Raw genomic sequence first — 72,089 nt, 5'->3', positions numbered from 1 at the left:
ATTCGCGTTGCAGAGACACAGTTCAATCATCATGGCCTTGCACAGAATCAAGACTGTAGCGTCAGTAAATCTCTTATGAGAAAAGCTACTCCGCAAGAGTCTACCCTGTGAATCACACCGTATATGTGAAACGGGCCTCCGTCGACTTTTACAAAAGTAAACAACGAACTGAAGGGCTGCAAAGCAGCAGATTAGTCACAGATTCACTGCAAGTCAACAACAAAAGATGAGTAGCGTAACTATAAAATACTTCCGTGCAGCTACTGAAATATAAATTACTGATTCTGTGTGAAATGTTTTCTTGGTAGGAAGAGCAGGTACTGCTCGTAATGACGTCGCCGATTTTCAGATGTAATTACCCAGAAGACTAGAACGTAGTAGCAGAAGCAAAGACACCTAACGGTCCTCCCGAGAGTGGCTAGCAAAGTTTTCTCTCTAAATAATGTCTCAATAAATCAGAAAGCAGAGATAAAGAGAGTAACACGCCGTCTACAGTCAATGCTAGTAAGAGGGAAGCGTTAGCTTAAGATAGAGACTAACCAACACAAGAATAAAGGAATTTAAACTACTGGCCATTACAATTGCTACATCAAGAAGAAATGCAGATGATAAACGGGCATTCATGGGACAAATATATTATACTAGAACTGACATATGATTACATTTTCACACAGTTTGGGTGCATAGATCCTGAGAAATCAGTACCCAGAACAACCACCTCTGGCCGTAAGAACGGCCTTGATACGCCTGGGCATTGAGTCAAACAGAGCTTGGATGGCGTGTACAGGTACAGCTGCCCATGCAGCATCAACACGATACCACAGTTCATCAAGAGTAGTGACTGGCGTACTGTGACGAGCCAGTTGATCGGCCACCATTCACCAGACGTTGTCAATTGGTGAGAGATCTCGAGAATGTGCTGGCAAGGGCAGCAGTCGAACATTTTTAGTATCCAGAAAGGCCCGTACAGGATCTGCAATATGCGGTCGTGCATTATCCTACTGAAATGTAGGGTTTCGCAGGGATCGAATGAAGGGTAGAGCCACGGCTCGTAACACATCTGAAATGTAACGTCCACTGTTCAAAGTGTCATCAATGCGAACAAGAGGTGACCGAGACGTGTAACCAACGGCACCCCATACCATCACGCCGGGTGATAACGCCAGTATGGCGTGACGAATACACGCTTCCAATGTGCGTTCACTGCGACGTCGCCAAACACGGATGCGACCATCATGATACTGTAAACAGAACCTGGATTCATCCGAAAAAATGATGTTTTGCCATTTGTGCACCCAGGTTCGTCGTTGAGTACAACATCGCAGGCTCTCCTGTCTGTGATGCAGCGTCAAGGGTAACCGCAGCCATGGTCTTCGAGCTGATAGTCCATGCTGCTGAAAACGTCGTGGAACTGTTCGTGCAAATGGTTGTTGTCTTGCGAACGTCCCCATCTGTTGATTCAGGGATCGAGACGTGGCTGCACGATCCGTTACAGCCAAGCGGATAAGATGCCTGTCATCTCGACTGCTAGTGATACAAGGCCGTTGGGATTCAGCACGGCGTTCCGTATTACCGCCATGAACCTACCGTTTCTATATTCTTCTAACAGTCATTGGATCTCGACCAACGCGAGCAGCAATGTCGCGATACGATAAACCGCAATCGCGACAGGCTACAATCCGACCTTTATCAAAGTCGGAAACGTGATGGTACGCATTTCTCCTCCTTACACGAGGCATCACAACAACGTTTCACCAGGCAAAGCCGGTCGACTGCTGTTTGTGTATAAGAAATCCGTTGGAAACTTTCCTCATGTCAGCACGTTGTAGGTGTCGTCACCGGCGCCAACCTCGTGTGAATGCTCTGAAAAGCTAATCCTTAGCATATCACGTCCGCAGCTCGTAGTCTCGCGGTAGCGTTTTCGCTTCCCGAGCATGGGGTCCTGGGTGCGATTCCCGGCGGGGTCAGGGATTTTTCACCTGCCTCGAGATGACTGGGTGTTGTTGTGTCGTCTTCATCATCATCATTCATCCCCCATTACGGTCGGAGGAAGGCAATGGCAAACAACCTCCACTAGGACCTTGCCTAGAAAGGTAGTGCGGGTCTTCTTGCATCGTTCCCCTACGCTCTGTCAAGGAGTATGGGACTTCATCGTCATCATCACTTTTATATCACAGCTTCTTCTTCCTGTCGATTAAAATTCGCGTCTGTAGCACGTCATGTTCGTGGTGTAGCAATTTTAATGGTCAGTAGTGTAATATAGTGAAACATTAGCAGAGTGGGAACTGTAGAATTCGGAAATCAGCCAAACTGTACAAGTGTATCAGTCCAGAGTTATTCAGTACACCTTTATATCTTATTTTCTTGTATAAAGCGCAACGTGCCTAGCGCGAAAATTGAATGCAAATTTTAAGAGTAAAATAATAATTCATTGCATTATGCAGAAAAGAGCTTATACAGCACTATTGTATTACAGTATACATTACTCTACAAGGACACTACTTTAAAAGCTAAGACTTTACATCCCTGACAATGCGGCTAAACGGCACAAAACCAAGAAAAGATGTTCGGCGCAGCGCGGCGCTGCAGGTGTGATCATCAAACCGTGCCGCTCAGTGCAACGCTTTAAGCGCAGTGTCGGTACATCAAAAGAAATGGTTCGTTCGTGAGCGCTTTGTTTCTAGTTGTCAATTGTATTGACGAGCGGAGGAGCACCCTGGAACTCTGTTGTGAATCTACGAACTCTGGAACATTGTTGTTGATCTACGAACATTCTGCTGTCATCTGCGCAGTGAAAGACGTGTGTGTTGCTCCGTTATACAATAGTTTTACCCGACAGTATCAAGCACTCGCAAGAAATGCACCACCTGCGTTATTTTCGGTCTGTTTTAGTTGACTAGTAGCACTTTAAGTGACAACATGATGTCGGACAGACAGTATGTTGCGCTAACGCTTAATGAAAGATTGAAGTAATCGAGACAGTGAGACAAACTCTCTGTGTGCGAAATAATGTTGCGTTCAAAGTACCATGAAAGACAAATTTATGATACTTTAAGAAACAAGAATAAGACACGGGAAGAATGGATGAAAGGGAACCGCCCAATGAAAAGGAAGGCGAAAAAGTCTAGAAAAGAAGAAATTAACGAGATTGTGTGGGAATGGTTCGCAAGTGCGCGGTCAAAAAACTTACCTTTGTCTGGACCCATATTGAAGGGCAAGGCTCTGAAATTCGCGAAAGGGCTTGGAAATGGGGAGTTTTAGGCATCCACACAATGACTGGGCAGTTTAAAAGCTAGTCACAACGTCGTGTGGAATGAATTGTGTCGAGAAGCTAAGGACATACAGAAAAGAGTAACAGTAGAATGGAAGACAATACTGTAAAACACAATTGCGAATTATGATACAAAAGACGTGTCCGTTGCTGGTGAAACGGCACTGTTCTAATGCGCACTGCTTTCAAATCATCTACATCTACAGCTACAGCTACATTTATACTCCGCAAGCCACCCAACGGTGTGTGGCGGAGGGCACTTTACGTGCCACTGTCATTACCTCCCTTTCCTGTTCCAGTCGCGTATGGTTCGCGGGAAGAACGACTGTCTGAAAGCCTCCGTGCGCGCTCGAATCTCTCTAATTTTACATTCGTGATCTCCTCGGGAGGTATAAGTAGGGGGAAGCAATATATTCGATACCTCATCCAGAAACGCACCCTCTCGAAACCTGGCGAGCAAGCTACACCGCGATGCAGAGCGCCTCTCTTGCAGAGTCTGCCACTTGAGTTTGCTAAACCTCTCCGTAACGCTATCACGGTTACCAAATAACCCTGTGACGAAGCGCGCCGCTCTTCTTTGGATCTTCTCTATCTCCTCCGTCAACCCGATCTGGTATGGATCCCACACTGATGAGCAATACTCAAGTATAGGTCGAACGAGTGTTTTGTAAGCCACCTCCTTTGTTGATGGACTACATTTTCTAAGGACTCTCCCAATGAATCTCAACCTGGTACCCGTCTTACCAACAATTAATTTTATATGATCATTCCACTTCAAATCGTTCCGCACGCATATCCCCAGATATTTTACAGAAGCAACTGCTACCAGTGTTTGTTCCGCTATCATATAATCATACAATAAAGGATCCTTCTTTCTATGTATTCGCAATACATTACATTTGTCTATGTTAAGGGTCAGTTTTCACTCCCTGCACCAAGCACCTATACGCTGCTGATCTTCCTGCATTTCGCTACAATTTTTTAATGCTTCTCTGTATACTACAGCATCATCCGCGAAAAGCCGCATGGAACTTCCGACACTATCTGTTAGGTCATTTATATATATTGTGAAAAGCAATGGTCCCATAACACTCCCCTGTGGCACGCCAGAGTTACTTTAACGTCTGTAGACGTCTCTCCATCGATAACAACATGCTGTGTTCTGTTTGCTAAAAACTCTTCAATCCAGCCACACAGCTGGTCTGATATTCCGTAGGCTCTTACTTTGTTTATCAGGCGACAGTGCGGAACTGTATGGAACGCCTTCCGGAAGTCAAGAAAAATAGCCTCTACCTGGGAGCCTGTACGTAATATTTTATGGGTCACATGAACAAATAAAGCGAGTTGGGTCTCACACGATCGCTGTTTCCGGAATCCATGTTGATTCCTACATAGTAGATTCTGGGTTTCCAAAAACGACATGATATTCGAGCAAAAAACATGTTCTAAAATTCTACAACAGATCGACGTCAGAGATATAGGTCTACAGTTTTGCGCATCTGCTCGACGACCCTTCTTGAAGACTGGACTACCTGTGCTCTTTTCCAATCATTTGGAACCTTCCGTTCCTCTAGAGACTTGCGGTACACGGCTGTTAGAAGGGGGGCAAGTTCTTTCTCGTACTCTGTGTAGAATCGAATTGGTATCCCGTCAGGTCCAGTGGACTTTCCTCTGTTGAGTGATTCCAGTTGCTTTTCTATTCCTTGGACACTTATTTCGATGTCAGCCAGTTTTTCGTTTGTGCGAGGATTTAGAGAAGGAACTGCAGTGCGGTCTTCCTCTGTGAAACAGCTTTGGAAAAAGCATTTGGCAATTCGAGATGAAATGTGCACCGGCGTAAATATGTCCGAGAGAAAACTCACTGTACTGCTGCGTGGAAACTATTTAGATGAACAGAGAAGCCACTGGTGATTGGAGAAGCGGCTAAACCGCGTTATTTAAGAAACGTAGCCGTCAGTAAGCTTCCGGTCATAAGGCGAAGCAATAAAAAGGCGTGGATTGTGAGTGGTCTTATGGAAGTATGGCTGGGGTCTTTCAATGCTAGAGTGGAAAAAGTTGTCCTTTTCTTAGACAATGCAATCTGCCATCCGAAAGTCATCAAATGCGAAATTGGCTTCTTTCCCGCCAGATTCAACCAGCGCCACGAACCCATGGAACAGGGGGCTATTTACACATTCAAATCACATTACAGGCGATTGCAGATGTAATCACTTATTTTTAGAATTTAATATGCAGAAAGTGTATTTGCTCTTGCACAGTCAGTTTGTGTCCTGGATGCGGTAAACTGGATTGGTCTGGCAACAAGGGAAATAAACCCCGAAACTGTCACCAGCTGCTTCAATGAAAGGGCGTTTTGAGGTCAATAACAAAACACTTCTGTGACCATCGAAGCTCAAGAAAATGTAGCAGCAATTGCAGAATTATTTAAAATTTGAAACATTCCGTGTATGACAGATTACTGCAATCTTAGTGATGACGTTCTGTCAGGTCTCTCCACTTTTACTTCAGCAACACAGTTAATAGAAATCTGCAACACAGAAGATGATCAGGAAGAAACAAAGGAAGAAGAGGAGGAGCAAAATAATGTCCATAGGAAAATTAATATGCCTGAAGAAGCTATTGCACGCATAAACGGTGTTATATGCTGCAGCACATACAAATTCTCCCAAGCTGTTGGACCTACAGTGTTGCATAGTTAAAAAACAAAATGAAGTTCAAACACCCTTCCCTCTTTGATATGTGGCGAAAAAAGTGAAATGCAAAGCAAATAAACATGGGAATAACAAAAATGGTTGAAATGGTTCTGAGCACTATGGAACTTAACATCTGAGGTCAGCAGTCCCCTAGAATTTAGAAGTACTTAAACCTAACTAGCCTAAGGACATCACACACATCCATGCTCGAGGCAGGATTCGAACCTGCGACCGTAGCGGTCGCGCGGTTCCAGACTGAAGCGCCTAGAACAGCTCGGCCACTTCAGCCGGCGTAAAAATACAGAAATGCCATATTATTTATCAATTAGCGTTGTAGTCTAGTGTTCTGTCGTACAATATACAGTAAATGAACATCCACTGGGATGGAGCGAAGGTACATAAATACGTACGTAACTACAAATCTATTCTTTTGTGCTTGATACCTGGCAAATTGTATGTAGCCTAGTGACTTTTTTGTAATCCAGTAACTTGTCTTGTTCAGAAAATTATTTTGATCCCATGTGATTTTCTTTCGAGCAACAACTAAAAGAAGGGAAAAATAGCATCGTCACGGGTGCGGGAGAGGGGGGGGGGGGGGCAGGAGGTGCGGGTGTTAGCGTGGTGGGTAGGGGGGTGGTGGTGTTTGGCGCCCTGTGATGGGTTGGCGCTTAAGGGGAGTACGTACATCCTATACCTATAGCGTTAAATTTCCAATATTGATGACCCATTATCTCACAGCTTTTGACAGATAGAGATCTTAAATTTTTGGTAAGTGTAGTTCCACTCCTTTTCTGATTACTGAACCGCTATATAATACACAGACAAATAGTTAGTTATGATTTTTTTAAAATTATGTTCATTCTCTTTAATCTCCTTTTGCTTCTGTAGGTAAAAAACCATTATAGGTAGAAATATTTTGGTGGTTCAGCAGCAACAGTATGCTAAGAGGTAATATAGTGTAAAATTACATATATCTGTAATAGTTCCTGAGATAATGGGTCAAATACAAAAAATAGTCATTTTCAGGAAATTAAGTTTAAACGTTTGATTTGATATTAACTCAGATGGGGAGGCATTCCAGCTCCTAGAAACACCCAGGCCCATAATTAGCACTATCTGGACCCTGTTATTGATCATCCTGCAAACCTAAAAGCTTCTTTCTTTTCCTGTCTCTTGCTTCTTTAGTCATTTCCTCTGCTGCACGCTAGGCTTTCATAATTCTCAGTCGATCCATTCGCTGAAAGGCTTGCAGCCTGTTGACTCCTGGAGTGATACCAAATTACTACTCTAGAACCCTAACTCATCCCTTATTGCCATCATTAAACGTTATTAGAGCGTCAAAAACACCCAAGCTTAGAGTCTTCATTCCTCCAAAGACATTTTTTGGTATGTGGGTCCAAATGACATTACTGAAAGTCTCATTCTGTTTTTACATTCGACTATGAAGACATTTTGAAAGAAGATCAGGATGAGCTAACTCTCTATTTATTGGTTTTATAGCTTCCGTCACTGCAGATGGTATGCTATTTTGTGCCTAAATTGTTCCTCTTCTAACGTTCTTTAAATATTTATCTTTGAGATTACGTTGAATGAATGCCTGAAGTGGGAATGCATAGAAAACTGGAGTTATCGGGTAGCGTGTTGTATGTGCAGTTGGTGTGCTTACTCTGTGTTATTGTTAGCAAAACGTTATACGAACTGATTGGGCAATGCAACTCCAAACACCTATAAGGAAATACAGAAATTGCAAAATACATTCAGCCCCTTAGGTACTGAATCTCTGGCTGGGTTCAAAACTGTGCACAGAACAAATAAATGAAATGCCTTACCTCTAAAGCAGCAACGGTAGAAAGCGATAAACTCTGGTCTCTCACTAAAAAAAAAGTGTGCAGTGCTGACCGTAATACTTTGAAATGTACATGAAATTCTTTTGACTGATAAATGAACACATTTAAGAAAAATCCAACGTCTTTGCAAAACATGTAACCTGGTCAGGGAGGCAGTACTGATTGTGGTTAATTACTAACACTGACTTTTTAGTGAAATTGTATTCCAAGTTAAGTTTGGCTTTTCAAATCATCTGACAATTGAAATTACATTACTGAGAAAAATTACATCCTTTTTACTAATTGATTCACAAACAATGAGATTTATACAGCAAGTATTATTTAACCTCAGTAAAAAAGCATAAATACAAATCATCAAATTACACATACATGTATTAACAAATCTTAGAACCAATACAAAAGGAAAATATCTAACTAGCCCTTGCATCAAATCAGTTTACATACATTGTGGGGCTACTGAACAACTGACAATCATCAGCCAACTGATCTATACTGACGCGGTGGCAAAACGAAAGTCACAATCATTTAACATCTTCATCTTGCATGCGAGAAGACTTCTACTTCCAAGTCTATTCCCTATAATACAGGTAATCATGATACCTGCTATATAATCTAACACTTGGAGGCTTTGCACTACAAAAACTGCCTGCTCCGTCCTCTTTAGCTCACAGACAGCTACCTACTACTGTGCACCCAGCGCTCTCTTACTCCAACTCGACAAGCCCCACAAAATCTTGTCTTCCCTAAATACAGTTCGAACAAACTGTGGTAACTGTACTGACTCGTTGTACAGACTGGGGAAAATAGCGTGAATAGCTTCTCCCAACTCCGATTTTGGAGCTGCTATCAAAACCGTTAAACTTACTGTTAGGAGGCGGTCTACTACGCCTTCACTGGTGACCGCTGCTAACCTGCATCCTACAAACAGGTGACAGAGAACATCAACGATATCGACATTCGGCTGTAGTTGCCTCTCCGTGTAATTTGTGGTTTCATATATTTTACATACTTTTACATCTATTCCTTTTTTTATATGACCTGTGTGTTTTATACGCACACTTCCTGCCTGGATAGTAGGCTATATCTAATTACTTCCTATTGTGCCCTAAGTCATATGATAAATAAACAAATGAATAAATCAGTTTCAACATCTGAAATTTTATATTTAACTTTCTTGGAAAACATAATAATAAATTTCGTCTACTGTCTTTATAGCACTCCAAATGTCAGACGTCTTCACAACATTTCAAAGTTCTCCGTCTATGTAAAGCTGTAAAGCTAAATGAAATGACTTTTGTCATCCCAAAAGCGTTTCTCATTTACTTTCTGAAAGCCATCAGCAGCAGCATGCTTTGTAGATGGTGCTCTATTTGTGTTTTTGTTCCGACTTTCAAACTCTTCTTCGGCTTTCTGACATTTGAATTTGTCTTATAACTACAAATCTCTTGGCCTTCTAGCATACATCCAGGTTTTTGAGGGTACTTGGGACTGTATCTGACACATAAATATTGTCATACAACAGAGAATGTCATTGAATTACGAAAGTTGTAAAAATCCATGCTAGATTATGAATTAAGTGTGATTTATTGATGGGCCGTCATCCTCGTTTTTCAGTTATTTGCTACCTGTGAGTGTCCCTCTCTTTGGCTAAATTACTGCTGGCTGAAAGAAGTGGTTAATGGTTTTGAATGCTCCATTCAATCCAGACGGCGCGTCTTCAGTTATTTTGAACATAATTGGTTTTTAGTTTTGCATGGCCTATTAACATGGATGCAGTTATAGTAGGAACGGCAGTTACGGAAATACAGTATCGTTATGTTTCCAAAGTGAAAACATCTAAGGCAAAAAATGTTTAACTTTCGTAGTCCTGTCATCCTCAGCCGCGTATAATACTGCGGCATGCTGATAATTTATACTTTTAGACCGTCAAATTACGACAGCGTGAAACATAGATTTCGTGGCATATGGGTTTCACCTTTATCCGTTATAAGGCATCTTCAGTGGCCTGGAATATGTACATGTTTTCGTTTATAGCTTTTAGTTTACGTTTCGGGACGAAGTATATATATAGGCTATAAACAGTTCTGTCTGTTTGCTTCTCTATGAGTGTACTAATAATTGAAGTTTGACTTGACAGATTTTCGTGGGTATGTTGTTCTACATGTTGTGTTTTGTTCATCTTAGGTGCTGTTCTACGTCTTATATTTGGCCACTTGAAATTTAGTTTTTCAGACTTCACAGCACTTGGAACTGAACACTGTGTTTTGATGTTATGTTTCGTTGTGTTGTCAGTGTTTTGACAACATCAACCGAAACATAACATCAAAACACATGTTCAGTTCCAAGTGCTGTGAAGTCTGAAAAACAAAATTTCAAGTGCCATATATAATACGAAGAACATCGCCAAAAATGGGACAAAACACGACATGTAGAACAACATACCCACTTACACAAAATCTGCAAGTTCAACTATCAATTATTACACGTCATAGGAAAGCAAACTGACAGAATTGTTTCCAACCTACGTATACTTCGTCTTAAAATGCAAACTAGAAAGTATAAACAAAATATGTACATATTCCAGGCCACTGAAGATGCCTTGCAAAAAATAAAGGTTGAACACGAAAACTGCGTTTCATTCGGGCGTAATTAAGCGGTCCAAAAGTAGAAATTATCAGCATATCGTAACAAAAAATATAGTTCCAAATGTACGAGGCAGTGAGAGACAGGAATTTGTATATTTTGAATATATTTGTTACTTCAAGAGCTAATATAGCTGATGACCTTTGATATATCCGTCGTAAAGACCGATGTAGCTTTGCTCATAGTGCTGGAAGCTCTGCAGAATTAATGAAAAAAGTTAGAAGTTCCTACACCTTCCCTGCATCACCAAGAACTTAACAAGGGTCTCCTTTAGAGAGACAGGAGAAAGCCTGTAAGGCGGCGCAGATTGGGAGCGTATCAAGGTCTCCGCTGCAGGCATTCATTCTTGTCACTGCGGGCGCCTGATTTAGAAGCCGGCCCACCGTACCGACAGACGGCGCCGCAGAAGTAAACTGCGATTCTCACAGCTGCAGGGGAAATTAATTGGCAGAGCGTTGTTATCAATTGCCGACCTGCGAGCGGCAGCGAAAGGTCTGCTCGCAGTCTTTGATCTCCTCGCCTTACCCCGCCCCACCCCCGTGCTCGGCCTCTCGGAAAAGTTTCTCCCCTCCCTCGCTCCCAAGGCGGGCGCACTTGACGTAAAATGTGTTCTAATTGTTACCGATTTAATTAGCTAAAGTCCGAGGCGCCCCCTCGCTCTCCCGCGCTCCCGAGGCAAACAGGCAGAAATTCATTAATTACGTTTAAGAAATAGGTTCGTTACGGCAGGCAGACACTTTGAGATGCCGGCGCAGAGTTACTGTCTGGGCAAAAAAGGACCACCGGCTTACTTTATTGCCTCCAGCTCTCAAGTTGGAGAGGAGCGCCGGACGCCGGGGGACGCGGATCGGACGTCGCGCGGGCGGTATAAAGTGGGGCAGCCAGTATTTGTCTTCTTATCTGCAGATACCGATCCCATTGTTCCGGCGGTCCACCGAGCGACCGACGGGTACACTCGTTCAAAGGGTTCGTCCCCGATAAATGGCACAAATAGCGCTCGGCCAAGAGCTGGCGGCGACAGACTTGCTGCTTGCAAGATTGTGTTCGGCTCTAGCAAGGGGAATGCCTCAGACACGGCCAACCGATTCGCCTCGTGTTTGGCAGGTCGCATGCGTACAACCCGAAATGAAAGACTCTTAGGTACAGTCGTCAAAATAAATGTTGCATATTGCTTTAATGAAGCAGATAAACACATTTAAACTTGTTAAATAAAAAACAAAATAACAAAATGAAAAGTAGAAAAGCCTTACAAAAGATTCCACTGTTCGTTAGTAATTGATGGGAAGTTATCACAGATGTAACAGGAGACGTTCCCTTAGGAAGCGTTATAGGCCCTCTGTTGTCCCTGATATACACAAGCGATTTAGGAGACGATCTGTGTAGCAAAAAAAAAAAAAAAAAAAAAAAAAATGGCTCTGAGCACTATGGGACTTAACATCTGAGGTCATCTGTGCCCTAGAACTTAGAACTACTTCAACCTAACTAACCTAAGGACATCATACACATCCATGCCCGAGGCAGGATTCGAACCTGCGACCTTAGCAGTCGCGCGGTTCCCGACTGAAGCGCCTAGAACCGCTTAGCCACCGCAGCCGGCTCTGTGTAGCACTCACAGATTGTTTGCAGATGATGCTCCCATTTACCGTCTTACAAAGTCGTCAAATGATCAAAACAAATTGCAAAATGATTCAGACAAGATATCTGTATGGCGTGAAAAGTGGCAATTGACTCTATATAATGGAACATGTGTAGTCATCCACATGAGTACCAAAAGGAATCCGCTAAATTTAGGCTACACGATAAATCACACATAATTAAAGGCTGTACATTAAGCTAAATACTTGGGGTAACAGTTACAAGTAATGTTTACTGAAATGATCACAAAGATAACTTTTTGAGTAAAACATACCTAAGACGACGATTTATTGGCAGAGCACTGAGAAAATGCAACAGGCCTACTAAAGAGACTGGGTACACTAAGTTTGTTCGTCCTCTCCTGGAGTATTGCTGTGCAGTGTGGGATACACATCAGATAGAATCGACGGAAAACATCGAAAAAGTTCAAAGAAGGGCAGCTCGTTTTTGTGAAGTAGGGGAAAGAGCACCACGGATATGATGTGAATTGCAGTGGTTATCGTTAAAACACAGGCGCTTTTCGTTGCGACAGGATCACCAACTTTCTCCTCTGTGGAAATATTTTGTTGGTGGAATGGAATGATCATGATAATGAAATAAGAGAAATCAGAAAGATTCAAGTGTTCTTTTCTCCAACGCGCTGTTCGAGAGTGGAACGGTAGAGAAATAGCTTGAAGGTGATTCGATGAATCCTCTGTCATTCACTTAATTGCCTATATAACGTCCTGTCCCCCCCCCCCCCCCCCCCCCCCCATGAACCATGGACCTTGCCGTTGGCGGGGAGGTTTGGGTGCCTCAACGATACAGATAGCCGTAGCGTAGGTGCAACCACAACGGAGGGGTATCTGTTGAGAGGCAAGACAAACGTGTGGTTCCTGAAGAAGGGCAGCAGCCTTTTCAGTAGTTGTAGGGGCAACAGTCTGGATGGTTGACTGATCTGGCCTTGCAACACTCACCAAAACGGCCTTGCTGTGCTTGTACAGCGAACGGCTAAAAGCAAGGGGAAACTACAACCGTAATTTTTCCCGAGGGTATGCAGCTTTACTGTATGAACATGGAGAGCTGCATCAAACCAGTCTTCGGACTGAAGACCACAACAACAACAACAACGTCCTGTAAGGTCTTTGGTGGGACGGGACGATTGAAAACCGCTCGTCTTAGCATTGCTCACGCACTCTCAATGTCGCTCAGACCTGGAGAACATGGACGCCATTCCATTCAGCTGATTATATGCTCCACCGGGGAAGTATTCACAAGAGTGTGATCGGAGGGTCGTGCATTGTCCTCCATTAGCATGAATCCCGCTCCAGTATGTTCACCAAACGGACCATAGTGCGTGCAAAGACGCTTCCCGGTACTTTACACTAATGTTGCCACAAGGGGTGTCCTGCAAGCACACATGATTCCACTCCAAAATATGACTGAACCGCCTTGATAAGCGTGGCGGTATACTACACAGGTAGTCTGTACACATTGCCCTCGTTGCCTCCACACTAGACTATCAGTATTGTCAGGGTGGACGGTGATACGGGTCTTATCAGAGAAGAGTGTTGTGTTCTTCCACTGATTAGTCTACAAAAAGTTTTTATCGTGGCAATGAGACACGAGTCCGAGTCCGATTTAGAGGGGAAGCCTTGAGGTAGCTTCTGGCACGTAATCCCTGCTCGTGGATCCTAGCTTGAGTCGTTTGTGTTGACACCCGCCGTTCCGTAGCTGTTAGTAACTGCCGGTGTAGACGTGTGGCATTGTGATGAGGGTTTCTGCTTGTTGCTACACGCAGACATCGGTGTTGCACATCTCTTGTCTCTCTTCTGTGGTCATATCTGTGGCGATCCTCAACTGGTTCTGCAGCTAAAAATCTGTTTCATATTATAGGACATCACTTTGGCTCATAACGACATTCGCTTTTACTGCCAACTGTCTCATTCCCTATTCAATTAGAGTGACTATACGGAGCCTCTGATCGCACGTTATCGTTGTCTGGACTATCCTGAAACAACACAAGTCTCTAATGACACACAACACAAGTACTGCAATGTTTACGGATGATAAGGTTTGCCGTAGACTGCACATACGGCCTCCTCAAGGAGAAGTATTCATAATCACATTAAAAACAAGCCTATGTATTGATATAACAACTTATTTGTGCATCACAGCGTCCAATATTAATGTTTCGGCAAAATGCAAAACTTCTTTTGACCGCTGTATTTTGGCTCAGTACATTCCCGTGTTTGAAAAAAACCATCCCTAAAATTCATGATGCGCATTCGACACAGAACTGACGAAATCGACAGAAAATTGAAAACTGAGCGTTTTCCATCAGCATATTTTCCTATGAATCGACGTAAGAAATTATCACGACGGCCAATAAAGTAAACGCTCTTCAACGAAAGCGCCGTTGTTGGGGACCATAGCATCCGGTTGGAAACAGAGATTCTTTCTTCGATTTCAAATGAATCCTGCAGTTATTTTTCTATCGTACTTTTTTCCGTATCAAAACTGCACGACCGCTTGGATGCAATAATGCAAATTGTAATTCACGATGAGATTTCAGTACCGATTTTTCAGACTATGTTACTGTATGCGTGGCACGCATCACAGTTAATTCCCGAAAAAGAAATAGTTTTGAATGTAAATCAATGTTCCTTTTTCCGCCAAATCTTCCGAAGGAACAATGTAGTTGCGCGTAGGTTGCGTTCATTGGATGTTCTTGGTGGCACGAGTGTATTTGTTTCGGATATTTACATGACAGGCACCATCCGTTTGTTAGAAGGAAAGTGATGACATTTAACACAATGAGCGAAAGAGCCACTGCAAAGCAGCCAGGATTAAAATTTTAACTCTCTAGTAATCCAAGCTGTTTCAGAAATTTATTGCCTACCTTGTTATTATTTATTATTGATTTACTTACCGTTTTAATCCTCCTATTCCTGCCTATTCCGATACGGAATAAAATATATACTACAAAACCTGAAAAATTTATTTGTAAATCGGTGATAGATTCTCTGCTCTCCAGCCAAATGCGTTGGTCTCAACGCCAGCGGCGCTTTCGTTTAAATCGTTTGCCTTATGGATACATAGGCGGCAGTAGTAAAAGTTTCGTTCCTCGATTTCTAAGGAAATATGCATGACGGACCCAATATATGACAATGAAAACTGCTCAGTTCTCCATTGTCTATAGATTCCATGAGCTTTTAGTCGATTGCTCGTCTTGAATTTAGGAGTGTATTACTCAAAAACGGGGATGTACTCTACGGGAAGCAGTACATGGACGATGAACGGAGGCGTACCATTCGAACGTAAGGACCCTTCCAGTAAGGTGGCGTAAGGCCATTATGTTGGACGGAGATTGTGTTGAAAAATAGGATTTTGTAGCCGAAATAGCAGTATTGGAACCCTGACCTGCTTTCAGCAAAAATATATTGCGTAACTTATTGAACGCCCCTTGTATCTCAGTCTTTCTTTTTAAATTATAGACAAACAACATGCAAAATATAGGCCAAATTCGCTGGATGTGTCTATGGCCTCCCCATTGTCAGTGCACTTGTTAGAAGTAACATAATACAGCATGAATTTAGAGCTTCATCTTCTTTCCACGTGCAATAGCAACACAGACGTCGCATTGTATTTACCACATGATACTGAGTGGGGAACACTTACCTAAAGATCTGCAAAATTATATTCCGCTGATCGCGAGCACAGCTGGCAACTCAGAGTACCAAACACACATCACATAATGTGAGACTTACACAGACAATAAAAAAGATATAAAAATGATGATACGTAGAGTGTTTACAAGTCCGCCTCCTTAGCTGAGTGCTCAGCACGGCTGACCTCATCTGGAGGACCCGGGCTCGATTCCCAGTACTGTCAGGAATGTTTCCGTGGTGGGAGTACTGGTTCGGGACGCACCCAGCATCGTGGAGCCAGTTGAAGTGCTACCTGACCGAGCAGCAGCGTCTACAGGTCACGAAAGCCGACTGCGGCCAAGAGTGCGCTGTGCTGACCTATTCCATATCCCAACTGATGACGGAGTTGGCATGTCACAGGGGCGTAGAGAGATGACGATAATTATTGTTTACAAAGATGTTTATATCACGCAGGAATAGTTACACCAATAAGCGGAATCTGGTGGTCAGGAGAGTATGTGAACCTGCGAGCTGTGTGACACGTTGAATTGTGCTGCTGGGTAGATGTCATTGTGCTGAAGGAAAAACTGAACGTATGGTTGGTCATGGTTCCCAAGTATTGACACATGTTTATGTGGGCCCCGAAAATATTTGCCAGACCATAATGCCCCCTCCTCCGCTCTGGACAATTCCAACTATAGTTGCATGGTGTCTGTTTTCAGATGTTTCACGCCTTACACACAAACGACCATCTCTCCGATGGAGGATAAAACGTGATTCAGTTATTTGCTCTGCAGCCTTCTCCAGTCACCTTTCTTTCCTTCGGCCCTAAGAGCTTCCTTGTGGTATATCTTTCCTTGTCGTCTGTTTTAAGTGGGCTGCTTCTGTGTTGGCAGCGCTGTGTAGCGCTTTGCATTGGATCTCTGACTGCGCTTTCTTATTATTTTTTTTAAGCAGTCAAATTATGTTACGCTAGGATATTGTTGGTCTCAGTCATTCAGCAATTTAAGTACAGACACACCCATTTAAATAAAAGAAGTTTCACTATTTTCTCCTTCACACGTTTCCTATTCAGCGCAAAGCATACTTATCCACACGAAGCACCTGGTTCAATGACAGCATGATAATGATCGAGATTCATTAACGTTGAATAGATCGTCTGTTGGTCAGCTGGTATGCCACTTCATCTCACTGATCCAAGACGTAGAGGCTACTTTCTGGATAATATTCAGCTCTCTCCACTATTTTAGGTACTTGAACGTTTTGCACACCTGCTTTTTCTGTGATAGCCATAGCTCCCTGATGTTAGTTATTGACCAACCAAATTTGGTTTAATAAGGAAACATTGTGCACAGCGCCTGTAGACTAAGGAAGGATAGGAATACAGCAATCATTTGCAGTCCCATTTGTTTCTTTTTTATTATTCCTGCATATCCATCTTCCAGCTATAAATAGCTATCTCCAACGCACGTAAGTGAGTTACAATCCAAAGGACTCGCTGCATTACATGTCACCATATGACTTTACTGGTATATAGGTAGAAGGAAACTGAGATATACGAAGACATATGGTGACTGACATGTACTGCTGCAAGGTGGTTGAATTGTAACTCACTGAAATGCACTGAAGGTAGCTGTATAGAACTGAAATCGGAATTTACAAGAATAATAAAAAGCCAATGGTGTTACGACTGATTGTTGTGTTCCTATCCTTCCACATGCTAGACACTGATTCATTTTTCACAGCAGAGATATGGAAGCTCTCCTTAACCACCAGAATTTTGAATTCATTGATTCGTTTTGTGTTTCGAGCGGATAGTAGCTCTTGTTTCATTTTAGAGCCTTTTCTTTTCATAGCGTATGCTTTTATTTCATTCTTTCTTTTCTCAACTATCTCCGCACGCCTCTGCATGCTGACTGTTGGAGCGTACTTTTTACAAAAACTAGCGGATTCGTGGTCTACTTCATTCGTGAATTGAGCGAGGGAAAAATTGTACACTCCTCAGTCTCATGGTCCCCTATGTGAAATATAGGACTGTGGTAGTAGAGTTGTTGAACAGTACACAGATTGTCTAATTCCATCTAATAGTGTGGGAGAGAACAGCGTCGCCTATCTTAACAACTCCGTTACGCTTTCATTAATGCAACTAAGGAGCTAATGGTTATTACCTGGTGAGTTCCCTAAATTCTTTTTCTGCTGCAATGCACAGTTCATAAGGGCTCCGAACACTCCGTCAGAATAAGTCGGACTTGCGTCTTGTATGCTGTTCCCTTTACAGATGCGGAGCACTTTCCCGAAACCCTTTCGACAAATCCTAAATGGGATTCTCTAGCATGCGCTTGCCATGACCCTTACCTTCCACTACTGTTTTTTGTTATCCTTTTTTTCCTGCAGCTAGGACTTTCACCTCTCGGCGACAATGCTTGCAGTAGGGCGTACGGCAGAACTGTAGTAGTTTTAGCATTAGAGCTCGCCTGAGTTAACATCTGGGTCACAGGAAATGAACATATGAAAGTTAAGGAAGAAGTATTTACAGTAATAGTCACATCCAGAGGTATATATTTGATGTATAGATACAAATTTAAAAATTTCAACTTTAGAATATTTCGGGTAAAGCAGAAATAAATTAAAGTGACCAGATATCAAGTTACGCAGTTCGTGTGCATATCCATTATTAGAGTGGATGCCGACAGCCAGAATAATTGATAGCTTATCTTAGTATATTTATAATAAGATTTGAAAATCAATCGCCGAGCGGTTAAAGGCGCTACAGTCTGGAACCGCACGACCGCTACGATCGCAGGTTCGAATCCTACCTCGGGCATGGATGTGTGTGATGTCCTTAGGTTAGTTAGGTTTAAGTAGTTCTCAGTTCTAGGGGCCTTATGACCACAGCAGTTGAGTCCCATAGTGCTCAGAGCCATTTGAACCATTTTTTTTGAAAATCAATCGACTTGAACGAACTGCGATTCCTCTGGGATAAACGGATTTGATTTAGGTGAATTATATGTGTGAATGAGAAGGAGACAGAGGTGCTCTTATGTCTGAAGACTGATAATCTAAGTAAATGGGCCGGCCGATGTGGCCGAGGGGTTCTAGGCGTTACAGTCTGGAACTGCGCGACCGCTACGGTCGCAGGTTCGAATCCTGCCTCGGGCATGGATGTTGTGATATCCTTAGGTTAGTTGGGTTAAAGTAGTTCTAAGTTATAGGGGGCTGATGACCTCAGAAGTTAAGTCCCATAGTGCTCAGAGTCATTTGAACCATTTTTAAGTCAGTGGACATCGTTTTTTACTACAAGTGATCCTCGTCGTCTCTAGTTCTTAATTTTGTGTGATAGTTCGTTATAGGCATGTCGCAGGCAGTAGGTATACATTTCATCTTCTGCTGGACGTTATATCTCTGCAAGTTGTCTTCCTTCGAAACATCCGATTCCATTAAAAGAACTGTAATAATACGAGTGAAGGTGGGGCAGCTTACAACTACCAATGTTAAGTTTCGAATGTAATCCAAATATGTCCGTTTCAGGGCTGTATTTACCAATCATATTTCGTGTCCCCCTCCACTGAAAGTATCAACTATACAACCTTGAAACAGGACCAAATAGGTTTAGGCTATAGCCAAACAAAAATGCACTGCATCATGAATTAGCAACAATTTACAATAATTTATTAAAAGCAATATTACACTACTTTATTATGACGATCGTGTGTGGCAATAGTTTGAAGTTCACCTCCACTGACCTGACTTTGACTCTGGTCTAGTCATGACTCAAGGTGACCATTACTTCTAGAATGTGTAAGTTTACTCTTCTTTGCGGCGACTGTAGATACCGTCCTGAAGTTGTCTCGAGGTTCTGTTGATTCTCCGAATACTGTGCAAATACTGAAACTGATACTATGTGAGTAGAGCTGCTTATATCCGTGTTCGGAAGAAGGATGTCCATCTGGGAACTACGAAGGATATTCAGAAAGTAAGTTCCGATCGGTCATGAAATGGAAACCGCAGTGAAAATCCGATTACTCTTTGCTCATATGTGTTCGACAGCGTCTCTAGTAATCTCATGTTGCTCTTTTCAGTCCAGAGCGCACGGTGAGCACGTAAGGATGCCTAGAAAATAGTGTCTCCCGCCAAGTAGGAGAGAAAAGCCTGATGTCATACAGCCCACATAATATAACTGTCACACGGTTCCTTCTCCGTGAGAGTTCTCGGCCGCACCCTGCAGGGGTAATGAAGATGATTTTTCGATGGGAGGTGTTTAAACACTCATAACACAGCCCTTCATTAGCTCCCGCTGAGTTTCATCTCTGCTCACATGAATAGCTGACCATGAAGACAACTTTTCGGTACCGACAACTAGCTGTAGATCAGCACAGAGAATTGGCGGAAGGCACAGGCAGCTACTATGAGTTGCTACAGCACTACAATAACTGTCTACGTCAGGGCGGTGACTATGTAGAGAAGTGGCTGGAAGGTATAGGCAATCGTTGCAAATAAAAAAATTTTTGATCTTAACTGTGGTTTCCAATTCATGACCAATCGGAACTTAGCCCACGTAAACACATCAAAAAAAGTTTTGTATCACCTTGATTACGAGAGTTCCGGAACCTGTACAGAAATTTGGAATAGAGATCAACATAAACATCATTACGGCCCTTTTTATTGCTCTTGAAAACCACGCATTGCATACAGCGAGAGCTTCAGAGGTGGTGGTCCAGATTGCTGTATACACCAGTACCTCTGATACCCAGGACCACGTCCTCTTGCACTGATGTAAGTCTGTATTCGTCATGGCATACTATTCACAAGTTCATCAAGGCATTGTTGTATCAGATTGTCCCACTCCTCAACAGCGATTGGGCGTAGATCCCTCACTGGTTGATGGGTCACGTCGTCCATAAACAGCCCTTTTCAATCTATACCAGGCATGTTCGATAGGGTTCAAGTCGGGAGAACACGCTTGCCACTCTAGTCTAGCGATGTAGCTATCCTGAAAGAGGTCATTCTCAAGATGTGCACGATGGCGGCGTGAATTTTCATAGATTAAGACGAATGCCTCGCCAATATGGTGCCTATATGGCTGCGCTATGTCGGAGGATGGCATTGACGCATCGTACAGCCGTTACGGCGCCTTCATGACCACCAGCGGCGTACGTTGGCCCAAATGATGCCACCCCAAAACATTATGGAACCTCCACCTTGCTGCACTCGCTGCACAGTGTGTCTAAGGCGTTAAGCCGTTGCCTCCAAACACGTCTCCGACGATTGTCTGGTTGAAGGCAAATGCGACACTCATCGGTAAAGAGAACGTGATTTCAATCCTGAGCGGTCCATTCGGCATATTGTTGATCTCATCTGTACCGCGCTGCATGGTGTCGTGGTTGCATAGATGGACCCTGCCATGGAAGTCGGGAGTGAAGTTGCGCGTCATGCAGCTTATTGCGCACAGTTTGAGTCGTAACACGACGTCCTGTGGCTGCACGAAAAGCATTATTCAACATGGTGGTGTTGCTAGCACGGTGCCTCCGAGCCATAATCCGTATGTAGCGGTTATCCACCGCAGTAGTAGCCCTTGGGCGGCTTGAGCGAGGCATTCATCGACAGTTCCTGTCTCTCTGTTTCTCCTCCCTGTCCGAACACCATCGCTTTCGTTCACTCCGAGACGCCTGGACACTTCTCTTGTTGAGAGCTCTTCCTGGCACAAATTAACAATGCGGAGGCGATCGAACCGCGCTATTGACCGTTAGGCATGGTTGAACTACAGACAACATGAGCCGCGTGTCTCCTTCCTTGTGGAAAGACTGGAATTGACCGGCTGTTCATGCATGGTTGTTTACGTCTTTGGCCGGGTTTAGTGACATTTCTGAACAGTCATTGTATCTGGGATAAATATCCACAGTCAACGTCTGTCTTCAGGAGTTCTCTGAACCGGGGTGAGGCAAAACTCTTTTGATGTGTGTATTTTAGTAACATGAGGCAGATGCATAACATGGTCTACATTGTGTGCTCTCTCCCTCTACGAGTCTATGGCTTGTGACCAAAACTGTGTTGGGCCTCACGTGTGATGCCGTCTCTATGTAAAGCTGTGTCTCGTGTCTCTGGAGAACACGGCAGAGAGGTTACTCTTTTTCCGTGATCCTCACCAATGTGTCGATGTGCAGAGTAGTGAGCACGTGCACCACTAGTGATCGTGGCAGTCTTTCCTGCTTTTCTTGTTTAGAGTCTTGGAAATTTTCTGTTGAATGTTGTTCAAATGTGGCTTATGGCCAGATGTGAACAATGGACGTCCTGCCCCTTTTTTTCTTTTCTTAAACGTTTGTCATTGGCCTAGCAAGCCAACGAGCGACGTCGTGGAAATTGTACACCGAACACTACACAAAATTTTGTCCAGAAAACTGGTGTGGGTCCCGCATTTCTTCAGCGTCCTCCGACTACGGCAGACGCGTGGCGGTTCGTCGGCGCTTTTTGCTATCTCTGCACCATTCCCTTCTCTGTAAAGATGCACCGGACAACGGAGGCTAGCGGACGAGTTCTGTTTCTGTATCAAATCATTATTCTAATAATCAATAATTGCTTTTCTTGTAGAGTGGAACGAATACCTGGATATAAACCCAAATGTGCATGTGCCGAATTTTAGCAGTCTTAATCTGTTTTTGACTGGTTGACTTTGAAGTTAGCGACCACGCACAATAGGACCATATAGTCGTATCGTTCTTAATTTCGTGATAAGAACGCTCACAAGCTAGGGAAGATGGCACAGCTTAAAATTCATTGGAGTCATTTGATCCTTCAAATGTTCAAATGTGTGTGAAATCTTATGGGACTTAACTGCTAAGGTTATCAGTCCCTAATCGTACACACTACTTAACCTAAATTGTCCTAAGGACAAACACACACACCCATGCCCGAGGGAGGACTCGAACCTCCGCCGGGACCAGCCGAACAGTCCATGACTGCAGCGCCTTAGACTGCTCGGCTAATCCCGCGCGGCATTTGATACTTAGTCAGCACGATCGACTTAGCTCAAGGTTCTTTTGAGATCCGTTTGTGTTTGAGCCTGACGCTGCCGTAGCTCGACACGTGTGCGCTGCCTGTAGTGGCTTGCCTTTTGAGTATTCTATTTCAAAACTTTGTGACTAAAGCTTTATCGATTGATAGAGCCAGTTTGAGTGTTTTACTTCTACATCTACATCTACATCCATACTCCGCAAGCCACCTGACGGTGTGTGGCGGAGGGTACCTTGAGTACCTCTATCGGTTTTCCCTTCTATTCCAGTCTTGTATTGTTCGTGTAAAGAAGGATTGTCGGTATCCTTCTGTCGGGCTCTAATCTCTCTGATTTTATCCTCATGGTCTCTTCGCGAGATATACGTAGGAGGGAACAATATACTGCTTGACTCCTCGGTGAAGGTATGTTCTCGAAACTTTAACAAAAGCCCGTACCAAGCTACTGAGCGTCTCTCCTGCAGTCTCCACTGTAGTTTATCTATCATCTCCGTAACGCTTTCGCGATTACTAAATGATCCTGTAACAAAGCGCGGTGCTCTCCGTTGGATCTTCTCTATATCTTCTATCAACCCTATCTGGTACGGATCCCACACTGCTGAGCAGTATTCAAGCAGTGGTCGAACAAGCGTACTGTAACCTACTTCCTTTGTTTTCGGATTGCATTTCCTTAGGATTCTTCGAATGAATCTCAGTCTGGCATCTGCTTTACCGACGATCAACTTTATATGATCATTCCATTTTAAATCACTCCTAATGCGTACTCCCAGATAATTTATGGAATTAACTGCTTCCAGTTGCTGACCCGCTATTTTGTAGCTAAATGATAAGGGATCTGACTTTCTATGTATTCGCAGCACATTACACTTGTCTAGATTGAGATTCAATTGCCATTCCCTGCACCATGCGTCAATTCGCTGCAGATCCTCCTGCATTTCAGTACAATTTTCCATTGTTACAACCTCTCGATACACCACAGCATCATCTGCAAAAAGCCTCAGTGAACTTCCGATGTCATCCACAAGGTCATTTATGTATACTGTGAATAGCAACGGTCCTGATCAAGGCACTCAAAGCAGTGCCGAAACCTAGGTCAAAATAGTTCGTTTTTGCGCCGAAGGGCTGGTGTTGCTTTAATTTTACTATGTATACGGTCACTGACCACGCTGCCATGCTCAAAACGTTAATTTAAAAACATGTTCCTCGTAAGGAACAATGTTACTCAAATTGTTGTTGGCACACGACGTGTGAGTAGAGAGGGAAAAGCTGTCTAGGTAATAAATAAACTCACTCTTCGTTCTCCCCCCCCCCCCCCCACGTGTTTTCTGTCATTTTCCTACATCCCCTGTGCAATCACTGCTGCAAGGATCCCTGCTTGAGAAATGAGCCAGATCGTCGTACTGATGTCTCAGTGCTTAATTTCCGTTGTTATTTTCAAATAATCCATTGGATCATAGAGATTTAAAATATGCACACAGTGGAACTGGGATGTAGCAACGTTTTCCCTATTAACAACAATAATCGCAGTAGTTTCCAAAGCTCCATGGCACCTGGCGAAAAGTGTGATCCGAAAAACGAGAATCAAGTATAAATGAGAATCAAGATCAGAAGCAGAAGGTTTTTAAACGACACCCCTTTCAATATTGCACACATGAACAGTACAGTAGCTGAAATGACCAAATTAAAAGATATTCTAATCCAAAATTCAAGTTACGACAACCAGTACGGCATATTAATCTCATTCAAAAAGCTGAAACACTGTCTGTCTACGAAACGCTTTCTCGGTTGGGACGTGATGCAGCTTTTGTTAGCAAATAGGCGAAAACTGCTAAAAAGAATAGATTTAACGTGGAAGCTAGTGGTAGTGAAGTATTTAGTGACGGGCCACATTTTGAAGGAGATGATGCTCGCCGGTATCTGGGGAGTCGCTGGCGGTGTCCGGCGGCTATCTGCGCCGGCAGCGGGCAGGTGATTCACTGCGACAGCCGGGGTGACAGGCGAGCGCAGCGCGACGTGTACGCCGGGCGGGTATCGCGGGCGCATCGCAGCGCCCGTGTGTTTCTCTGCTCTGCCCTCCGCCGCTCGGGTCCGCGCTCGCTGCCCTGGGCGGCCAATTGCGCGCTCACGCACGTCGCAGATGGCGTGCGCAGATGCGCCGCGCGACGCCGGTGCTCGTAAATCGGCGCCGTTAAGATCGACGCCCGGGCCGCGGCCGGTCGCTGATAGGCCGCACGCAGGCCGGCCCCGCTCTCGTTACCACGCGCCGTTTGTGTCTGCGTCTGCCGGGCGGACCTGGACGCACTGGGAACGTAAACTGTACGGGAACAATTTCGATGTTCTGAAAGCTCACCGTCCAAATACTTGTCGCCTCGGACCGCTGTAGAAGGGGTACCGGTGCTCGATGTGACCCTCCACAGCTGACGTAAATCGTGACGGTGAAATGATGTGTATGTGACTCTCGACTGTATGGAAGCCACGTAGTAAGATGGCTCAGACGTGGAGACCCGGCAGATTGGCATAAGGGAACTATCGTGTCTGGGCGCAAAAATTAACACAGGGTATCCGTGAAGAGCAGTCGAGCTACCTACAGTAAACTTAGCTCTACTTATAAAAAAAAGTAAGAAGACTGTAAATTGTTAAAAGACATAATTCTTAATTAATACGAGTCCCAGTGTGGTGTGCGTACTGTAAGACCTTCGGTACACACACCATCAGATTATTTGACTTGTCGTTCTAACGAAGTAGGCGAGTGTCAGCAATATGTCTCGTGCTCTTATCATGGCGTGTTTATCTTCTGCCGTTAGGTCACACGATAGAAATGCCACTGGCACGCCTAGAATAGCAGATTGACGGTGACCAACTTTAAACAGAACTTGATTAATTTTCACACACATTTATTAAAATAAATAAAAGCATAGATATAACGTAACTTGATTCTGGATGCTGTTTACAATTGACAAACTGAAGTTCCTTTGGTATTGGTACGTTAATCTTACTCTCACATATATCTCTGATACTTGACAAAAGTGTCTATACATTTATCTTCATGGCTATATACAGGAATATGGTAATCTTATTAGCCGCAGACTGAATCTTGATAGACTGGTACAGACAAACGTAGAACTCGTACAGACTGTTGCAGACAAATGCAGACTGACTAATCGGAGGTCTGTACACTCGTTATAATACCTCGTACGTTCATGTATCACTGCACGAGTGTGATCTGCGAGGAGAAAAGGTTCTACTTTAGCAGCAATCTCATTGGCTGCGTTACATATTAATACGGGGATCGGTGGAAGCAAAATTTGGTCCATCTCTATGGCAGCGCCATCTCGTGGTGCGGAGATGGACGAGCGCTGCGCCTGCGCTGTTGTGCTTAGCGCGGCGCACTCTAGTGGGAAAGTTGTGTACGCGCTGACTACGCGGAACTATGTACACAACATCCAGAAATATATCTTTTACACTGAAGAGCCAAGAAAAGTGGCACACCTGCCTAATATCGTGTAGGACCCCCGCGAGCACGCAGAAGGGTCTCAGCACGGCATGGCATGGACTCGACTAAAGTCTGAAATAGTGCTGTAGAGAACTGACACCATGAATCCTGCAGGGCTGTCCGAAATTCTTCTGAACATCAAGTTGCAAGGCATCCCAGATATGCTCAATTATGTTCATGTCAGTGGCCAACGGAAGAGGGTTCCTGGAGCCACTGTATGTAGCATTTATGGACTTGTGTGATGTCGCATTGTCCTGCTGGAATTGCCCAAATCCGTCGGAATCTACAGTGGATGCAGGTGATGAGACAGGATGATTATGTGCGTGTCATCTGTCAGAGGCGTATCTAGACGTATCAGGAGTCCCATATCACTCCAACTCCACACGCCCCACGTCATTACAGAGCCTCCATCAGCTTGAACAGTCCCCTGCCGACATGCAGGTCCATGGGTTCATGACGGTGTCTTCATACCAGTACCCGTCCATCCGCTCGATACAATCTGAAAGGAGACTCGTCCGACCAGGCAACATGTTTCCAGTGATCAACAGGCGAATATTGCTGTTGACGGTCACATGTGAGACGTAAAGCTTTGTGTCGTGCAGTCATGAAGTGTACACGAGTGAGCCATCGGCTCCGAAAGCCAACATCGATCATGTTTCGTTGAATGATTCGCACGCTGACACTTGTTGATGGCCCAGCACTGAAATCTGCAGTAATTTGCGGAAGGGTTGCAGTTCTGTAATGTTGAACGATTCTCTTCAGTCGTCATTGGTCCCGTTCTTGGAGGATCTTTTTCCGGCCGCAGCGATGTCGGAGACATGATGTTTTACCGGATTCCTGATATTCACGGTACACTCGTGAAATGGTCGTACGAGAAAATCCCCATTTCATCGCTACCTCGGAGATGCTGTGTCCCATCGCTCGTGCGGCGACTATAACACCACGTTCAAGCTCACTTAAACCTTGATAACCTACCATTGTAGCAGCAGTAACCAATCTAACAACCGCGCCAAACACTTGTCGTCTTATGTAGGAGTTGCCGACCGCAGCGCCGTATTTTGAATGTTAACATATCTCTGTATTTGAATACAAATGACTATACCTGTTTCTTAGGTGCTTCAGTGTAGATATTACTACTTGTGCCTAGGGCGGTTGATAGTAGCGTTCAGTTTGGCTGTCCATTGCCCCTATATAAACACAGCTAGAGAGGCAGCAGGAAGAGGCACTTCTGTCAGCCTGTTCGCGTCAGTCAAATGCCTGCGCGCGTTGTGCCTCAAATACCAGAGCTGGGCAGGCTTGAATGTGTTTTCGGTAAACGTAGGAAGTGGACTGTCGAGGACTTTAAACCATCCTGGATCGCTTTGATTTCACAGAAGTAACTGTTTGTGTGCCGCGCGTAATGTTGACAAAAGGGCCACTCAAACGGCGATATTATTTTCCATTTTTAAGGCGAGCAGTTAACTCTTATTGATTAGAAGTCAGGACAATAGACCATTGTAATTGGAACTTCCCGTATAGGTCGCCTCTTAACTGTTAATAGTGCTGTTTCCGGTCGGGATATTATTATTATTAGGGATATTATGACATTTTGTGTATGTGACCTTCTGCAGAATATATCAATCAGTAAAATAAATGGAAATGTCGTGTGGCTAGGGCCTCCCGTCGGGTAGACCGTTCGCCTGGTGCAGGTCTTTCGATTTGACGCCACCTCGGCGACCTGCGCGTCGATGGGGATGAAATGATGATGATTAGGACAACACAACACCCAGAAAATTTCCGACCCAGCCGGGAATCGAACCCGGGCCCTTAGGATTAACAGTCTGTCACGCTGACCACTCAGCTACCGGGGCGGACATCAATCAGTTAAAACCCGAGACCTTTATTTGTAGTCATGGTTCCAGAGCCCACTGAGAAAATAGCAAATAGGAACATTTTCTTTCAATGAACGCAAAGTATAATGTGGACTTGCAGACTGGAAATTACCGTAAGTATGTTGTCAGTCGCTTTGTGGCTGGTGCAAAATAGTTTTCGTTCAGTTGTAAACAATTTAAGTATCTTTTCACAAGACATAACGAAGTGTCAACCGCCACCCCCCAAATTCGTTAACTACATTAAATTTAGTGCAGAAAGATCGTGTTCAGTTTTTTTTCTGTGGCACTTAATAGTTGCCCATAGCGAGTTACTGAAAATAAAAATTTTGTGCTTCTTCTTTGAAGGCATTACGGATCGCGTAAGTCCCATATGTAGGGTACGGCAAGAAAAAAGGAATAAAAGTGAGATAGTGTTAGTACTTTCATCCTTCTTTACCTCCTCTGCATTACTGCAGATGATGTGTCACTGAGCACATTTGTACTGTGCATGGAGTACACGTGAGGTGCCTAGTTGTTTCTACTGCCTTGTGTGGAATACATAAGTTCTTGTACACTTCACTAACCTGCTGTCTTCATGATGATGATGTCCCCAGCGCAGAAAACAGCACGCAGGTCGTGGATTCTTTTTCTTGAGGCTAAAATTAACTTCGCAAGGAACTGCTGCTACGAATAAACTATAACTCATTTGGGATGCCACTCGCGTTTTGATTGATATAGACACGAGAAAGTATTCTTGATCACAACGTATTGAACATATCTTTCCACAGTCATTATATCTGGCTAAAATAACATGAAATACATCCTGCCACATACAACATGTCTGCCTACTGGAACCGTCAGAACTGGAGAATAAAATTACATGAATCAAATACTACTATTACAGACAACATGTCTGTACCTATCGACGGTCGGAACTGTAGTAAATAAAATTGCATGAAACAAATACTGCTATAACAGACAACATGTCTGTCTACTGGAACGATCAGAACTGGAGAGCCGGACTGCCCGAGACACTTCGCGCGCCAAGCCAGCAAGGCGTGACCCGAAGGCCACCGAAGTGCATCGGCAGTAATATCGTCAGTCTTTTGTTTTAGTAATACTTCGATTTCAATAATTTTGAAATTACTGATTGATAGCTGGCTGTTGAGAGATGTTTATTTAAAAAAATGAAGTAATTTGGATGACAGGTTTAATTAATAATAGCAACTAAAGTTTAACGTTTTGGCGCCCTACCGCCGAACACAGCAGCCAATCACAGAGCAGCAGGATCATGCACGCGGTCTTTCTCACGGAAATGGTACCGAATCTAACATCTGTTACCGGTACCTCATCCGACATTGCGTCATCTCTATGTATCTCCACAGCCCTGGGAATAGCTTCGTGGAGCCTAATATGATGGCTGAATAAGCCAGAAATATTACAAGGGGCAGCTGAATCATAGTATATATTTTATATATACAAATCACTTAGAAGTCAAACAAATAAATGGAAATTTTGGAATTTTATTTGAAGGCTTTGTGGGTTGCTCTCTCAATCTCTCGAAGAAATAGAAAAAAATAATTGTTGGAAGGACTGAATCAACATACAGAAAAGTCGAAACAATATTCATTGAAATGAGAAGCAAGGGTGATAAAGAGTGTATTGGCAATTTCACTGCTAAATGCAGAGAAGATAGCTGATAGGTGGAAAGAGTACACTGAAGGACTCTGTGAGGGGGAAGACTTGTGTGATGACGCGTTAGAGCAACAAACAAGAGTAGATATTGAACAAATAGGATTCAGTACTACATTCATAATTTAAAACAAGTTTAGAAGACTTAAGATCGAATAATGCAGAAAGAATGCATAATATTCCGTCAGAGTTTCTAAAATCTTTGGGAGGATTGGCAACAAAACAACTATACATGTTGGTGTTTAGAAAACATGAGTCTGGCGATATACCATCTGACTTTCAAAACATGCACCCAGGTTGCTGTCAAAAATAATGTACAGAGGAATGGAAAAGAAAATTGTGGATGTACCAGATCGGGTTGACGGAGGAGATAGAGAAGATCCAAAGAAGAGCGGCGCGTTTCGTCACAGGGATATTTGGTAACCGTGATAGCGTTACGGAGATGTTTAACAAACTGAAGTGGCAGACTCTGCAAGAGAGGCGCTCTGCATCGCGGTGTAGCTTGCTCACCAGGTTTCGAGAGGGAGCGTTTCTGGATGAGGTATCGAATACATTGCTTCCCGCTACTCATACCTCCCGAGGAGATCACGAAGGTAAAATTAGAGAGATTAGAGTGCGCACGGAAGCTTTCAGACAGTCGTTCTTCCCGCGAACCATACGCGACTGGAACAGGAAAGGGAGGTAATGACAGTGGCACGTAAAGTGCCCTCCGCCACACACCGTTGGGTGGCTTGCGGAGTATAAATGTAGATGTAGATGTAGATGTCTTATATGACGATCAATTTGGCTTCAAGAGAGGCACCAGATAGGCAGTCCCGACGTTGCGATTGATAACGGAGGCAAGACTAAAGAAAAATCAAGACACATTCATACGATAAGAAGTTCGAAATTGTGAAAAAATAGGGGTAAGCTCTAGGGAAAGACGCAAACATACGACACGTACAACAAAAAAAATGGTTCAAATGGCTCTGAGCACTATGGGACTCAACATCTTCGGTCGTAAGTTCCCTAGAACTTAGAACTACTTAAACCTAACTAACCTAAGGACATCACACACACCCATGCCCGAGGCAGGATTCGAACCTGCGACCGTAGCAGTTCCGCGGTTCCAGACTGCAGCGCCAGAACCGCACGGCCACCGCGACCGGCACACGTACAACACTCAAGAGGGAAGAATAAGAATGGACGACCAAGAGAGAAATGCTCGTATTAAGAACGGTACAAGACAGGGATGTAGTCTGTCACACCTACTGTCAATCCACACACAAAAGAAGGAATGATGGAAATAAAAGGAAGGTTCAGGAGTGGAATTAGAATAACGATTCACTTACGACATTGCTATCCTGAGTGAAAGTGAAGAAGAATTACATTATGTGCTGAATGGAATGAACAGTCTAATGAGTACAGAATATGGACTGAGAGTAAATCGAAGAAAGACGAAAGAAATGAGAAGTAGCAGAAATGAGAACAGCGAGAAACTTAACATCAGGATTGACGGTCACCAAATAGATGAAGTTAAGGAATACTACTACGTAGGCAGCAAAGTAACCAATGAGGGACGGAGCAAGGTCGACATCAAAAGCTGACTAGCACTGAGAAAACGGGCATTCCTGGCCAAGAGAAGTCTATTAGCATCAAACATAGGCCTTAATTTGAGAAAGAAATTTCTGAGAATGTACGTCTGGAGCACAGCATTGCATGACAGTGGAACATTGACCGTGGGAAAACCGGAAGAGAAGAGAAACGAAGAATTTGAGATCTGCTACAGCCGAATTTTGAAAATTAGATGGACTGATAAGATAATGAATGAAGACGTTTACCGCAGAATCGGCGAGGAAGGGAATATGTGGAAGACACTGACAAGAAGAAGGTATTGGATTATAGGACATCTGTTCACGTTTAACTTCCGTGGTACTACAGGGAGCTATAGAGAGTAAACATTGTAGAAGAAGACAAAGTTTGGAATACATTCAGCAAATAATTGAGGACTTAAGTTGCAAGTGCTACTCTGGGATGAAGAGGTTGTCAGACGAGTGGATTTCGTGTCCGGCGGCATCAAACCAGAGGACTGAACACTCAAAATTTTATACACAGATTGGTGTTGGTTAAAAGAAAACAAAAGTAACTGCAAGATGTAGTGCAGCAGGAAGTCTTAACCCGTTAAGTTGTTATGACCAAATGGTGATACTTACGCGTGACGTGCCTGTATAGAATGCAATGACAAAAAAAAAACACAATAATCAAAGTAACGAATTGTTGAAAGCGTGACCTGTGAGACGTTTTTACAGCTGTTAACGATAGAAGAAACGATTTTTGCGTTAAAAACATTTTATAAAAGTGGTGCTAATGCAGTTGTTAATGAATGGGGAAGTCACTTTATATCAAAGCCACCATCTAGACAAACAGTGTACGACACTCGAGATGGATTTGAAGGACATGGATTTTGGATTGATGCACCAAGATTTTGCCATCCTACAACATTCACATCTCAGGAAAATAAATTTCTGGTGTGTTAATATGCGACCCACGATAATCAACCAGACGATTAGCAACTCAGCTGGATTTATGACTAAGGTCTGTGCAAAGATTGTTACACAAACGGAAGTTTAAAGTCTAGAGTCCACTTTTACAACATGGGTTACTTGAAGATGATCAAATCGACTTTTTCAGTTTTGTAACTAGTTCACTAAAACCGACGTATTGCAGCAACTCGTTATGGCGTGGTCTCAGCAACTCGTTGGAAGTCTCCTGCAGGAATATTAACCCAAGCTGCCTCAATAGCCGTTCGTAACTGCAAAAGCGATGCCGGTGCAGGATTTAGTGCGCTAACTGACCTTTAGATTGTGTCCCATAAATGTTCGATACGGCTCACGTCGGGAAGTCTGGGTGACCAAATCATTCGCTCGGATTGTCCAGAATGTTCTGACATGGCGCACAGTCATCCATAAAAATTCAGTCGTTGTTTGAGTATAGGAAGTCTAAGATTGGCTGCAGATGATCTCGAAGTAGCTGAACATAACCATTTTCAGTCGGTTCAACTAGACGGAGAACTCAACTCACTCCATGCAAATACAGCCCACACCGTTCTGGAGGCACCACCGGCTTGCACAATGTCATGTTGACAACTTGAGTAAATGGCTTCGTAGGTCGGCGCCATACTCGAACTCCACCATCAGCTCTTACCAAATGAAATCGGCACTCATCTGAGCAGGCCACTGTTTTCCAGGAGTCTATGGTCCAGTCGATATGATAACGAAAACACGAGAGGTGCTGCTGGCGACGTCATGCTGTTAGCAAAGGTACTCGCATTGGTCGTCTGCTGCCACAGCCCACTAAAGCCAAATTTTGCGGCACTATTCTAACGGTTACGTTAGTCAAACGTAACATATTGATTTCTGCGATTATTTTACACAGTGTTGCTCGTCTGTTAGTAATGACACCTCTCCGGCAAATGCTGCTGCTGTAGTCGTTAAGCGAAATCCGTCGGCCACTGCGTCGTCAGTGGTGAGAAGTAATGCCTGAAATTCTCGGCACAGTCTTGACACTGTGGATCTTGGAATACTGAATTCTCTGGTGATTTCCGATATAGAATGTCACATGCTTCTAGGTCCAACTAGCATTCCGGCTTCAGAGTCTGTTAATTCTCGTTGTGCGCCGATAAGCACGTCTGAAACCTCTGTAAGTAGGCTGTTTAGGTTTTCTTATTGGTAACGCCACGTAGCGCTCTGTATGGAAAATCACTGGCTGTGCTGTGTGCAGTCTGTGGCTAGTTTGCATTGTTGTCTGCCATTGTAGTCTTGGGCAGATGGATGTGAACAGCGCGTAGCGTTTAGCAGTTGGAGGTGAGCCGCCAGCAGTGGTGGATGTGGGGAGAGAGATGGCGGAGTTTTGAAATTTGTAAGACTGGATGTCATGAACTGCTATATATATTATGACTTTTGAACACTAGTAAGGAAAATACATTGTTTGTTCTCTATCAAAATCTTTCATTTGCTAACTATGCCTATTAGTAGTTATTGCCTTCAGTAGTTTGAATCTTTTATTTAGCTGGCAGTAGTGGTGGTCGCTGTATTGCAGTAGTTCGAGTAACGAAGATTTTTGGTGAGATAAGTGATTTGTGAAAGGTATAGGTTAATGTTATTCAGGGCCATTCTTTTGTAGGGATTTTTGAAAGTCAGATTGCGTTGCGCTAAAAATATTGTGTGTCAGTTTAAACACAGTCATGTATAATTTTTCTAAGGGGACGTTTCACCTTTTCACATGTATCACTGCTCCGCCAGTGCATTGCCAATTTATACTTTGTGTAAGCGATACTGTCGCCATGTGTACATATACATATCGCTGTCACACGACTTTTGTTACGTCAGTGTACATTAGTATTAGAAACGCCTGTATGTAGCAGAAGCAGTAAGTTAAAGGAAGGCCAGCTACAAAATGCGCTAATTCGTATGTTATAGACATGTAATCGTTTCTAGTTCACAGTTGTTCATTTTTTACCACGTATTATGCTCTCACTGCTCGTGTCCAACTCCACATGAGGATGCATTGGCAATATCTACGCTTCACCATGAAGAGGCATAGCGAGGAGAAGGCCTTTTGTAAAGTTTAGCCCACAGTTCATTATCTGATGTCGGTAGAACCTTATTATTGAAGAAATCTCTCTTCGTCTCTGACAACCGGCATCTCATATCATTTTCGCTCCAGACCGCCATTGAAACACTATTGCTGTCATAGGTGGTGGTTGTTGGGATGTTTAAGGGGGACGAAACAGCTAAGGTCATCAGTCCCCCATAGCTGTCATACAAGGGTCACTGCAAAATAAATGCACACTATTTTTTTTTTAATCCATCTTTTATTCTACATGTTTGAAAGTTTTACAGTGTGTAGATACATCCTTCAGGAACAATATTTTCATGTCTCCACATAATTTCCATCCCTCTCAACTGCCCTACGCCATCTTGGAACCATCGCCTGTATACCCGCACGGTAAAATTCTGGACCAACCTGTTGGAGCCACTGTTTGGCAGTGTGCACAAGGGAGTCATCATCTTCAAACCTTGTTCCACGAAGAGAGTCTTTCAGTTTCCCAAAGAGATGGTAGTCACATGGAGCCAGGTCAGGACGGTAAGACGGGCGTTTCAGTGTTGTCCATCCGAGTTTTGTGATCGCTTCCATAGTTTTTTGACTGACATGTGGCCGTGCACTGTCGTGCAACAGCAAAACATCCTGTTGTTGCCGATGTTGTGGAACACGACTCAGTCGAGCTAAAAGTTTCTTCAGTGGCGTCACATACGCATCAGAATTTATGGTGGTTCCATTTGGCATGATGACCACAAGCAAGAGTCCTTCGGAATCGAAAAACACCGTAGCCATAACTATTCCAGCAGAAGGTGTGGTTTTGAATTTTTCTTTCTTGGGTGAATTTGCATGATGCCACTCCATTGATTGCCTCTTCGTCTCTGATGAAAAATGATGGAGCCATGTTTCATCACCTGTCACAAGTCATCCAAGAAATTCATCTCCACCATTCTCGTACTGCCCCAAAAGTTCGCTGCATACCGTTTTTCTTGTTTCTTTGTGAGCCACTGTCAACATCCTGGGAATCCACCTGGCACAAACCTTTTTTAATGCCAAAACTTTCAGTATCTTGAAAACACTTCCTTCCCCTATCTCACCGTAGCGTGACAATTCGTTCACTGTGATGCGTCTGTCAGCAGTCACCAATTCGTTAACTTTCTGCACGTTGTCTGGAGTGTGTGCAGTACGAGGCCTGCCGCTGTGAGGACAATCCTCAATATTGCCCGCTTTCATCACGTAACCTGCTTGCCCACCGACTAACTGTACTGCGATCAACAGCAGCATCTCCATACACCTTTTTCAACCTCTTGTGGATGTTTCCCACTGTCTCGTTTTCACAGCACAGGAGTTCTATGACAGCACTTTGCTTCTGACGAACGTCAAGTGTAGCAGCCATCTTGAAGAGATGCTGTGGCAGCGCCACTCATGAGAACAGGTTGAACTAAGATTGAAAACAAGAGGGAAGGATGTATCAACACACTGTAAAACTTTGACACATACAAAATGAAAACTGTATGTTTACAAAAATAGTGTGCACTTCTTTTGCAGTGACCCTGGTACAATTTTCCCCTCTCCTATTTTATGGAAAAAAGACCGGAAAGCAGCAAACGGATGACGTTACTGAGTGGCACGAGTCCTGTTTGGAGGGATCGGCCTCCCGCGTGGGCTCCACCGCACGGGGCCTTGCCCGCTGCGCCGCCAGGTTCCGTTGCCCAGTGACGTATGTGAGCGCCGGCCGCTACTGCGTGGGAGCAGCTTCCAAACAATGAGCGCCCACCGCTCCGTAGAGCCTCACAGCACTTCTTGTAGCTCCCAACTCTCGCTGGAGTTCATGGGCGTTCAGTACAGCCAAAGGTACCATCCTCAAATGTCCGGCAGGGAATATTCAGGGTGAAACGGAGAGGGACCACTCCGGACTACACCGAAGTTTATTAACCGAGCCGGCTGATGCGGCCGAGCGGTTCTAGGCGCATCAGTCTGGAACCGCGCGACTGCTACGGTCGCAGGTTCGAATCCTGCCTCGAGCAGGGATGTGTGTGATGTCCTTAGGTTAGTTAGGTTTAAGTAGTTCTAAGTTCTAGGGGACTGATGACCTCAGATGTTAAGTCCCATAGTGCTCAGAGCCATTTGAACCATTATTAACCAAGGTATAATGGGGCGTTAAACAGAATGCGTCTTGTCATGGTCCACGCGGCTTCCCAGTCGAAGGTTCGAGTCCTCCCTCGGGCTTGGGTGTGTGTGTCGTCCTTAGCTTAAGTTAGTTTAAGTAGTGTGTAAGCTTAGGGACTAATGACCTCAGCAGTTTGGTCCCATTAAGACCCTACCACAAATTTCCAAATAAGCAGAATTTGTGACTTTATTGAGAATTTACTGGCTAGGAGGACACAACATGCTCTCTTGAATGGAGAGTCTTCAACAGAATTAGAAGTAACTTCAGCGCTGTCCCAGAGAACTGTGTTGGGGCCCTTGCTGTTTGTGTTCTATGTTAATGACCTTCTGGACAAAGTAAATAGTCATTTCTGACTTTTTATAGATAACGCAGTAACACGGGGGCTTCCAGTAATACAATTTTTCTCTGCCAATCTGTCCGAGAAAATGTGAAATTTGCTATCGGAAATCGCGGAATATGACCGCTTCACCCCATGAAGTTCTGACAGCCTTCAAAACGGCGTCTGTAGCGGAGGCGCGTTCCAAGCAGAGAGCCGTCACTGAATGTTTTCGGTAGAAAACCAGAGCAGCACAGATATTCATAAGCTCTTGCTGAATGTCTACGGAGAGCTGGCAGTGAACAAAAGCACGGCGAGTCGTTGACGAGGTATTTGTAACCACCGCTACAAGGTCCCACAAACCTCTCAAGTGCCGGCAGGCCTCACACAGCTGTGAATCCTGAAATGTTGTAACGTGCGGACACTCTGATTCGAGGTGATCGGCGGATCACAATCAAACACCTTGGTGCTCAACTGTCCGTAGTGGTGACACACTCATCCACCAGTTGGGGTACTCAAAGATGTGTACCTGCCGAACTCGCCGCCTAAATGAAGTCCTTGAATAGCAATGAAGGGCCATCTGTGGTGAATTGCTTGTTACTTGCCAGGCCGATCGTCACAATCTTTTGTTGAACATAGTCACAGGCGTTGAAATACGAGGCCTCTCCTCAGAATAAAGAGTTCAAAGCCGCACCCACAGCCAGTAAAATCATGGCGACGGCCTTCTGGGATTCTGAAGGAGTTATTCTGTTCGATGCCTTCTGCCATGGTGCAACGATCACGTCGGAAGTGCACTGTGCAACCCTCGGGAAACTGAAGATACGACTGCAGCGTATTCGTCGTCACAAAGTCGCAAACCAACGACTACGCAAGTCAGCGTACCCATGAGGAGATCACAAAACTTCATTGGCCTGCCCTTCTTCATCGACCCTACAGCCCGGATCTTCCACCTTTCATCTTCTATTTATCCCAGTGAAGGATGCACTCCACGGGCAGCAGTAAGTGGATGATGGGGAAGTAATTGATGCAGCAAGACGTTGGCTCTGACACCGACCAGTATAAAATGGTACCACGCGGCCATACAGACCCTCCCAGTAAGGTGGCCGTTGCACTGATCTAACATCATGTTGAAAGAGATGTTTTTGTAGCCAAAAGAGTGGGGAATAATATGGTGTACTGAAATCCTGAATGAAACTAATCTGCTTTCTGCCCGCCCGGCTAGCCGCGCGCTCTAACGCGCTGCTTCCCGAGCGGGAAGGCCACGGTCTCCGTGCCGGCCAGCCTGTGGATGGTTTTTAAGGCGAATGTGGGCTGGTTCCCCTTATTCCGCCTCAGTTACACTGTATCGGCGATTGCTGTGCAAACACTGTTCCCGCGTCTGCGTGCACCGTAATTACTGAATTCATGGGCGGGGGTTCGTACACTGGAACACTGGGGGCCGATCCACACAGTAACCCTGGTTTCGGTGTGAGACGGCGGTGGAGAGGGTGGACTGCTGTGGCCAACCACTGAGGGCTACGGCGGGACGAAGCCTCTCCGTCGTTTCTAGGTCCCAGGTGTAATACACGACACACAATCTGCTTTTAAAAAAAATGTGTTGCGTTACTTATTGAATGTCGCTCACATATAATGAAGTTCTACTTGGGGAAAAAAAGCTGTCAACTATCAGGTTTTGGTAAGGCGTCGAAGTAGTGCATATATTGACAACTAGCTTTAAAGGTTCAGAAACATAAAACTGTGTGTTCCACCAAACGAAACAAGTAGTGCCTTAAAAGTGTCCCACTTTGTGACAGAAGTATTACTTTGTCACGACAGCGTACTCCGGCCTCTTGTTCTTAAATACTGTAAATCGGGTCAACATTGAGCACATAGCTTTTCTGCAGTTTGTTCTCCCATGATGGCGCAGTTAATGATGGAAGCTACAAGTAAGTGCATTATACAAAGCCATTTTGTTGATAAGTGGAACAACGTGCTTTGTACGTTGTATTGGAAACTTTCTGCAACTGTCGATACTTTTGAAGAGCTGACTATCTGACGGTAGGTGGATACAATTGAGTTATATGTGTAAATAATTCTGCATAAGAGTTAAATTTCGCAAGCATATCGTTCCGTCATCGGAAGATGAGAAAAATTATTTCCGCATATCGTGCGGTTCAAATGGCTCTGAGCACTGTGGGACTCAACTGCCGTGGTCATCAGTCCCCTAGAACTTAGAACTACTTAAACCTAACTAACCTAAGGACATCATACACATCCATGCCCGAGGCAGGATTCGAACCTGCGACCGTAGCGGTCACGCGGTTCCAGACCGTAGCGCCTAGAACCGCTCGGCTACTCCGGCCGGCAGATTGTGTGGGTCAGTTTATCACAGCACACATAGCTGTAGAGACATGTACGACTATTGAAACTGTAGAAAACAATAAATGAAATTAAGGACATCTATGTATGGTTTAGTAAAAAAAGCTGAATTTTTACTTATTACAGTTCCTCAGAATATTGTAATAAATGCGTCGTAGCTTTTTTTCTGATACCCCTGCACTTGTGTATTAACGTCTAACAGTTTGAAATAATACCTTGCTTAGAGGCTTAGATGATTTTATGTATATGAGTTGTGACCTGCTTTTTTTCTCATACGATCGCACTGATCAGATGCGTTAAAAGATAGGTAAAAGCCTTGTTTGATTACTTTGCTTAATGTAGTTTTTTTAATTCTTATTTTGTTTCCGTGAGAAAAGGCCGATAGCTACTTGAATTTTAAGAAATTTAGAAAAATAATTCTCACCAAAGTGTCAAATTTGTAACGAATGTTTCTGTGTATGGATTGAAAGGAACATAAAACTGGACGAATTTGTAACAAAGTTACTACTGTATGTCGTGGAACCCTAAAGAAACACTGTCTCAGCTCATCTTTCTGGCAGATGAACTAAACTCTACATTATTTGTCTTGCAATTCATGTCGCAGATGTTGTTCTGAGTAGGGGCGGGGTAAGTTTCTGACAATTAATACTTCGTATTCCGAATATCTCCCTGCACATTAATACCTTATTTGTTTCACAGTCAACGGATAAATGTTATGAAATTCCATACATGTGAAAATTATATTTTACTGTAAGTTTATGTTGAAAAAAAATTGAAAGTGTCTCAAAGTTGTCCAGTTTTACGGTACCCTACGATTACGTCAGTGAGAAACAATTGAAACCAGTCAACTCGTATAAATATCTGGGTGTAACAATTTGTAAGAATATAAAATGGACTGGTTTTGTAGGTTAAGTCGTAGATTAGACCGGGAGCAGACTTTTGTTCATTAACAGAGTATTGGGAAAAGCCATTCAGTCTACAAAGGATACTACTTGTCCGTACTATACGAGAATACTGCCGTGTAGTACCCATACAAAGTAGGACTAACTGGAAAACTGAACGTATAAAAAGAAAGGATTATGAACGGTTACCGGTTTGGCTCAAGGGGGAGAGTCAAGAGAATGCTGAAATACATGAAATATATTCGCAGTTGCGAATATGGACTACTATCAGCTGTGTAATAGAATGACAACAATGAAAATTTGAGCCGGATCAGGACTTGTAGCCAGATTTCTCACTTATCGCTAGCGGTCGCCCTACCATTAGAATGTCCGAGTACGACTCACAGCCAGACTCAAATCTCCGTATGTCGTCTACGATATGTTTACAACCTGTACTCGTACATCCGTTATGTATATTACCGTACTGTAGAGACATTTTCCCTGAGAGTCGATTGTCCGGTGTCGGCGGATACGATGTATGCATGTCTGAAGGAACTTTGCAACGCAGTTCCGAATAATACAGGCACAACAACATCGTAGAATGCTGACAAATCTGAAGGGGCGGATGCTTGACGTTAGATGCTAATTACTCTTTCAAAGACTACTTACAAAGCTCTGAAAAACCAACATTAATTGAGGAATCTACTAATTCTCTTTAACTCTTTCCGTCTCACTCAGATAGAGACTGTGGATATCATATTAAACAAATTACAGCTAGCAGAGTGGCATTTAAGGTGCTATTCTATCCATGCTCCACACGCGATTGCTACGGGAAAAAATTGTAACATGTGATATCATGCTAATTAACTTATGCTGTGCTCTTAAAAGTGCGTTACTGAGTACATCTGCAGATGTAGAACCATAATAAAGCAAAATAAATAATTTGTCAATAATAATGCTCCTGCACTTAACCGAAGTTCCTGGCGGTTCCCCACATTGCAGAACAGCCTCCCACTAACCTCACCGCAGATTCATGCTGTGCTTATAGGGTGTCGCTAGACGGCAGCGTTGATCCAGCATGTGATCATCGCAATTCTTTTAGGGCGGTTAAAGTAGGCCTCCCCGACAGAGAGCAGTATTTCTCTTCGAGTAGCTCCTTATTTGGTATGGTGTCGGTCAACAGAGACCGTTCGAGTTGTCACGGCAAGAACTAATCAAAACAACAAGGATAGAACTGAGTACTCTATGACTAAACTAAGATGGATAGTGAAAGTTGGCACACATTTAGTGCTATTTTAACCTATCAAGGACTTCCCTCCTTCTTTTATGCCTCATAAATAACGCCATACTGGTAGCCACCCCAAGGTGCATATTTTTGTCAACTACTTTATTACATGCTCGTAATTGCTGATTTACCACCTTCAGCGTCGAGAAAAACAATAAGCCCCACCACATATTGTTTACGTCACCAGCCTTGGGATCTGTTTTCTTACGTTGTTCTAGAGACGATACGGAGTATTTGAAATGAGGCCGTAAACAGACATTTAAAAGACAGACTATACCTTGGATCAGAAGTTTTTTTTTGATGCTTGGATTGTTCTTTTCAATATAGTTAGCATACGCCATTTAACATCCACTGCTCGATAAGGGTCTAGTGTAACTTTTACCGCGCAATACATTCTGCATGGTATATTATGTCATCTACCTTCCTTCCATTGGGTCGTTTCCCCGCTCTTTTCTTATCTCTTGGAATTCGGCAAAGATTTTCGTTAGTCTTTTTACATCTATTCGCCTGACTCCATGCCCCGTCCAATTTCATTTTGTTGTCATTATCTCGACTTCCGTATTCACTGAATCGTTTGTTTTCATACCTCTCCCATTGTTTCCTATCATGTAATCTTCCTTTACTCGGTAAACATAAAAGATCCACGCCTCAGTGTCATAGGTCAAAAGTGGTAATGCATGATGACTACAAACTTCCGCTTAATACAAATACTGTATGATTTATCAATTGCTCTCCAGTAACCTTTCCTCTTCTGTTGTTAGTGACTTACTGTGTGTGTAGGAGGGGAGGGGGGAGAGGGGAGGGGGGAGGCGAGAGGCGCAGGATGGAGGGCCATCTTCTAAGCCCTAATACAACTGAGTATGCAAATTCATCAAATGCTTCTGTAATCTCATAGTTAAATTCTACTACCTTTCTTCCAGTGTGTTTATTACACATTAGATGATCCCAGTCTTCCAGTGGTCTCATAATTTTGTCTTTATATTGCTAGTTATTCGATTGTCAGAGTCTTTAAAACTTGTTGTCTCATGTTCTTCCGTTAATTTTTGAATGTTATGTGCTGTAGAGCCAAAGAATACACTGTCATCAGCAAAATACGGGTGTTCAAGTACTTCCCACCGCACGTATTACTCCTTCTTTTTCTGCAATTTTTCTTTCTCTACGACAACTGAAAACAGTTTTATAGTTATAAAATCTCCTAGCCTGCCTTCACTTTCACACTATCCTCATGAAATCGAAAGGAAGCTAAAGCACTGGCATGTATATTCTTGAGATACTGAGATACATTGAATCTAAGTTGGGTTTCTCAAGTGCTCTTCGAACAGACTTGTAAAAACTGGGTCGTAAGCTTTTATACAACTTATGAATCCCTGACAAAGTGGTAGTTCACATTCATTATTCCGAGCTGTAACTACATCTTGATATATTTTATGCTGTTAATGATAATTTTAGAGAATAGGATCATGTAAATTACTCATGGGGAACTGATGGGACTACAGTTTTCGTATGTTTCATATGTCTCATGTCTTTTGGGATACAATGATTGTATCAATGTTCCATTTCTGGGTCAGTAACTTTCCCCATGTAGGCCCACGTCCCGTAAACAATACTGTAAGTTTCTTCCGTATTACTTTTCTTTCTGGTTTGACCATTTCTTTGAAACGCAATTTTTTCTGCGTGCCTCTACATTCTTTGTACACGGCTAGATTCACCTCGTCTGGTGTTAGGCCCACATATGTAATGTCACTGCGTTCAGTATTTTCTATCTATATATCTGGTTCATCTCCTAAACGAACAACACAGTGAAGGAATCTGCCAATGTTCGTACAGTTTTGTTTGTGTTTCCCTAGTTACTACGCCACTGTCATCTTAAATGACTATATGTTGTATACAACCAACAAACATTTTTTTGTTTTGTACTTCCTTTCTCTTATTGTTTCAAGTTGCTTCTCTTATCAAATTTTTGTTTTAAAGTTAGTTCCACAAGAAGGTGCACGCCGTTATCTATATGAAATAAAAGACACTTTATAAATATATGTTAACATGAAAATACACGTAATGACAATTGCACAACTACCTAATAGTTAATCCAGTCGCCACCATTATCGATTACAGCTTGGCACCTTAGTCGTCTCTCCGGTAAATCATCCACGTTTCCAACCCCTAAATATCGCATGACCCACTTCGCAACGAACGTCTCTGAATTTCTAAGAATTTTAGCAGGAGCTCCATATGAAAGCATTGGTCCCTTTAGATGATTTACACAAAACACTGCCTCGTGACGCTTCAGATATTTTGCACTCATTTTAAACTTCAACAGACAACATTCAACTGTCATACTGTTTATCTATACACTGTGCAAAAGCGCATCGATTACGCATTCGAGACCACTACCAGAGATGTCGCTGCGGACGTTACATTTAAAATTATGGCGTACCCTTTCTTGTGGAACTGACTGTATGTTCACATTTCGTGCAGAACACATTTCCGATTAATATTGCTTCAGTCTGTATGTTTTATCATGTTCCTCTTACCGTTTGCTCTGTTACTTGATTTTTTAAAAACATTTTTAGCCTCTATGTCATGTGATTTACGTTTATTTTCGATCTCCAATTTGATCTGTAGTTTCAGATGTGGCAATTTTTCAGTCGTCAACAGAGCTCTGATTTTGCAAGTCATAACAGTTTCGCTGATTTATCAGTTATCCCGCGCCTAAAAGACGATATCCATGAAATGTAGTGGCGTGTTGCACCTTTCAACTACTCATAGAGAATTTTTCAAATTGTGTGCGTCCTAGATCGATTTGTTAGTTCCTCAAGCAAGTCTGTTGGATCTCTTGGAATGATGTCCCCTTAACTTTCGCCTTTATAGTTATAGACCGTAAGTTAAATGTAAAATAGAAAATAGTAGCGAAGAGCTTTTCCGCATAGAATTTCACAAGTCGTGCGTTGGGCTACAGGTTATCAGGCGCTTCGAAACCATTTCGTCTGTTGGAGGACTAAATTCGTCAACGGAAGAACAAATAAAAGAGGTCGCTTTCATGGAGGTGGAGAACTTGGTAGAGGTTTTGTTCTTAATGAAATCGCTGTGATTTGGCGGTAGACGTGTCACTGATAGACATTAACCCTCTATGGACGGTCTCGACAAATCTGTAACGCTTAAAATATATTTCTGTATCTGCACAACGCGAAGCTATTCCTCGCAGGTGACGAGCATAGCAGATTCGTAGCACTTCAGACTACAAGGACATTTTTTCAGCTACGTCAACAGTTGCATCTTGGCAGTTGAGTGAAGCGTGGTCATGTGCATTTCAGCTGTCTATATTTATTACAATTGGTGTTGAAAAACGTAAGTTGTTAACTATACGTCAATATTGTGGGATAGAGATTACTTTGAGGTATATCTGGATAAGAAACAATTACCATAACAATTACTGCCAGATTCAAAAATGGTTCAAATGGCTCTGAGCACTATGGGACGTAACATCTGAGGTCATCAGTCCCCTAGAACTTAGAACTACTCAACCCTAACTAACCTAAGGACATCACACACATCCACGCCCGAGGCAGGATTCGAACCTGCGACCGTAGCAGTCGCGCGGCTCCGGACTGAAGTGCCCAGAAGCGTATGGCCACCACGGCCGGCAATTACTGTCAGAATCTGAGAGCTTGTGTTTCAAACGTTGCAAATTTGTCAACTCAGGCACTTGCACGTAAACTGTTGTTCTTTCTAGAAAATGAATCCTGCAGCATTTTATGGGAAGAAGAAGAGTGTTGTGGCGCATGTAGCTGGTGGAGAGAGTGAGGATAGTTGCCTGAGTGCCTCCTGTAGCGATAATGACGAGGATTATGTGCCAACAAGTAGGGAATCTGTGTCCAGCAGTTCTGAAAATGGTATGGTCTTTGCCTTTATCACTTGATTGCACTGTAGCAATATTTACAGCTTTAGGATACTAAACTATGTATTATATTTGTAACTTCCAGTTATCAGTGACGAGGATGGCACCAATGTTCCTGACGCAGACAACATTTCGGCTCGTCGTCATCATGTACATCCAATTAGCGAAGATCTTATAATTAGTCCTTGAACGATGCGACTGTAGTATTATCAGAAAGTTTCCCGCGAGCGGTGGTGAAAATACAAGGCAAAACAAAAGGCTTTAAATAAAGTGTGCGTGTTTACTGGAAATCAAGCCGCGTGCGTCAAAGAAACCACAGTATCCCCCTGCGTGGCCTGAGCTCTGACTACAAAAACGCCAAACGACAAGTGAGGCTGTATCAGGTGGAGAACAATGGGGCATTAAGGACCTCGTTTAGGCCGTCGCGGCCGCGGGTGGCGCGCGGCCGCGGGCGTGTCCTGCGCCGAGGACAAGCCAGGACCTGCCGCAGCCTGACGCTGCCTGCAGGATACGTTATCGCGCTGGCTGCCGCGGCCGACGCAGCGCCACCGCCGCCGCCGCTGCTGCGTGCTGCAAAGCTCCTATCTCCGACTGCCTGGGAAAGCGTCCGAGCTCTGTGACATGTTGCTAGCGTCCAAGGCGCACAGAGCACAGGCGCAATGTTATGTTACATCCATACAAACACAGTTACTAAGTCCACAGTTACTAAGTCTTCTAGAAAGTTTACCGACCAGATACCGATATACACACCCACGTCACGTTGATGAAAGGTAATACTATTTTCAAGAGCGACAACTGCAAAAATCTATCTACACTCCTGGAAATTGAAATAAGAACACGGTGAATTCATTGTCCCAGGAAGGGGAAACTTTATTGACACATTCCTGGGGTCAGATACATCACATGATCACACTGACAGAACCACAGGCACATAGACACAGGCAACAGAACATGCACAATGTCGGCACTAGTACAGTGTATATCCACCTTTCGCAGCAATGCAGGCTGCTATTCTCCCATGGAGACGATCGTAGAGATGCTGGATGTAGTCCTGTGGAACGGCTTGCCATGCCATTTCCACCTGGCGCCTCAGTTGGACCAGCGTTCGTGCTGGACGTGCAGACAGCGTGAGACGACGCTTCATCCAGTCCCAAACATGCTCAATGGGGGACAGATCTGGAGATCTTGCTGGCCAGGGTAGTTGACTTACACCTTCTAGAGCACGTTGGGTGGCACGGGATACATGCGGACGTGCATTGTCCTGTTGGAACAGCAAGTTCCCTTGCCGGTCTAGGAATGGTAGAACGATGGGTTCGATGACGGTTTGGATGTACTGTGCACTATTCAGTGTCCCCTCGACGATCACCAGTGGTGTACGGCCAGTGTAGGAGATCGCTCCCCACACCATGATGCCGGGTGTCGGGCCTGTGTGCCTCGGTCGTATGCAGTCCTGATCGTGGCGCTCACCTGCACGGCGCCAAACACGCATACGACCATCATTGGCACCAAGGCAGAAGCGACTCTCATCGCTGAAGACGACACGTCTCCATTCGTCCCTCCATTCACGCCTGTCGCGACACCACTGGAGGCGGGCTGCACGATGTTGGGGCGTGAGCGGAAGACGGCCTAACGGTGTGCGGGACCGTAGTCCAGCTTCCTGGAGACGGTTGCGAATGGTCCTCGCCGATACCCCAGGAGCAACAGTGTCCCTAATTTGCTGGGAAGTGGCGGTGCGGTCCCCTACGGCACTGCGTAGGATCCTACGGCCTTGGCGTGCATCCGTGCGTCGCTGCGGTCCGGTCCCAGGTCGACGGGCACGTGCACCTTCCGCCGACCACTGGCGACAACATCGATGTACTGTGGAGACCTCACGCCCCACGTGTTGAGCAATTCGGCGGTACGTCCACCCGGCCTCCCGCATGCCCACTATACGCCCTCGCTCAAAGTCCGTCAACTGCACATACGGTCGCGGCATGCTACCAGTGTTAAAGACTGCGATGGAGCTCCGTATGCCACTGCAAACTGGCTGACACTGACGGCGGCGGTGCACAAATGCTGCGCAGCTAGCGCCATTCGACGGCCAACACCGCGGTTCCTGGTGTGTCCGCTGTGCCGTGCGTGTGATCATTGCTTGTACAGCCCTCTCGCAGTGTCCGGAGCAAGTATGGTGGGTCTGACACACCGGTGTCAATGTGTTCTTTTTTCCATTTCCAGGAGTGTATTATTCCTAATTGAAAGAGATTCCCAGTAGGAATACAGAGGCTTCTTTACTCTTCATCCGAAAAAAAAGGTTCGACACAATTTGTTGTGTTGTGGTCTTCAGTCCTGAGACTGGTTTGATGCAGCTCTCCATGCCTCTCCATCCTGAGCAAGCTTCTTCACCTCCCAGTACGTACTGCAGCCTACATCCTTCTGAATCTGCTTAGTGTATTCATCTCTTGGTCTCCCTCTACGATTTTTACTCTCCACACTGCCCTCCAGTACTAAATTGATCTTCAGCATTCTTCTGTAGCACCACATTTCGAAAGCTTCTGTTCTCTTCTTGTCCAAACTATTTATCGTCCACGTTTCGCTTCCATACAAATACTTTCAGAAACGACTTCCTGACACTTAAATCTATACTCGATGTTAACAAACTTCTCTTCTTCAGAAACGCTTTCCATGCCATTGCCAGCCTCCATTTTATATCCTCTCTCCTTCGACCACCATTATTTATTTTGCTCCCCAAATAACAAAACTCTTTTACTACGTTAAGCGTCTCATTTCCTAATCTAATTCCCTCAGCATCACCCGAAGTAATTCGACTACATTCCATTATCCTCGTTTTGCTTATGTTGATGTTCATCTTATATCCTCCTTTCAAGAGACTGTCCATTCCGTTCAATTGCTCTTCCAAGTCCTTTGCTGTCTCTGACAGAATTACAATGTCATCGGCCAACATTAACGTTTTTATTTCTTCTCCATCGATTTTCTTACCTACTCCGAATTTTCCTTTTGTTTCCTTTATTGCTTGCTCAATATACAGATTGAACAGCATTGGGGAGAGGCTACAACTCTGTCCCACTCCTTTCCCAAACACTGGTTCCCATTCATGCCCCTCGACTCTTATAACTGCCATCTGGTTTCTGTACAAACTGTAAATAGCCTTTCGCTCCCTGTACTTCACCCCTGCCACCTTCAGAATTTGAAAGAGAGTATTCCAGTCAACATTGTCAAAAGCTTTCTCTATGTCTACAAATTCTAGAAACGTAGGTTTGCCTTTTCTTAATCTAGCTTCTAAAATAAGTCGTAGGGTCAATATTGCCTCACGTGTTCCCATATTTCTACGGAATCCAAACTGATCTTCCACGAAGTCGGCTTCTACCAGTTTTTCCATTCGTCTCTAAGGAATTCGCGTTAGTATTTTGCAGCCGTGACTTATTAAACTGATGGTCCGGTAATTTTCAAAAAATGGGTCAAATGGCTCGGAGCACCATGGGACTTAACTTCTGAGGTCATCAGTCCCCTAGATTTAGAACTACTTAAAGCTAACTAACCTAAGGACATCACACACATCCATACCCGAGGCAGGATTCGAACCTGCAACCGTAGCGGTCGCGCAGTTCCCGACTGTAGCGCCTAGAACCACGCGGCCACTCCGGCCGGACGGTAATTTTCACATCTGTCATCGCCTGCTTTCTTTGGGATTGGAATTATTATATTTTTCTTGAAGTCTGAGGGTATTTCGCATGTCTCATACATTTTGCTCACCAGAGGGTAGAGTTTTGTCAGGACTGGCTCTCCCAAGGCTGCCACTAGTTCTAATGGAATGTTGTCTACTCCAGGGGTCTTGTTTCGACTAAGGTGTTTCACACAATTTATAATTGCAAATTGCACTACTGGCCATTAAAGCTGCTACAGACTCGAAATTTAACCAACAGGAAGAAGATGCTGTGATATGCAAATAATTAGCTTTTCAGAGCATTCATACAAGGTTGGCGCCGGTGGCGACACCTACAACGTGCTGACATGAGGAAAGTTTGCCGGCCGGAGTGGCCGCGCGGTTAAAGGCGCTTCAGTCTGGAACCGCAAGACCGCTACGGTCGCAGGTTGGAATCCTGCATCGGGCATGGATGTGTGTGATGTCCTTAGGTTAGTTAGGTTTAAGTAGTTCTAAGTTCTAGGGGACTTATGACCACAGCAGTTGAGTCCCATAGTGCTCAGAGCCATTTGAACCATTTTTGAGGAAAGTTTCCAACGGATTTCTCATACACAAACTGCAGTTGACCGGCGTTGCCTGGTGGAACGTTGCTGTGATGCCTCGTGTAAGGAGGAGAAATACGTACCATCACGTTTCCGATTTTGATAAAGGTCGGATTGTAGCCTACCGCGATTGCGGTTTATCGTATCGCGACATTGCTGCTCGCGTTGGTCGAGATCCAATGACTGTTAGCAGAATATGGAATCGGTGGGTTGAGGAGGGTAATACGGAACGCCGTGCTGGATCCCAACGGCCTCGTATCACTAGCAGTCGAGATGACACGCATCTTATCCGCATGGCTGTAACGAATCGTGCAGCCACGTCTCGATCTCTGAGTCAACAGATGGGGACGTTTGCAAGACGACAACTATCTGCACGAACGGTTCGACGACGTTTGCAGCAGCATAGACTGTCATCTCGGAGACCATGGCTGCGATTACCCTTTACGCTGCATCACGGACAGGAGCGTCTGCGATTGTGTACTCAACGACGAACCTGGGTGCGCGAATGGCGAAACGTCATTTTTTCGGATGAATCCAGGTTCTGTTTACAGCATCGTGATGATCGCATCCGTGTTTGGCGACATCGCGGTGAACGCACATTGGAAGCGTGTATTCGTCATCGCCACACTGGCGTATTACCCGGCGTGACGGTACGGGGTTCCATTGGTTACATGTCTCGGTCACCTCTTGTTCACATTGACGACACTTTGAACAGTGGACGTTACAGTTCAGATTTGTTGCGACCCGTGGTTCTACCCTTAATTCGATCCCTGCAAAACCCTACATTTCAGCAGGATAATGCACGACCGCATGTTGCAGGTCCTGTACGGGCCTCTCCGGGCACAGAACAATGTTCAACTGCTGACCTGGCCAGCACATTCTCCAGATCTCTCACGAATTGAAAACGTCTGGTCAATGGTGGCCGAGCAACTGGTTCGTCACAACACTGCAGTCACTACTCTTGATGAACTGTGGTATCTTGTTGAAGCTTCATGGGCAGCTGTACCTGTACACTCCATCCAAGCAAGCCCTATTGGACTCAATGCCCAGGCGTATCAATGCCGTTATTACAGCAAGAGGTGACTGTTCTGGGTACTGATTTCTCAGGATCTATGCACCCAAATTGCATGAAAGTGTAATCACATGTCAGTTCTAGTGTGATATATTTGTCCAATAAATACCCGTTTATCATCTGCATTTCTTCTTGGTGTAGCAATTTTAATGGCCAGTAGTGTAGCTCCGCTTCTTCTGAGTTTCCAACCAAAATCAGTTCTCTGGACTTTGCTGCGACTAACTCCCCAAAGCCGGAAATAAACACTGAAACGACGGTCACTCGAAGAGCTGTTTTTCCAACGCCGAAGCCCACTTTTCTGCGTTATACTGTCTTCATCTATGGCACGTAAACGAAAGCTTACCTGAGGGACTGCAGTAAGCCGGCGCATTAATCAGCCAGCTCTCGTCGACGGGAACTGTCTGCAGTGTTTTTTTTTCTTCTTTACTGTTATTTCAGTTCGTTTTAACGGGGCGGGCTGGAACAGGATAAGAACATCTCTTCAGCCAAAGGTCACGTAAACCGTATCTATAGATTGTAAAGACATACAAAGGGCGATAGTAACAGATAATTTTGTAAAAAATACGTAGGTGGACGGTATCGACAAATTTTACATAAAAACAAGTAACAATAAACGAGAATTTTGTAAAATACACTTACACGGAGAATATTGTTGGTTCTGAAAACTCGTTTGACGGTTTTATATTACAATTAAAATACAGCACCGATGAATGTGAATGATTCCATGGTGTAATAGTGGTGTTAGGTGGCACAAGAGAATATTGTCATGATGAAGGTGCGATGACGAGTATGAACATGAGGCCCTGTAGAAACGCAGGTATCAACTAAAAGTCAGGAGGTGGATGGAGGTGAAGGAGAAAATGGGAAGATGGTGTTAGGTGGAGCGTAGTGATTAAGGATGGAGCGAATCCATCATTGTGGAGCGTGAGTTCGTTAAAATTTCAGCGGGAGAGGGCAGGTAGGACATGGAGGTGCATGGAGGGTGAAATATGGGTGTAGTGTCGCACCAGATCACCTGGACTAGTTATTAGTGCATGCGGAATTGGGTGCTGGGATTGGATTTTTCGACTAACTTATCGGATTCGTATGTTCTCTAGGAAGAGGAGACGGTATCTGAAATGAATGCGTCTGTACAGGATGCGGGTTAGGGAAGGTTAGCGGACGCGGAAAGCGAGGCAAAGTGCATCTTTCCAGGATTTCAAGGGATTTAAAGGGTTTACGCGAGGCAGATATCGAGGCAACGTTGGCGTAGGTTATGATGGCATTTATAAGTGAGGATAATGGTTGATGTAGATCCCGGGTGCGGCCTGTTAGTAGACTTAGTCGGTTTCCGGATTTTTGTTGGAGGGTAAGGAGGTGTGCGTGCCACGTTAGTTTTTTGCTGAGAGTTAGTCCTAAATAATTCACTGTGTTATTTGGAGGGATGGGTTGGTGGTAGATGGAGAGATGGAAATCTAGAGGACGGAGGCGCGGATGGTGCGACCATAGATGGTGGGTTGACTTTTCTGTGGATTTAGCCCAGCAGTGGTCACTGGGTTCCCTTCAATATGAATGTGTCGGACATGTCCGAAAGAACAGACACCACAAATTCATAGAATTCCATAGGCCTAGTTGGGCCAAGAATCCACCTATTTCAGTGCGAATGCACAAATTCGTCATACCTCCTATATAGAATGTCTGAAGAGTGAATATGGAGAAAATGGACAGGGGATGCGGTTAGGAGGCTCTCGATGGGCGTGTGGATCGACCGTGAGGTGAGCCTGGACAGTCCGTGCAGTAGCGATAACACTGCGTGCCCGATGGCGCAGTGGTTGCCGCACCTGCTTAGCAAGCAGGAGATCGCGCGTTCTAATTCAGGTCCGGTACACATTTTCACTCCTCGCCGCCGATTCCGCTTAACGTCCTAACGCAGCAGACAGCAATGATTCTTCCCCTTCCCTTTCTTCACATCTCTCCCTTCAGTTTACATTCCCTTAAATAACTTTTCCCCGCGAGCCGTGCAAGAATTCTAAGACCGCGCGGCTATCCCGCGCTATCCTGCGACTATCCCGCGCGGTCTTAGGATTCTTGTCACGGCTCACGCGGTTCCTTCTGTAGGAGGTTCGATTCCTCCCTCGGGCATGGGCGTATGTGTTGTCCTTAGCGTAAGTTAGTTTAAGTTAGATTAAGAAGTGTGTATGATTAGGGACCGATGACCTCAGCAATATGGTTACCCGTGATCGAATATAGGCGTGATCTTCCGACGTGGGCAGCGACCTCTTGCAGTTGCCTGGCGAGGTATCTGGTGGTCGGTAGTTCTCGGTGCGCCTCTTGGTGGTCTGAGGGTATACTTGAAAATCCCGTGCTACTGCTACTGACCGCTTGAGCGTCGCTTTCCCCGACTCGTGTGTATTGTAGCCGTCTTGCATGTTGCGGCTGGTGCTGGAGGGCACCATGGTAATAAACTTCGTGGCCGCACCCGATACTCTGTAAACATCACGTAAGGAATGAGCCCCGCTTCTGTGGGAGTGCGCTGTGTGGGGCAATTTGGTAGCAAGTCGCCAAGAATAATGTCTGTACAAACGAAAACAGATTCGAATGGCTTCATCGTCATATTGTGACAAGTGCCGTGCCGTGGTACTGCTGGCCACGGGGCTCGCGTTCGTTTCTAGACACCAACGCAAATCATATCCTTAAAAGGCGAGTCTGTCGAACTTCAAAACATAACGCCTATGCGTTTTATGTTGTTTTTTTTTTTCCCTTCCTTCCTCTGGAGTTCCTAGAGCTGTCGCCGCATCCCACATACCCGTCACCAACGGTTTGTATCACCCCATGCTTCCTCGTGTACTTCCATTTCTCTTTTTTCACACCCTCCCTGATGCCATCGAACCCATTCTAAAGCTAAACCAGACGTAAGGGATTTCACTAAATATATTCGCAAACACGAATATGGACAACCATCACCTGTAGAATGGAATGACGACAGTGAAAATTTGTGCTGGACCGGGTCTTACGCTTATCGGCAACGGTCGCCTACCATCTGTTTATCCGTGCGCGACCCAAGACCACACCCAAACTTCCATATGTCGTGATCCATGCGTCTATAATCTGTACTCCTACACCCGTTATGTATATTCCAGTACAGATGAGACCGATTACTTTGAAAGTCTCTTGCCTGTCGTCGGCGGATAAATGCGACATTGCAGTGCCTGTGTTGTTCTAAATTACTATGCGAACTTCCTTTGGACATGCATGCCAAGATGGTTACCTGATAGCTGTTTGTTGGAACATATAGACCTTGGCTTCTGTTCTGTCGACAAAGTATTGTTCTCGTAGCTGGACGCGACAGTCGCCATTGCAAAAATCGTCTGGCCGGTACTCCTTTCAAGCTGTGGCCCAGAAAATCCATCTTCACTTCTCCTGACACCTCCCAAGGCATCAGGCTTTCCACCTCCTCATCTTCCACCTGTTCTATCAAAATATCTTCTCTCCGGGCACCTCTTCTCGCTATAATCGACAGACGGCTTTAAGAGTGGGACGTATTCGAGAAGAGGAATTTCGAAATCCTCATCTGGCCGTAATGATACATGATAACTAATTCTTCAGTCGCTTCTTGATAGAACGACTTCTTAATTATGAATAAAAAGCACTAAACCGTGTAATTTCTGCAGTATTATTTTATTTTGTTAACCGGTTTTCGGATTTCAAGTCCTTCATCACACTTTAACCGTCTACCAGTGTCAAAGAGGGTACAGTATTCGTGAACAACGCTGAAAAAAATATTACACATCGAGAGTGACATACAAACAAGTAATTTTTCTGTGGTAGTGCAGTGGTAGTGCAATTAAGAATGTTAAAGTTAGTAAGTATAAATGGAACAAACCAGTAATAAAAACCATGAAGAAAAAAAACGGTTTTTACATAACAAGCTAGTTACGCCACACTGGGAAGGGAGCCGAAAGGCACGCGTACACACACGCCGACTGGCGTCAAGTCTGGAACAAGATACGTTATGACTGCTATAAAGAAAATACGTAGCTTTGGGAATATGCTTAACTTTATTCTTTGTTGGTATACAAAGTTCTTCTTGAGACATTTATACGATAACTCTCAAAGTAGGTAAGGCTAATGGCGCCTTGCTAGGTCATAGCCATGGACTCAGCAGAAGGCTGTTCTAACTGTCTCTCGGCAAATGAGAGGAACGCTTCGTCCGTATTGTCGCCAGCAATGTCGTCCTTACAACTGGGGCGAGTGCTATATCGTATCTCGAGACCTGCCTTGTGGTGGCGCTCGGTCTGCGATCACACAGTGGCGACACGCGGGTCCGACATGTACTAAATGGACCGCGGCCGATTTAAGCTACCACCTAGCAAGTGTGGTGTCTGGCGGTGACACCACAAGTTCATTGGATGGCACGATGGAGGTCTGTTGTATTTGCTAATGCAAGCTCGTTCTGCCTCAGTACCAGTGACGGCCGTGTGATGATTACGAGGAGGTCAGGCGAGGGTATGCAACCAGCCCGTCTACGTTCCAGACGCACTGGACGCATACTTGGGGTCACGGTCTGGAGTGCGATTTCGTATGGCAGCAGGAGCACACTTCGTGTTATCCCACGCACCTTCACTGCAAAACCGTACGTCAGTCTGTTGATTCGACATGTTGTGCTGCCACTCATGAGTAGCATTCCAGGGGCTGTTTTCCAACACGATAACGCTCGACCACGTCCTGCACTTGTAACCCAACACGCCTTGACCTGCTCGATCACGAGATCTGTCTCAAACTGAGTGCATATGGTGCATCATTGGACGACAACTCCAGCGTCACCCACAAATGCATTAGCTGTCCCTGTACTGACCGACCGACTGCAACAGGCGTGGAACTGCGTCCCACAAACTGGCATCTCTCACCTGTGCAACACAATGCATGCATGTTTGTTTGCTTGCATTCGACATTCTGGCGACTACACCGATATTTAATGTATCAGCATTTCACATTTGCAATGGTTTATCCTGCGCATACATTAACTTGTGATGTTTCAGTGTTAACCACTTAAGTATGTATTTCCGAAATTTCATTACTGTACATTAATCATTTTTTGGTGTTGCGATTTTTTTGACGTCAGCGTATTTGTTCATATCCAACTATACTTCGTGAAGAAAAGATTATTTAAATGGGAACCACCGAATTTTAACAACACTGTTCGCACCATTCGATTCCGTAGTTTATTTGCTGACTTTAATTCATAAAGCTTGTGTAACAGAACTTTTAAAAAGCTCCCGTTCCCAGTTTGTCGCTGTTAAGAAGTAGCAAATAACTGCAGCAGAGAAAAGCGCTAGCGCGGGCACGAATAGCAGACGCAGCTGGCGAGCTGAATGCTGAGGCGCACAGGTGCGCCGCGGGACGCGATCGTAAATCGGCGCTCAGTGAGTCGGCGCCACCAGAAGGCGCGGGGCGTGGCGCTTTATTCCGCTCAGCCGTGGGCGGCGGTCCTCCGGGCGCTGCCGCCGCCTCTGCCTCCACTTCCGCCGTCCGTCCGCGGCGAACGAATAATGGCCGGCGCGCCGCCTTCCGAAAGATTTGCGACGGCCTCGCGGGACGGTGGCGGCAAAACTTGTGGCCCGGGGAAGTTTACACCGCCCCCTCAGTGCTCTCCCGACTCCGCGGTCCGCGTCGGCGCTCCAGCTGTTGGTCACCAGTGCCTCGTCTAGCTGCCTGAGGCAAGAAAGTGTTACAGAACTGTGGCAGCTATTTCGTCGAGGAACTGCTGCTTTCGGAAGCTCGACCAGTGGCTGCATCAGAATACGTCCGCCAATTATGAGGTTTTACAAGAATATGGGTAATGCCTTCATTAGGGCAATTATGGTATACATTGCCTTCATTGGGACAAACGCATAACACCTTTGTTTCATTTGCTGAATCACGATATAGGCAAAGGGAAGACAAAAAATAATCAAGATCACACACACACACACACACACACACACACACACACACACACACATGCTCACACACACACACACACAAAAATGGTTCAAATGGCTCTGAGCACTATGGGACTCAACTGCTGAGGTTATTAGTCCCCTAGAACTTAGAACTAGTTAAACCTAACTAACCTAAGGACATCACAAACATCCATGCCCGAGGCAGGATTCGAACCTGCGACCGTAGCGGTCTTGCGGTTCCACGCTGCAGCGCCTTTAACCGCACGGCCACTTCGGCCGGCCACACACACACACACACACACACACACGCACACACACACACACACACACACATACAGAGTGTAAATTTTAGGTTGATAAACTAGAATAACTCGAAAAATAAGCTTCACACGAAAAAATATGTAGAATCCAAAGTTGATTATTTTCGAGGGGGACATCTAAAAATGGTTCAAATGGCTCTGAGCACTATGGGACTTAACATCTATGGTCAACAGTCCCCTAGAACTTAGAACTACTTAACCTAACTAACCTAAGGGCGTCACACACACCCATGCCCGAGGCAGGATTCGAACCTGCGACCGTAGCGGTAACGCGGTTCCAGACTGAAGCGCTTAGAACCGCACGGCCACACCGGCCGGCAGGGGACATCTGCTGGTGCTAAAATTAGCCCCCCACCCCGGCCCCTGGGGGTGGGGCGGGAGGCAACTTTAAAATTTCAAATGGGAACCCCCATATTTTATTGCAGAATCAGATCCCACATAAAAAAAAACCTCTTAAACATTTGTTTTGATTCAAGAAAATTCATATTTACGTGAAAAATGATTACGGGCTAGATAAAAAATACTCATTTACTTCGTAAATTTTGAATCGCTAAAACTAAAACTCTCCCTCTCTCCCCATAGGATGGGGTTTGAGGGAGAGGAATTCTTGGAACAAATATCATAACATATACTCAGCTGCAGAAAAGAAGTACAGTCTATGTAGAGGTTTCCAATTCACAAAAGATTTATTGTTGCAACAGTGCTTATGGAGTTTATGAAATGATTACATTTACAGAGCAATAGGACAAGCGGTTCTGAGGTACCAGGTATGGATCTATTGCTGAAACATGCACAACACTGTGGTATAGCCTACATTGGCGGATATATGGGACACTGTCTTGGCATCCAGTCGATCGTACACATGGCGAATAATGTCCTGGGATACGTCATGACATCCCTGCTCCACCCGTTCATGTAGTTCTGCATGAGTTGTTGGTTAACGAATTACACCAGTCACTTCTTGTCCAATCATATCCGACACGTGCTGGATTGGAGACAAGCCTGGAGATCGTGCTGGCCATGGAACTTCCTACACGCCTTGCAGACCACGCTTAGTTTCGCGGGCAGTGTATGTGCGAGCATTATCCTGTTGGAAAAATACATCTCCTTTCTGTCAAAATACCAGCGAAAGAATGGATCTAACAACAATCTGCATGTGCTGAGCGCTGTTAAGCTTTACGTCCAGAAACACTTAAGGTGATCTAGAGTGGTAGCGTATCGCACTCCAGATCGTAAGGCCTGGGATGGGGCAAGTGTGTCTTGAACGAATGCACTCTGCGAGGCAGGACTCACGAGGGCTTGTCGCATGCACAAACGACCATTACTTGCGTGCAAGCAGAATCTGCTTGCATCTCTGTAGACCACGGTGCGCCATTCCATCTTCCAAGTGATCCTCCGACAGCACCTGTCGAGCCACCACTTCTATGCTGTCATCCGCCCCGATAGCCGAATGGTCAGCGTGACGGGCTGCCGTCCTAAGGGGCCCGGGTTCGATTCCCGGCTGGGTCGGGGATATCTCCGCTCAGGGACTGGGTGCTGTGTTGTCTTCGTCATCATTTCATCCCCATCCGGCGCTCAGGTCGCCCAATGTGGCGTCAAATGTAATAAAACTTGCACCAAGGCGGCCGGACCTGCCCCGTTAGTGGCCTCCCCACCAATGACGCCAAATTCTCATTTCATTTCATTTTCTATGCTGTCGAGTGAGCGGAGGACGGGCTAGAGATGTGCTCGTGGTTCCACTGCTAATAACAGATTCCCAATAGCTCATACTGACACGTCTGGGCTCACCAGCCCCGCAACCTGTGCTATGGTACCTGTACGATCTGCCGTCCCTACTCTTACAATATGACGACCCTGGCGGCTATCTGTGCTATTTGGAGATCAAGAACCTCATCCACGGGTGTGAGTTGTTCACGTGACCACTGTTGCTAGCGTCATTGCACAATTGACACAGCATGTCCAGCGTCTATGGCAATTCTCCGAAAGGACAGTCTCGCCACTCGGAAGGAAACATAAAACCAGTAGAGACAAGAGACGAGGAAGATAGTACACATTTCTTCAATCCTTAGCACTCAGCATTTTCTTCTATCTAATCTTGCTACAGCTTTTTACGGCCTGCTTTCCTTTCTGCGCAAGAATCTGTGACCTCATCAAAGTTCGTCAAACATTTTGCTACATGATAAACCAAAATGTCGTTTTCTAATACTGAAAAAGATGTTAATGCGAATGGTACCTAATAGTGGTTTGGATTCTCTATTTGAATAGGTCTAGATAAAAAGAAATTGCCCTTCCTGATATTGCATCAATTGTAACAAACGCCAAATAAGCGAGGCTGCTTTGGCACAAATTGTCATTTTTATCTCCCTCATTTACATAAACAACACGACAGAATATTATTCACGAAGTACCAATATCAAATGCCTGTTAGGCCTACTACAAGCAAAAAGTTTTCTGTTAGGAAATAGTTTCACATTTTATTCATATGCTCCAGTTTCTCGAGCATAAGATCGAAAAGTACTAGCGGTGGCAAATTTTTATGTAAAACTGGAATCGTCACATTCTTCCATATAATTTTTGTGATGTCTCCGTTTCTTCTCCCTCCTCGTTCTAACAAACAATCTTGTCATCACTAATTCTATAACTATTCCTGGCATTGTCCAACAGACCTGTCTTCCATTCGCCTTCACTGCTACTAATTTCGCGCGCACACCCTCGTATTAGAAATTCACCACTAGGCCTCTAATCGGATGTTACCGGGTTATTTCTCTTTGTTACGGGCATTATACTTACATTTATTCACAATCAGGCAGACATCAAAAAAAGTTTTGCATCACCCCAGTTCCCAGAACTCCTGAACGTAGACGTTGACCGTGGATATTGTATCACAGCTGCACGGCTCGTGTTATCTGTAGTTCAAACACGTATAGGCGGTCAATACCGCGGTTCGATCGCGTCCGCATTGTTACTTTGTGCCAGGAAGGCCTCTGAACAAGGGAAGTGTCCAGACGTCGTGGAGTGAAACAAGGCGATGTTGTTCGGACAGGGAGGAGATACACAGAGACAGGAACTGCCGATGACAAGCCTCGCTCAGGCCGCCCAAGGGCTACTACTGCAGTGGATGACCTCTACCTACGGAATATGGCTCGGAGAAACCCTGACAGCAACGCCACCATGTTGAATAATGCTTTTCGTACAGCCACAGGACGTCGTGTTACGAATCAAACTGTGCGCAATAGGCTGCATGATGCGCAGCTTCACTCCCGACGTCCATGGCGAGGTCCATCTTTGCAACCATGGCACCATGCAGTGCGGCACAGATGGGCCCAACAACATGCCGAATGGACCGCACAGGATTGGCATCGCGTTCTCTTCACTGATGAGTGTTGCATATGCCTTCAACCAAACAATCGTCGGAGACGTGTTTGGAGGCATCACGGTCAGGCTGAACGCCTTAGACACACTGTCCAGCGACTGCAACAAGGTGGAGGTTCCCTGCTGTTTTCAGGGTGGCATTATGTGAGGCCGACGTACACCGCTGGTTTTCATGGAAGGCGTCGTAACATCTGTACAATACATGAATGCCATCCTCCGATCGATAGTTCAACCATATTGGCAGCATATTGGCGAGGTATTAGTCTTCATGGACAACAATTCGCGCCTCCATCGTGCACATCTTGTGTATGACTTCCATCAAGATAACGACGTTGCTCGACTAGAGTGCCTGTAAGGTGGCAGATTGAATGAACGTCTATTTCACACCTCACAAGAGAGTTTTTGTGCGTCATAACAATAAGGTGAATATTTCACCTGACATACTTCGGCGAAAATCAGAAGATTTGCCTATTAAAATGTACAGTATGCAAAGCAAAGGGATGACACTCAGTTGGACGGTATTAATACATTGAACCCAAATACTGCATCTCAATGAGCAAAAGGTGAAAAATGCTGCTGGATGAAACGTTTTAGCTTGTGGGCAGATGCGAATTGCGCCGTCACGCACTGAGTACAATGGAACACTTTTAAAAGAGGAGTTGGGGCACCTGTGGTGACAGGGACAACGAAAACGCCAGCCAACACATCGAGGAGAGCCGGTAGCAGACCAACGCTGCATGTTGTGGAGAAAACTGTGTTGAGGAATTTCCAGATGGATACAAAAAGACCAGCGACGCAGTTGATCACATGAAATGCTCGTGGTATGCTCGTGATGTACGCTTGTAACTTTTAGGCGTCTGGAGCGGGCACAAAATGTCCGATTGGCTGAAATGAAGTAGTAAGGAGTAAAGTTCTGAAATTTCGAAGCAGTTTGAAGGTAGTCCCTCTGCGATTGGCAGAGGTAGTTTCCACAAGATATAAGGAACACTCCTTTTGGTTGGAAAAAGCCGTGACGTGAAGCACAAAAGGAACCAGGTGGGGGACAGTTTTCTAGGAGAGACACAAGACCGAAAACTTCAAGGACTCTCCTCTGAACCAATGTCAAGTGCAGAACAGGGCGCTTCACGCTCTCTACGACGCCAAAAGAGGAATTTTGTGTGAACACTGCGTTCACTTTGGCTCACATTCAGCTAAATATTAGCTGAAGAGTCGTTGAGCTCCAACAGCAGAGAAATGAAACTGCCACGTAGCTAATTGTTCTTGCGAGAACTGAAAAGGGCATTGTAATATGCACGCTGCTCCATCTATGCACGTGTATATCGCCATATTTTCAGACTAGGAATGAGTGCATGTTTTCTTGCCTAACGAGAAACATAGGACAGTTTCTACTGATAAAATCAGTGAAGATATTGCTTTTTATAGGATTTTCAGAGGATGAGAGCAGCCATGCAGCCGACAGCTTATCGCAGCTAAGGTGAATACCACTACCAGAGGCGTGAACTTTTTGGTTCACCAACTTGCATCTTTGAGTAATCTTTTCCTCATCTTGACACAAAAACTAACCATCCCCCATCGACTTGATTGTCATCCTAAATAGTACCGAACTTAGAACAAGAATCTGATGATTTGTCGTAATTTCGGTCAACTTCATGGTGTAGTAGTAAGAATAATTTTATACAGAATCTTCTGGTTAAAATTTGATAGTGTTGTGTTCAGTGGTATTTCGATTAAACAGGACGTAATTCGTTATGTTGACAACTGTCCCGACATTGTCATGTTAAAACCTACATAAATTCGTGTACTTCTTAGACAATAATCCTGAATTAAAATAAATTTTTGAACAGCTTAACACCGATGTGCTCTGTGATAGAATAAGGGGAACCGCAAGACCGCTACGGTCGCAGGTTCGAATCCTGCCTCGGGCATGGATGTTTGTGATGTCCTTAGGTTAGTTAGGTTTACCTAGTTCTAAGTTCTAGGGGACTAATGACCTCAGCAGTTGAGTCCCATAGTGCTCAGAGCCATTTGAACCATTTGATAGAACAAGGTTCCACTCCTAACCCCAGTTAATTATAGACGCTTACGCTCTCACAGGGTGTTTTTGTTGATGTCTGACGATAGAGAAAAGGAGTGGAGTGTTCGATGGCCAGCATGTTCTCCAGATATAAACCATATCGAACATGCCTGGGATAGATTGAAAAGGGCTGTTTGTGGACTTCGTGACCCACCAACCACTCTGAGGGACCTACGCCAATTGCCGTTGAGGAGTGGAAAAAAATCTGGACTAACCGCGACTTGATGAACTTGTGTGTAGTACGCCATGATGAATACAGGTATGCATCAACGCAAGAGAACGTGCTACTGGGTATTAGAGGTACCGATGTGTACAGCAATCTGGACCACCACCTCTGAACGTCTCGCTGTATGGTGGTAAAACATGCAATGTGTGGTTTTCATGAGCAATAAAGAGGGCAGAAATGATTTTTATGTTAATCTCTATTCCAATTTTCTGTACAGGTTCCGGAACTCTGGGAACCAAGGTGATGCAAAACTCTTTTAATGCGTATATGTCGCATAGCTACATTTCTTTCGCTTCGTTCTGTTGCAGTTACTTAAAGCTGTTCCTGATAAACACTTCAAAATAATATCGACTTAGATCTCTTTTCCTTTTGTTTGTCTGGCAGCAGGTTAAGTGTCGTGCGTCCCAGGAAAAAGAGGTATCGCCACACGCGTAACATTTCGTGTTTTACGTGATCGGTATTAACATGTGAAAACGCTATTTTGTTTTTATTTTGCATGCATTACAACTCTTTCACTTCGAGCCCTTTCAGACTTAATATTTGACAGTTATAGCATAGTAGTTACGTGGAATTATTTTTCTCATATTAGTGACTTATTACATTCAACTAAATAAAATTTCTTTAATTGTAACATGTACAAGATAAAAATCTAAAATTTGGAGTATCCTGTAAAATTAATACACAACCTTGATGAAGGTCTCATGCAGCAATGACCAAAAAATTTGTCTGTGTCAACGTCAGCGCGAAGCTTCCACGCACGCGGGCAGTATTTACTAAAGGTCACAATGGCCATGGAAGCCTACGCTCGCTCATAATCATACACTTCGTTTACAGACCAACATGTAGTTAAAACTACGTCCCTTGATTTTCGAAAACAGCTTTCGGGTGACAAAAAAAAATTGAAATATATGAAATGTATGGAGAGTACTGACAAGACAGGTTGATAACACATGTATTAAGGCATCAGGGAATAGCTTGCATAGTACGAGAGGGAGCAGTAGAGGATAAAAGCTTTAGAAGACAGAGATTTTGGAATACACTGAGCAAACAATTGAAGACATAGACTGCAAGTGCTGCTCTGAGATTCGAGGAGAGGAATTTGTGACGGGCAGCATAAAACCAAAAATCAACAGAAGACTCAACAAAAAAACGGTGTTCTCGCAGATGTGAATCGGGTTTTTTCACTGTCTGTCCTAAAAGAATTACTTATTAAGACGGATTGTGTGTGAGACGTGCGTGGCTCGTGTTCCCGCCATCATGTATTTTACACCCTGTTTTTAACATACTTCCACCTCTCTACATTAATTTAAATTACTACTGTCACTGAGTTGCTGCTTTGCTGACCGTGACCGGTGCTAGCAGCGCGTATCGGTATATCCCCTCTCGTTTCTTTGCTCGACTGCTATTACTTTCCGGTCGTTGTCTGTCGCAAGCGAGTTCGGGTTGCGAGTTCAGGTCTGCCAGTCAGTTGGAGCGCGTCTGAAGCGCAGTCTGGACGTGCCAGTCGGGGAGTTGCAAGGCGTCACTAGTGCAGTCGTGTTGGAGCAGTTAGGTCTGCGTCGACATGGCTCGCCCTGCCATTGCCACTACGCATCACTTGAGCCGGGACACGGTCTTGGTGGATCGTCGGTCGGTCGTCCTACCAGACGACGCGTTTTGGCTCGCCGATCGTTCATGAGTCGTCTGTGTGTGTGTCTGCATCCACTCCCGATTTGTCTTCGTGAGTGTTTAGTTACTGTTGTGTATTGTTCATGTCTTCGTGCAAGTGTTTGTCAGGTTGTGTGTGTACTTGGCGTTATTTCCACTGACGACTATTTTAGATGTTGTCGCCATTCTGAGGCAGTCAGTCGGTTGTTGCGGACGAGGGAAGTTATCTCCGCACGGTACAGTCGGCTGCGTCTGCTGGCAGCCCCTGCGCAGTGTCGGAGCGTGTGTGGAGCTGTCCGATCGCTACGAGCTTCGTTGTTCACCGACCCAGGACGTCAAAGTTGAGTAGTGGTTTCAACTACCCAAGCCACGTCCATTCATGGTGTGATGATTCGTTTCGGTGGTTTGCTGTTGGGGAGGTTTTCCTGTGAGATACTCCGAGTGTTTCTACTGCTGAAATTTAGCCACTATGCGGTGCAGTTAACTATTTTGGTTGACTACAATTCGAGTGCACCAGTGGAATTTTGTGTCTTGTGGCCGTTAGTGTTCTGGTTACGTGCCCTTGGCGGTGTTCTTTAGGGTGAAGTTAACTATATTACTGTGTTTCAAATTCAAGTGTACCATCGGAATTTTCTGCCTAGTGGTCGTTAGTATTCCGATTACCCGCCCTGGCCACTAACGTAATTTCAGGCAGCGTCCTTTCCTCACCTGTTGTCGCTGTCCAATATGGTGTGTAATTTTGACAGCCAATACATACTCCATTGTGGATTATCACGTTTGTAACCTTTGCTGTTTGAGTTCTCATGTACTGATTGATGGGAAGCAAATCGTTGTGTTGGTCAGTCCGTGGCTGTCCCCTGGTTGGTTTCCGATGGAAGTGTAGTTGGGCTAACCACCTGTCTCGCCTAAGTGAACGAGGGCAGACCGACCCCCCTGGAGGCTTCTGAGTGCCGTTGCCTTTATTGTCTTTTCCATCGGTGTTTAATTATCTGTTTTCAGCTACTTAAAATTTAAGGCTTACGGTTATTTTTTTCTTTTTTCTTAAAAATTTTGCAAAATTAATTATGGGCTTTCAGTCTTGCAACCTTATCCTTAAAATTATCTTTACAGCTTAAACACTGCGGCCTTGTGCCTTTAAAAGATTATGGTAATATATTTTGAAATTTTGAAATTTAATTGTGGCCTCCAGCCATTGATATTGCACCTTGCATATGTACGTTCTAACTGCTTTGATTTGAGGCATTCCACTTAGCCGTGATATGTGCTTTTTTTTATTAATTTACTTGCTTTTTTGATTGCATTTTGTCTTGTTGATTTTTAAGATTTCTTGTTTTTAAACATTGTGGCCTTCTGACTTTAAAAGTCTATGGTAATATATTCTAAAATTTTGAAACATAATTATGGCCTTAAGCCATTTGTATTGCACCTTGCATATGTTTGTTCTATCTACTTTGGTTCAAATGGCTCTGAGCACTATGGGACTTAACTGCTGAGGTCATCAGTCCCCTAGAACTTACTAGAACTAACTAACCTAAGGACATCACACACATCCATGCCCGAGGCAGGATTCGAACCTGCGACCGCAGCGGTCGCGTGGTTCCAGACTGTGGCGCCTAGAACCGTTCGGCCACCCCGGCCAGCTATCTACTTTGCTTTGAAGCTTTCCACAAAGCTGTGATAGATATATTTTTAAATTATTTTATTGCTATTTTAATTGGATTTTTATCTTGTTGATTTGTTAAGATTTCTTGTTTGGAGGCCTTCAGCCGTGAAAGAATTGCATTTGGTAAAGGTTCAGCTATGTGCCACTTTGGTTGTAAATGTGTTATTAAATTACAATAAATTACAATGATAAGGTGAAACTGACCCCAACCTTATTTGTCCCTTTCCACAATCCTAATTACCTGTTCTGCCCAGCAGGTTTAGTTGGCGTTTCAGTGTGTATTATATATTTTTCTGCCTTTGTTTTCAAGGAAGTAAAGTATAGCGTATGTAGGCTCCCAATCATACAGTCATGTGGGCTTTGTTAATGTTTTGGAAGCTGCACAATACCTTTAAGATGCAGAGGGGAAGTGTTCGATATTTGCATATCATACGCAACAGAGCCGCGATCCCTTGTTACGACGTGGAACGACTCAGTTACTTTACGGTTACAATATACTTTCTCAGCGAAAAATATGGGAAAATACTGTCCATTCCTATGATTTTCTTTTTCATTAATCTTAGGCTAGCATTATTTTTTTTTATTTTCAGTTTTTATGCTTAGTGATTTATAAACTACTATATCGCACCACGGCAATAAAACCGACAAGTCAAAAAAAAAAAAAAAAAAAAAAAAAAAAAAAAAAAAAAAAAAAAACGGTGGCCGGCCGGAGTGGCCGTGCGGTTTGAGGCGCTACAGTTTGAAACCGAGCGACGGTCGCAGGTTCGAATCCTGCCTCGGGTATCGATGTGTGTGGTGTCCTTAGGTTAGTTAGGTTTAATTAGTTCTAAGTTCTAGGCGACTGATGACCTCAGAAGTTAAGTCGCATAGTGCTCAGAACCATTTGAACCAAAAAACGGCAGGTTTTAGTCTGTTCCACTGAAAAATACGCGTGCAGTGCCTTAACGGCACGAAAAACGTCAAAGTTCCATCTCGCAATTTGCCCGGTTCCAGGGCAGCTGTGCCAGTATCGTTGTAGGCTACTTCATGATTCGCCATGGAGAGAAGAGTGTCACTTCAGCACTGCTACTCATAGATGTGCGTACGTTATTCAAGTAGAGCGGAACATTCTGAGCTGTGACGCTTTTCATATATAAGGAAAGCTGCATGCAGTTTTAAACAACATTGATTATCACGACGTCTGTGTGTATAGAGTCTGTATCTTACCGTACAATATTCTTCAGATATGCATGCATATCTCAAGAAGCAGGTACAATTTTGACGACTGCCGCTGTTGTAAATATTATGAAACTTCGCGCGTTGCACTTACAAGAATAAAATGGGGATTTCTGCTCTGAAAAAAGTCTCATACTGAATTCCTTTTCTGGACGAAAAGTATTCCTACATTATATAACCGTATTTATGATTCTATGTTTCGTAAATTGTGCTCCTTACATTGACACCTAATTTATGTCCCTTCTTAAATTGTATTGTCATAATTATAATTGTACACTGTATTTTTCTAATAAAATGATTTCAGTGCATTTTCCATTTTTTATTCTAACTTTAATACTAATTTTGCCTGATGGAGTTTCGAATGTCGTATTACATTACAGTAAATGAAAAATATGTTATTTGGGGTGGAAAAGTGGCAAAGGTTTTACGTGAGTCATATAAGAAAAACAAAACGTTTCTAGAAAAATAAGAAAAGAGACAAAACTCAAAAACTAATTAATAATTACCTGATAGCACATCACATTCTACGTAAACGGAACTGCATTTCGAAGTTACTGTCGTATAGAATTTAACAGAATTTATTGACAAAAATACTTACTTGAAATTTAAAAGCAGTTTATACTATTTCAGTGTAAGTTTTACAGAAGTCTTTAAATTGATTTTTCTGTTCATCTTTTTCGGTGCCTCTTTGGTTCTGATGTTGGCGATTATGATCGATATTCTTGTCCTGTTGCTAGTTCTGTTGAAATACTGAATCAGCATTTAAGGTTGACAAACAAAGATATTCGTCTTCTTCCAGGACCTCTTTTGATTATTGCATTTCGGAGTTGTTGAGTTGAGTCACTGTTCTAGCTGGGATGTGATACGTGAAAACTCTCTCTCTCTCTCTCTCTCTCTCTTACACACACACACACACACACACACACACACACACACACACACCAAGTGTTACATTGTCAAAAATTGTTTTTTGTAGTAGGAGCTGTGCACTTTTTGCTCACTGAACTTAATTTTATTATGTAAAAAATTCTTAATATCATAAAATGATTGCTATAAACTGTTGTATACCTCACTTCCTTCTGTTTCACACTGAAACGGGGGACAGATAAAGTCGCTTCTTCTTCCTACTTTACAGACAACGCGGTGACAAAAGTCATCGGTTACCTCCTAATATCGTATCGTACCTCCCTTAGCGCGGCGTAGTGCAGCATCTCGCCCTGGCATGGACTCAACAAGTCCTTGGAAGACCCCTCCAGATATAAAGGGCCATGCTGCCCCTATAGTCGTCCGTAATTGTGAAAGTATTGCCAGTGTAGGACTTTGCGCACGAACAGATTCAAATGGCTCTGAGCACTATGGGACTCAACTGCTGAGGTCATTAGTCCCCTAGAACTTAGAACTAGTTAAACCTAACTAACCTAAGGACATCACAAACATCCATGCCCGAGGCAGGATTCGAACCTGCGACCGTAGCGGTCTTGTGGTTCCAGACTGCAGCACCTTTAAACGCACGGCCACTTCGGCCGGCGCGCACGAACAGACTTCTCGATTATATCCCACAAATGTTCGATGGGATTCACTCCAGGCGATTTGTCCGTAATGTTCTTCGAACCAATTCCGAATAGTTGTGACCATAAAAATTGCATCATTGTTTGGGAAGATTAAGTAAATGAATGGCTGCAAATGGTCTGCAAGTAGCAGAATATAGCCATTTTCAGTCGATGATCGGTTCAGTTGGGCCAGGGGACCCAGTACATTCCATGTAAACACAGCCACGGCCAGCTTGCACAGTGCTTTGATGGCAACTTCGGTCCATGACTTCAAAGGGTCTGCATCAAACTCAAACCCTACCACCATCTCTTAGCAACTGAAATCGGAACGCATCTGACCACGCCATGGTGTTCCTCTCATCTAAGATCGAACGGATACAGTCACGAGCCAAGGAGAGGCGCTGCAGTCAATAATATACTGTTAGCAATCGCACCCGCGTCAGTCGTCTGCTGCCATAACCCATTAATGCCAAATTTCGCTTGCACTCTCCTGACGGATACGCTCGTCGTACTTCCCAGTTTGATTTCTGCGGTTATGTTACACAGTTTTGTTTCTCTGTTAGCACCGACAAGTCCACCAAATGCTGCTGGTCTCGGTCGTTAAGTGAAGACCAGCGGTAACTACATTGTCCACAGTGAGAGGTAATGCCTGAGATGTGGTATTCTTAGCACATTCTTGAGGCTGTGGATCTCGGAGTACTGAATTCTTTGACAATTTCCGAAATGGAATGCCCCATGCTTGTCGCTCCAACTATTGTTTCTCTTTCAAAGTGTGTTGATTACTATCGTTGGGCCATGATCACGTCGGAAACCTTATCCCACTGATCGCCTGTGTGCAATTGATAGCTCCGTTGTTTTTTTTTCCTTTATTGTTATTGCACTCCTCATAATGGGGTGGGCTGGCAGCGGTTCAATACGACGCTCTTCAGCCAAGAGAGTTACAAAAAAATAAGCAAACATGAGAAAACAATATACAAACGAGAATGGTAAAAATGGGTGAATAAACGATAGCAGAAAACAAATGAGTATAAAAGGTAGATTAAAAAACATAGATGAGAGCCACACACACATACGGAGAATGAGCACTGCAGACCGAAGCGAAAACAAAGAAGCACCACAGTGGGAACAAAAATGAGTGACACTGGCGACACTGTTGGTGGCGATGTAACATAGCACTGCACACGGCACTGGAGAAACACTGACATAACAACAAAAATGGGGAGAAAAAGGAGGGGAGAGACCGGAGGGGGATACCAGAAGGGGGAGGAGGGGGGGCTGTGGAGGGGAGAAGGAAAGGGGCTGGAAGCCTGGGGGCGGTGGAAAAGGGAAAGAAGTTGGGCGACAGGGGAAAAGGAGAAAGTAGATAAGTGGGGAAAGGGAGGGAGAGAGGGAGCCCTGAGGAGTGGGAGGGGGTGAAAGAGCGGATTAGAGCAGGAAGGAGGGGTATATGGGAGGCGCAAGGACATTATCTGGGACCTGGGAGAGGGTGTTGGCGGAAGCCAACTTGGGTGAGGGTATGGAGTGTGTGAAGATGGAGACCAGGTGTGACACTGTGGTACAGGTGTGGCAGTGGGCTAGGGCGGGAGAGGATGGGGGAAACCAAAGGATGTGGAGGATCCAGTTTGTGAGAGAGACAGCTCTGTCAATGCATTGCCATTTTATACCTTGTGTACACAGTACTGCCACCATCTGTATATGTACGTATCTCTGTCCCAAGACTTTGGCTACCTCAGTGTATATTACCATTGATTACCAATAGTGACTTATCATATTCCCTAGGGGAATAAATGTTCAAGGAGACTGTTTCCAGTTTGCAAGGAGCTGTTTCTAAGGATGGACGAATACACGCCGCTTCTGTGTGTCTGAAGGAAGGAAAACCATAATTTAATGTCCACGTCAGAGTCGAGGACATTAGGGGTGACTCATTGGAACATTGGGTTAGGATGGATCACGATCTCTTTGGGGAAAAAGAACCTATCCTGTCAGTAGCTTGAAGTGATTTGAAGAAATCAGAGGAAATCTAAACCCAAATTGTTTTTCAGCAGTTTTAACCTACGAGGGTTATTCCAAAAGTAAGGTCCGATTCGCCGTAACTATTGAAATTTGGCGCCAATGACAAAATACGCATGCGCGCCGACTCCCGGCAAGCCTTGCGCGTCAAACGCCGCCATTCGCTTTGTTACTGTTGCTGAGTGTAGTTCACAGTGTCACTTTACAATGTTTAAGACAATTGATCAGCCCGCCGATTGTGAAGTAAGGGCAGTGATACGGTTTTTGTCTGCAAGAAACAATTCAGCGGCGGAAATCCATCGGAAGATTACTGAAGTGTACGGTCCTAACATAATGAGCGACAGTAAAGTGCGCAAGTGGGTGCGAGCTTTTAATGAAGGACGGGATAATGTGCACGATGAACCACGGTGTGGCCGACCATCAGTGATTTCAGACGATTTGGTCAATGCGGTTGACAAAAAAATTCGTGAAGATCGCCGATTCACTATTACAGACGTAGACATGCATTTTCCGAATGTGAGTAGAACAACTTTGTACAGAATTGTGTCTGAACATTTGAAGTTTCACAAATTGTGTGCCCGTTGGGTTCGCAGGCTGCTTACTGAGCCCCAACGAATGAAAAGAATGGCTTTTGCTCTTGATTTTTTGGAGCGATATCATAAGGAAGGTGACAGTCTTTTAGACAATGTTGTCACAGGGGATGAGACATGGGTTTCTCACATCACTCCAGAGTCTAAACGTCAGTCAATGCAATGGCGTCACACGTCATCGCCAGTCAAGGTCAAGGCAAAGCAGACAATCTCAACACGTAAGGTTATGGCGACTGTGTTCTGGGATAGACGTGGAGTATTGTTAGTCGACTTTATGGAGAGAGGAACAACGATTAATAAAGCCGCCTACTGCGCTACCCTGACTAAACTTCGACGTGCAAACCAGAATAAGCGACGTGGTCTTTTGTCGTCTGGAATCTTGTTGTTGCATGACAATGCCAGACCCCACACTGCAAATGAAACGCAAGCTCTGATCAAGAAATTTGGATGGGAACAGATGGACCATTCTCCTTACAGTCCGGACCTGGCGCCAAGTGATTTCCACCTGTTCCGTTACTTAAAGGAGTTTCTCGGCGGCAAGCGCTTCGACACAGATGATGAAGTGAAAGAAGCAGTTAAGGACTGGTTATCGTCACAGGCGGCCGATTTCTATAACATGGGCATTCAAAAGCTTGTTGAACGATGTGACAAATGTTTAAATAAGTATGGAAGTTATGTAGAAAAATAGATAAAGATGTAAGGAATGTAAATAAAACAATTGTTTTGAAAAAACATTTTAGTTTTGATTTTTTTTTATAACCGGACCTTACTTTTGGAATAACCCTCGTACTTCTCTTATTCGTTGTCAAGTGAGCTACATGTGCTGAGAGGTCCTAAAAATGTTGAAGTTAATTTATTATTAAATTTGTTATTGTTATACACAAGATTCTTCTCTGAGTGACTGTTCAAAAACATTTACTGCTGAGTACCTCACTTCCTACTGTTC

Source organism: Schistocerca serialis, chromosome 6 (assembly GCF_023864345.2).
Source record: "Schistocerca serialis cubense isolate TAMUIC-IGC-003099 chromosome 6, iqSchSeri2.2, whole genome shotgun sequence".
In the NCBI taxonomy this organism is placed as follows: domain Eukaryota; kingdom Metazoa; phylum Arthropoda; class Insecta; order Orthoptera; family Acrididae; genus Schistocerca; species Schistocerca serialis.
Note: the sequence above shows the minus strand (reverse complement) of the source record.